This window comes from Oncorhynchus nerka, linkage group LG3 (genome assembly GCF_034236695.1).
Source record: "Oncorhynchus nerka isolate Pitt River linkage group LG3, Oner_Uvic_2.0, whole genome shotgun sequence".
In the NCBI taxonomy this organism is placed as follows: domain Eukaryota; kingdom Metazoa; phylum Chordata; class Actinopteri; order Salmoniformes; family Salmonidae; genus Oncorhynchus; species Oncorhynchus nerka.
This window is the reverse complement of record NC_088398.1, coordinates 23,114,241-23,176,932: the sequence shown is the minus strand read 5'-3', so window position 1 is coordinate 23,176,932 and position 62,692 is coordinate 23,114,241. Positions and strand designations below refer to the sequence as shown.

The 62,692-nt window shown below is 44.2% G+C and overlaps 3 protein-coding genes and 1 pseudogene across 5 annotated transcripts; all 4 read left to right on the top strand.

Annotated features, from left to right (window-relative positions):
- The first annotated feature begins 7,476 nt into the window (after positions 1–7,476).
- On the top strand, positions 7,477–13,759 carry LOC115114784 (D(2) dopamine receptor A-like; annotated as a pseudogene).
- A 2,100-nt stretch (positions 13,760–15,859) lies between these two features.
- Positions 15,860–21,817, top strand: LOC115114771 (uncharacterized). Of its 3 annotated transcripts, none has more exons than XM_029643278.2 (10): positions 15,861–16,218; positions 16,574–17,315; positions 17,864–17,962; positions 18,527–18,643; positions 18,903–19,074; positions 19,252–19,430; positions 19,935–20,030; positions 20,384–20,526; positions 21,424–21,579; positions 21,682–21,817. In XM_029643278.2, the coding sequence occupies exons 1-10, from the start codon at positions 16,204–16,206 to the stop codon at positions 21,739–21,741; spliced, it is 1,779 nt and encodes a 592-aa protein (XP_029499138.2). In that variant the 5' UTR covers positions 15,861–16,203; the 3' UTR covers positions 21,742–21,817. The 3 variants fall into 3 exon arrangements, with proteins under 3 accessions (XP_064866045.1, XP_029499138.2, XP_029499128.2); XM_029643268.2 differs by having other exon boundaries at positions 15,862–16,218; positions 18,527–18,658; XM_065009973.1 differs by lacking the exon at positions 21,682–21,817 and having other exon boundaries at positions 15,860–16,218; positions 18,527–18,658; positions 21,428–21,571.
- A 1,210-nt stretch (positions 21,818–23,027) lies between these two features.
- Positions 23,028–27,550, top strand: LOC115105156 (persulfide dioxygenase ETHE1, mitochondrial-like). The gene is made up of 7 exons (XM_029626830.2): positions 23,028–23,512; positions 24,748–24,892; positions 25,112–25,260; positions 25,511–25,640; positions 26,214–26,303; positions 26,665–26,781; positions 27,117–27,550. Exons 1-7 carry the CDS (start codon positions 23,321–23,323, stop codon positions 27,161–27,163), a joined length of 870 nt encoding a protein of 289 aa, XP_029482690.1. The 5' UTR covers positions 23,028–23,320; the 3' UTR covers positions 27,164–27,550.
- A 1,392-nt stretch (positions 27,551–28,942) lies between these two features.
- Positions 28,943–59,747, top strand: LOC115105151 (pleckstrin homology-like domain family B member 3). Its single transcript, XM_029626816.2, is given in 17 exon segments — positions 28,943–29,638; positions 32,185–32,265; positions 40,870–41,018; positions 41,275–41,385; positions 41,692–41,829; positions 42,275–42,403; positions 43,623–43,805; positions 48,528–48,638; positions 50,104–50,205; positions 50,355–50,442; positions 52,085–52,185; positions 52,187–52,263; positions 52,602–52,689; positions 54,343–54,495; positions 54,727–54,934; positions 58,018–58,103; positions 58,297–59,747. Coding segments are annotated over 16 exon segments (1,920 nt in total). The 5' UTR covers positions 28,943–29,638; positions 32,185–32,204; the 3' UTR covers positions 58,432–59,747.
- The last annotated feature ends 2,945 nt before the right edge of the window (positions 59,748–62,692 follow it).

Genomic DNA, 62,692 nt, shown 5'->3' with positions numbered 1-62,692 from the left:
GATCATTTTAAGTGAGTCATTTACTGAGATACTGTAAATGGATGAAGGGGTTTTGATTTGTACCTAATTTGTTCAAAGTTCAAGTAGCAGAGAAACATGATAGACACAGAGAGGCTTAAAGTTCTGCTTCATTGGAGATGGTTTCCTTACCTTTCCTGATCATGTGCTGTCTTATCTTAACTTCTAAGGCAGGGGTAGGCAACTAGATTCAGCCGCAGACTAATTTTTGTCAGAGATGATGGACTGGGGCCTGCAAAATAATTCATACACTGCAAATTGACCAAGTAAGCCCAAAATATATATTTTAAAATAAAGACACAATCACATACTGTATGTCTATCTTTTTATTTGTGGGAATACTTGGGAACAAATTTCCATTATTTTTAGAGGAAATCCTGCAGATTATACTCCTTTTTTTTTTACAAAAAACTGAGGCCAAAATAAATGACTCATCGTCCGAGGGGGTGTCTGTTTGTACGATGAAAAACACACTGAGTGAATAGCTAGCTTCATTCAGTACTCCACTGAACTATCTGTTATAATTATGAGATATAATTCTTACTCTCACTGTGTTTTGAAGTGAGTTAGATGACACTGCCTATCTCATACTGCCTACCCTCACCCATTGCTATCCCTGTGTATGCTTTAATGAAGCATATACATTTTCCCTTCGAATTGTCTTCCCCGTCTCATTTCTCTGATCTCTACTGCTTCTACTCATTGCGAGCGCTGCCAAACGTATATGGATGATTTTAATTTGTCGCACAATTAGAGAGCTTTTTACCCACTCGGTTCATTTGTTTTCATCAGTTTTTTTTCTGAATAGGTTTCAAGACAAGTGAGCGTCTCGTCTCCTAAATAGAGTGTGCACGCACGCACACACACACACACACTGCTCACTGGATCTGATCCTAGGAACCACTAACGAGAGAGGAGGGGGAGAGTACCGCTAAATCACTTTAGCACGGACAGAGTGTGAACCAGAGCGAGGTGGAGAGAAGGGATTTACTGCTGGAGCACTCATTGAGGAGTAGATGGGTTGAGTGTGTTGCATGTTATAGAGGTTGAGGTGTGAGCTCTGACAGGAGAAGGGTTAGCAGACTGAGTGGTGACTGACTGATTCACTCTGCTGTCATTTTCCATTTTCTGCTTATTCAGAGTGACGGTAGTGAGTGCATACATTGTCATACTGTCTGCTGTCTATTGCAGTTCTCTGTTCGGAGGGTATGTGACTGACTACCACTACAGCCGAGTGAGGGTAAGTTTAACCTACTTTTTTACTCGTCATTTTGTTGCTATCTGGGTTGTCTCTGTATTTGTATGTTATCTGGTGTATGTCTCTCTGTGTCTGTGTGTACTTGTGCCCACATGAGTAGTTGGTCCTAAAATAACCACTCTATGAATAAAACCATGCTGAGGATGTTGTACCTCCACATGTCGAGTGGTAGTGGGATCTCTCTTCAATGTGACTTCAGTCCATGGTGTTACGTTTTATTGACGTTTCCCTTCACATATCTGGAAGTCCTCAACTTTCCATTTGATCTCAACTTCTCGTTCCCCTCTTCTTCCTTGTCGTTTGAGCTTACTGACAATTATTCTTTCTCTCAGTATCCTTCTCTCCCACCGTTTATCTCAATATGTCGTTTCCATGAGAACTCTTGATCTCCTGTCCCCTCTCTCCAATGATATTTAGCTATAAGTGACCATACTACCACACACATGCACACGCACCTGAGTGTGGCTGATCAAAAAAATATATATATATGTTTTGTTGTTGCGACTAACCAGGCCAGACCTGTCTAGAGTCCGTGTGACAGACAAGGAGGGAGAGAAGATGGGGAGAAAGAGCGCATGGAAGGACAGAGTGATGATCCAGTACATGGGTTGTTGTCATTTAGAGACCCGATATTTAACAGTTACAAGTTAGGGACTTATACTTAAAAGAATGAGGTGGCTGTTAAATATATTTTTCCAACACAACCATTTTTAGGGATTAAAGGCTTGTCAGAGAAAGAGAGATGAATGGGGTGTTTTCCCTGAGAAGAGCAAGAGAGGGGGTTCTTATTTAATGAAAAGCCTGGACTACCTACTTCACAGGATCATTTTTGAGTCTTCATCTGCATAATTTACTTTAAGTATGGCTTAAATAAGTGCTGACACATACAGTATTGAACAACAATGTTATCTCAATTCCCCTCTTTGACATATCTCATCTCTATCTAAAATTAGGTTGTTTTTTTTATCCATGAAACAAGTCTTAGAACACGCTTTGTACCCACTTTCCATGATTTCCCATAAGCACTGCCATGTAGAGCTTTTTCACAACAAGCCCATTTGCCGAACAGTACTGACAGTTTAACTTTGTTGTTAAACATATTGATTTCCTGTCAGTCAAAGGACTAAAGGAAGTAGGATACAAATATATAGTAAATAAGAGATACAAAGTATACTCCCTTACAAAAAAGATTGCAGTTTTGAAACTGCAGTTGATTGTGCTATTTTGGTCACAATAATTGCAGAATATCTGCAAAATGACTGCAGTAAAAAAACTTATTTTGGATGACGTATTTGCAGCATACTGCACTCTAACTGCAGTTATGCAGCAGTGTACTGAAGTTATACTGCACTCTGACTGAAATCTTTTGTAAGGGTTGAAAGCAGATGCTTCCACAGAGGTGTGGTTTCTGAATTGGAGATGATCGTGGACTACAGGAAAAGGAGGGCCGAACACACCCCCATTCACATGAACAGGGCTGTAGTGGAGTGGGTCGTGAGTTTAAAGTTTCTTGGTGCCCACATCACCAACAAACTATCATGGTCCAAACACACCAAGAAACTTGTGAAGAGGGCACGACAATGCCTTTTCCCCCCAGGAAACTGAAAAGATTTGGCATGGGTCCCCAGATCCTCAAAGTTCTACAGCTGCACCATCGAGAGCATTTGGTTGGTGGTTGTATCACCGCCTGCATCACCGCCTGGTATGGCAACTGCTCGGCATCTAACCGTAATACTCTACAGAGGGTAGTGCGTACGGCCCAGTACATCACTGGGGCCAAGCTTCCTGCCATCCGGGACGTCTATACCAGGCGGTGTCAGAGGAAAGCACAAAAATTGTCAGACCCCAGTCACCATAATCATAGACTGTTCTCTCTGCTACAGCACGGCAAGCGGTACCGGAGCACCAAGTCTAGGTCCCAAAAGCTCCTTAACAGCTTCTACCCCCAAACCATAAGACTCCCGAACAATTAATCAAATGGCCACCCAGACTATTTGCATTGATCCCCCCCCCCCCCCCTTTTTTTTACACCGCTGCTACTCGCCGTTAGTCACTTTACGCCTGCATGTACAAATGACTTTGACTAACCTGTACCCCTACACATTGTAGCCTCATTATTGTTATTTTATTGTAACTTTTTTTTTTTACTTTAGTTTATTTAGTAAATCTTTTCTTAAGTCTATTTTCTTAAAACTGCGTTGTTTAAGGGCTTGTAAGTAAGCATTTCACGGTAAGGTCTACGACACCTGTTGTGTTCTGTAAATGTGACAAATAACATTTTGATTTGAATTAGTTGAGCAATCACCGTCCCATCATGCTTAGGGTCACGTATAAAAATGCTGGGCAGGCCATTTATTTCGGCTACATTGGCTATGCCCCCATAGGATTACAATGCCCCATCCACAGGGCACAAGTGGTCACTGAATGGTTGGATGAAAATGATGTAGAGCCATATTCCATGGCTGTCTCAGTCACCAGATCTCAACCCAATTGAACACTTATGAGAGATTCTGGAGCAGCTCCTGAGACAGAGTTTTCCATGATCATCAGCAAAATAGCAAAATTATGGAATTTCTCGTGGAAGAATGGTGTTCGCATCCCTCCAATTGAGTTCCAGACACTTGTAGAATCTATTCCAAGGCTCACTGAAGCTGTTCTGGCTCGTGGTGGCCCAACACTCTATTAAAGACACTTTATTCAGGGGTTTCCTTTATATTGGCACTTACTGTACCTGTAGTATTTCTGATTGTCTTAACTTTTTAACCACAACTAATAAGCTGTGCCTTTTCAGTCATTTTTTTCTTCACCTCAAACAAAAAGTAACAAAGTCTGTTTTTGTATTTGAGAAATATTTCCAGCACTCTCCCCTTCGATAACCACATAGCCTGGAAAATGTAATGCTCTGAAACTATATATCCTGCGGAAACATCATACAATCCCCGAACGCTTCTTCTCCCTTGCACAAATAAAGCTGTATGTCTGGAGATCACTGGCACGGGAATCTCTGAGGGCCCAGAATAGTTCGTACAATTTTTCATGTTTGCTAGCAAGAGCTGAAGACAGAGAAGGCTAGAATAAAGGCAGACAGGCATAGAGAGGCCATATTTCATGCAACTGAAAGAACCTGAACCAACTGCCATGTGGTGTAGCCAATGTGATTTATAATGGATATTTATTTCCATCAGCGTATTTTCTGTTTGACGAAAATGCCCATATGAAAATCATAGGTCCAAACTGGCATGCAGATTGGTAGAAATGGTCATGTAAATTATCACTCCACATGAAAAAAAGTTGCTGACCACTTTAAGGCTTAAATTCATTCATATTTTTTTTGTAAAATAAGTCTATTATACCAGGAGCAAATTGGCCATCTGGCAATTCTGGCAAATGACAGATGGGCTGGACCATTTGTTTTGTTTGGGTGGGCTGGTAGAAATATTGTTTTAATATACAAATAAAACAATAAGAAAAGTGGCATGAACAGTGGCCCATTGGCCTTTATTTAATGATTTTTGCTAAAAGAAAAATTGTTATAGTAATATATAATCAGCCTTCGGCTGATCAGTGGGCGACGGTTGGCCCTCCTACCAAGATGGGCTGGCTCGGTTACATACATCTTAGCCAAATACATTTCAACTCAGTTTTTCACAATTCTTGACATTTAATCCTAGTAAAAATTCCCTGTCTTAGATCAGTTAGGATCACCACTTTATTTTAAGAATGTGAAATGTCAGAATAATAGTAGAGGACGATTTATTTCAGCTTTTATTTCTTTCATCACATTCCCAGTGGGTCAGAAGTTTACATGCACTCAATTAGTATTTGGTAGCATTGTCTTTAAATTGTTTAACTTGGGTCAAACGGTTCGGGTAGCCTTCCACAAGCTCCCACAATAAATTGGGTGAATTTTGGCCCATTCCTCCTGACAGAGCTGGTGTAACTGAGTCGGGTTTGTAGGCCTCCTTGCTCACACACGCTTTTTCAGTTCTGCCAACAAATTTTCTATAGGATTGAGGTCAGGTCTTCGTGATGGCCATTCCAATACCTTGACTTTGTTGTTTAAGCCGTTTTTCCACGACTTTGGAAGTATGCTTGGGGTCATTGTCCATTTGGAAGACCCCTTTACGACCAAGCTTTCACTTCCTGACTGATGTCTTGAGGTGTTGCTTCAATACATCCACATAATTTTCTTTCCTCACGATGACATCTATTTTGTGAAGTGCACCAGTCCCTCCTGCAGCAAAGCACGCCCACAACATGATGCTGCCACCCCCGTGCTTCACGGTTGGGATGGTGTTCTTCAGCTTGCAAGCCTCCCCCTTTTTCCACTGAACATAACGATGATCATTATGGCCAAACAGTTCTATTTTTGTTTCATCAGACCAGAGGACATTTCTCCAAAAAGTACGATCTTTGTCCCCATGTGCAGTTGCAAACCGTCGTCTGGCTTTTTTAAGGCGGTTTTGGAGCAGTGGCTTCTTCCTTGCTGAGCGGCCTTTCAGGTTATGTCGATATAGGACTCGTTTTACTGTGGATATAGATACATTTGTACCCGTTTCCTCCAGCATCTTCACAAGGTCCTTTGCTGTTGTTCCGGATTGATTTGCACTTTTCACACCAAAGTACGTTCATCTCTAGGAGACAGAACGCGTCTCCTTCCTGAGCGGTATGGCGGCTGTGTGGTCCCATGGTGTTTATACTTGCGTACTATCATTTGAACAGATGAACGTGGTACCTTCAGGCGTTTGGAAATTGCTCACAATGATGAACCAAACTTGTGGAGGTCTACCATTTTTTTTCTGAGGTCTCGGCTGATTTCTTTTGATTTTCTCATGATGTCAAGCAAAGAGGCACTGAGTTGTGATAGAGTGAATTATAAGTGAAATAATCTGTCTTTAAGCAGTTGTTGGAAAAATTACTTGTGTCATGCACAAAGTAATGTCCTAACCGACTTGCCAAAACTAGTTTGTTAACAAGAAATTTGTGGAGTGGTTGAAAAACAAGTTTTAATGACTCCAACCTAAGTGTATGTTAACTTAAGAATGCATCAGATGACCTGGCCTCCACAATCACTCGACCTCAACCCATTTGAGATGAGTTGGACCTTAAAGTGAAGGAAAAGCAGCCAACAAGTCCTCAGCATATGTGGAAACTCCTTCAAGACTGTTGGAAAAGCATTCCTCATGAAGCTGGTTGAGAGGATGCCAAGAGTGTGCAAAGCTGTCATCAAGGCAAAGGGTGGCTACTTTGAAGAATCTCAAATATAAAATATATTTTTGATTTAACACTTTGTTTGGTTACTACATGATTCCATATGTGTTATTCCATAGTTTTGATGTCTTCACTATTATTCTACAATGTAGAAAATAGTAAAAATAAAGAAAAACCCTGGAATGAGTAGGTTTATCCAAACTTTTGACTGGTACTGTATGTAAATGGGATATTTATGTTTTTAAAATTTATACATGTCCTAAAATAAAAGAGGTCAAGAGGTCTTTACATTCCCGAATGCACTGTACATACAGCGTGGTACAGGCTAAGTTATCACCTGATGTAGGTTAGTAAGATTGTATGCTTCTGATGTAGGTTATAATAATATGTTATTATCCTGTCTCCCACAGAAAACGAGTCTGTGGGATCCATTTTAGAAAGAGGCTATAAATGTGTAAAAATGTTGAAAAGGTCAAGGGGTCTGAATATTCTCCGAATGCACTGTATGTAGGCTGGTGTAGGTATGTAGGGTAGTTTAGAGGGACAGGGAGGGAGCTTTAGATCTCTCCCTTTAATGATGTATCTCAAAGCCAATCTGAAACATTGGAGGGTAGAGGTGCTGTGTTCGAGAAATAGGCTAAAGGTGGCGTGAAACTGCCAATCGAATGAAAAAAACCCACTGTAATTCACTTAAAGTAGAAGAATATGGGCATGTAGTAGATGCTTTTATCCAAAGTGACTGATGCGAAGTAACAACAAAGACATTTGATATGTGTGGCCCATATGGGAATCAAAACCACAACTGATATTGAAAGCTCCAATCTATAAAGCCATCAGCACCGGTGCGGTTATCACATCCACAGGATGTACAACTCCAATCTGCATTGAGCTGAGATTGTGGAATTGTACATATATCTACTGTATGTGTTGTAAATACAAGGTACAGAGTTTAAGAGCATTGCGTGTCTAATTATGAGTTATAACTCTTGATGTTATTAGTCTCTCTTGTTACTTTTTCAGACTGTTCCAGACTCTCTCTGTCCAGAGGAGCATGATGACTACTTTCCCCAATGAGACAGGCTTCTCCTCCCTCTCTCCATCATACTCCCTCTCCTCTCCCACACTGTCCCTCACCTCCAACCCTTTCTCTTCCTTCTCCCTCTCCACCTCCTCCTTCCTCCGTCCAACTGCTCCAGCTCTCCGTTGCTCTCCTCCCCTCCCTATAACTTCTACGCTGTGCTGCTGGTGCTGCTCATCTTTTGTGTGGTGTTCGGCAACGTGCTAGTTTGTGTGGCGGTGTCGCGCGAGCGCGCCCTCCAGACTACCACCAACTACCTCATTGTCTCCCTGGCCGTGTCTGACCTGCTGCTGGCCATCCTGGTCATGCCCTGGGGCGTCTACCTGGAGGTGGGTGGGTGTGTGTGTGGGTTCGTGCGTGCGTGCGTGTTTCTATCCATCTGGCAGCCAGTGTTTTTCTGTCTCTCTTTCATTTGTCTGTCTCGTTCCCTGTCTTTTTCTCCTAGGCTCTCTACACTCGTTCATTCGTAGGTGTTTCAAAAGCCCTCTCAGATAATGTCACGGTAGCAGTCAATAATGCATCAGCATGGCTGTGTCTCTAATGGTACCCTATTCTCTATGTAGGGCACTCATTTTGATTTTGGGACCATGAGTTACAAACCCCTGCTGTTCCGGAACACATGTAATAATCCCTCACGTGTGTTATTGTTCATACTGTATGTGTCCCTTTCCTAGGTGGTAGGGGAGTGGCGCTTCAGTCTCATCCACTGTGACATCCTCCTGACCCTGGACGTCATGATGTGTACTGCCAGCATCCTCAACCTCTGTGCCATCAGCATCGACAGGTACTCACACTCTTTCTCTATATCTATCTACAGTATCTATCTAACTACAGTATTTATCTAGAGTATCTATCTTACTACAGTATCTATCTACAGTATATCTCTCGCTCTCTCTCCCCAGTATCTATCGCTCTATCTACAATGTCTGTCTGTCTCGCTCGCTCTCCTCCCATCACTCTCTTCTCACACTGTCTTCAAAATCTGGATTGATTTCATTGTGCCCTTGCAGGGAAAACGTATTTTAAGGTGATGGTCATGTCTCCTGATGGGACATGTATTTTTTTATGGTTTGTTATGGTTGTTTTCCCATCAGAAAAACATTTCCTGTCTTTTAGGGTACCCTCCTCATTTCGCAAGTATCATCTTCTTAACATGAGCTCATTTTGTCCAACCAAATCCTTCCCCTTTCAAAACCAGTGAAAGAAATGGACAATTTCAGCAGCCTCAATAGTTGTAACCTAGTTTGTCCCATTGTAGATTGATTCGCTCTGACTGTGAAGCCATGTCTCAGGGCTTAGTGTGGGTACTGTTCTTCTTTCGTATCTGTACCTGACCACCAGCCCTTTGGAGGGATGACAGTCCCCTCTCCTCACACCGGGCTTTCTATGGAGGGCTCTTAGAGTGGTTTGTCACGCTGCTGCACCGTGAAACTGACTTGGACAGCTTTTGTTTGTGTTCGACCGGTGAATGAGACTAACTGACAATGCAACTGAACTGTGTGTGGGCGGTGGTGGGCAAGGTGTTTGTGTGCGGGATTCTTTGTGCACACGTGCGCGTGTGTAGGCGTTAGCTGGAAATACTGCATGTGTGTGTGTGCAGGTACACGGCGGTGGCGATGCCTATGCTGTATAACACCAGATACAGCTCCAGGAGGAGGGTGGCTCTGATGATTGCTGTTGTGTGGTTCCTCTCCTTCGCCATCTCCAGCCCTCTGCTGTTTGGACTCAACAACACAGGTCTGTCTATCTCTGTATATGTATATGTCTCTCAGCCCCCCCAAAAGATTGGTCCTTTAAATTAATCCGTTTAAGAGGAAGTGAAAGACGAAACACGATTCTGAATAAGACTTCAGTTTTTCTTGGGTGCATACTGTATGCTTGCATAATTGTCTTAAGATAACACATTACACACGCTTTCCCATTTTCCTCAAGAGATGCTGAAAGAAAGAAATATTTCTCCACTCTCCACTGTTCCCGAGACAAAATGTTTAATTTGTTGTTTCATTTCACTGCTTGAAATGCAGATTTCTGCAGGAGTTAATATTGTATTACGCTACAGATGAGCGGTTATATGCCTACAGTCAGTTTATATGTCAGTGACTATTCCATTTAACCCATATATTTAAATGAGGTAAATTCTGATTATTCATTGTTCCTCATGAGCGGGATATCAAAGGTGCATGTCAACAGCTTATCCCAGATAAGACCTGAAGCGAGATATGAGCTACTATCTGTTATTCTGTGTGCATGTCAATGACTAGGCCGAGGCTACAAAGAAAGCATCCCCCCCCCGTCCTGAATAGCTGCAATTTGAACAAATGTTCCAAAAATATATATTTGGCGGCAGGAACCTTCTCTGTCTGTCAAATAAATACATTTGATTTGTTGTAATGGATATTTCCGTAGAAGCAAGACGCAGTCTTACACATTGCATTGGGGCAAAACAATTAACGTTTTGTGTGATGGTGTAATCTTTATAGTTATGCTGCCATATAGCCAACAATCTGCCTTCTGTTTAGCCAACGTTTCCAATGATGTTGAAAAAAGGAAATTAAATCGCTAGACAACCGCCTCGTGTCGTGCTCATGTTTGCCATAGCCCACGGTTACAACTGACAAAGAACTACCTTTGTTTGAACTGGGTTTTTCTGTGTACACGCGGCTGCGGATCCCTCATGCACAGAAATCTATGTATTTTTAGCAACAGCAAGTCGGGTTCCAGAGAAACCGGAACCACAGTCACTCCGATGAATCTATTCAATCACACGTGCTCTAGTCTCATTCACTCATTTAAGTCTAGGAGAGACATAAACATGGCCCGGGAAGCCGCCACGTGTGCAGAAACCCCACACTCCTTTATGTTATTAGCTATGTAAAATTACCATTGCGATCTTCCAGTCCATCTGTAGTCAGCCTGGAAGAAGATTGCAGCCCTACTGGATATCTGGGTATCAGAGACCGAATGAACAATCAGTTAGATAGGCCTACATCCTGTTTTATTCACGACGAACAGCTATGCAGTCACTGCCATCACTAACACCACACGCACATGCACACACAGACACACTACTGCTCACTAACAGCTTTCAGCTCGGTGTGCTTTTAATCAGTCAACACGTTTCAATGGAAGAGGGGCTCATTGATTGGCCTGTCAGTCCACATCCACAATACAGAAGGTTTATCAGTGATGCGGGCTGACATTTTAAGTCGGATAACGTGCACATCATCACGTTTTGCTCAAGATGGTATTTTGATTTTTTTTAAACTATTATTGCACTGTCTCGCCGGAGCTGTATCTCGTGCAAAACGAAGCGAACTAAGGTTTGGAACATAAGCTCCTACCTTGAGGACGGGGCTGAAGAGAGTACTGCTTATCGTATGCAGTGCAACAACCACTCGCTCGAGCTGGAGTGGCCAACACTAAAATACCATTTATGCCTGATCAGAAAATGTGGTCGGAGGCTTTGTATGGAGGCATGCAGAGGCCAAATGCCCATGGCTGTGTGCCGCTCAAATATTGTAACAATGCAGAGAGCTCCGTATCGCTCCGCATTGACATGATTGGTTGACGGTAGGTGAGGGCGGGAGGTCCTGTATAAACACAAACTCACTTCCTTGACAACAGCTCTGTGCTGCTCGGGCAAGGCACAATAAGTATAAATACCCTGACCTCTGCAGACGCCATATCACATATCACACTACCTCATCCCCATATTGTTACTTATCCTCTTCCTCTTTTGCACCCCAGTTCATCTACTTGCACATCATCTGCACATCTATCACTCCAGTGTTAATGCTAATTTGTAATTATTTCGCTTCTATGGCCTATTTATTGCCTTTACCCTCCCTACTCTTCTACATTTGCACACACTGTACATAGATGTTTCTATTGTGTTATTGACTGTACATTTGTGTGTAACTCTGTTGTTTTTGTCGCACTGCTTTGCTTTATCTTGGCCAGGTCGCAGTTGTAAATGAGAACTTGTTCTCAACTGGCCTACCTGGTGAAATATATATATATATATATAAAAATAATAAAGGTGAAATATATATATATATTTTTTTGTTTTACAGTAAATGCTCTACGGCCACTGCAGATATCAGATTGACCATGCAGCGCCTTTAATCTGCCTGTTAACATTCAGTAACCTTGGAGAGACCCGTCAACACACCGCTGGGAAAACGAGATGATTGGCGTTCAGGGTCACCATGTGTCCTATAGAACGGCTATGGTTATACTGTATATGGGGAAGCTTGCGTTTATTGGATTGGACCATCTAAACATCCAATTCAACAGAAAGGCACCTACTTACAGTGTACAGCATATTGTAATTTGCTAGCAGCTGTATACTGTTGAAAGGGTTCAACTAGACTGTAGTGTGTTGTGCGATAGGCCGTGTGGCCTGGCCTTATAAGATGCAGATTTGATATGCCTTTCAGACGTTGCATCCAGCCTGAATATGGAGAGAAACGGCCAATGCCGGATGCTTATGTACCCGTCTTCTCTGGAGCTAAACCAGGCATTTACTTGGTTGCCACACCATTACGGAGTGGACTTTGACATATTTAACGGCTAGGGTTGACATCTTTGGCTATCTGACCAGAACTCTAGAGGAAAACCTCTCTCTTGCTTCCTCCTCCCACCTGTCCCCACTCCCAAACAACATCTGTGTTTCTATCCACCTCTTCTCATCCCCTTCACTCCATCAGCCAGTCGGGAGGAGACCAAGTGTGCCTTCGCTGACCCATCCTTCGTGGTCTACTCATCCGTGGCCTCCTTCTATGTTCCGTTCATCGTGACCCTGCTGGTGTACGCCCAGATCTGTGTCGTGCTGCGGAGGCGGGGCCGACGCACCATGCCCCGCAGACACGGCCTGCACCCACAGGGAGGAGGCAAGACGGGGGAGGGCCACAGGCACAGGAAGGTTCATGATTAGTCAACCAATCTATCAGTTAACTAATCAGCCAGTCAACAATCAATTAACCCCATAAAACAGCCAGCCAATAAATCAGAGGCAGGATGAGGAAGTGAAAAAAGCTTGATTTAAAAGAAAAACTTTCTTATCTCTCCCTTCATCCTCTCAGAATAAGTGTACCCTCCCTGAGGATGTGAAGCTGTGCACTCTGATCACGAGGCCCCCCACCATCGCCCCCCAACGCAAGAAAGTGGTAAGTCGCTGGAACACTGTGACCATGAAATTGGATTACGAAATCTCCTACAATATGAGCCTTAGAACTACAGTACATATCTCTACATCGCTTGCTGTTTCTCTGTCTCTTATTTATCTTTCCCTCCCTTCCCATCCTTTCTTCCTGCCTCTTGTCTCTCTCTCTCTCTCTCTGTCTGTATCTCTCGCTCTCACTTCGTTTTTCTCTATTGAGCTCTCTCTTTTCTCTCTCTCACACCCTCCTCTCCCTGCCTCTCTCTCCCCCTGCCCTATTAGACGTTAGTGAAGGAGGCGGTGGTGCACCCCCTGGAGGAGGAGCCGGTGGGGTGTGGTTTCCTGTCCCAGTTAGACCAGAGCCTCCCCCCGCCTCACCCTTCTCACCGCCCTCCCCCCTCCGGACGAGCCACCAAGATCTCCCTTTCTATCTCTGTGGTACCCGCGCCCGTACCCGCGCCCTTCCCGTCACCGTCGGTGGCACCGCGCTCTGCCCTCGTACCCCGCCGTGCCACCTTCGAGGATGGCATGAGTGGCCGCGAGCGATGGAGGGAGCGCAATGCAGACAGGGAGAAGGGGGAGAAGGAGAGGGTGAAAGGGACTCTGTCGCAGCAGAAGGAGAGGAAGGCGACCCAGATGCTGGCTATCGTGCTAGGTGAGAGAATCAGAAGGAGACGATGAGGGTGGCTGAATGGAGAATGTTTCAGCCAGTCCCAATTCACTCCTTATCCCTTCCCATTGGACTTTCAATGTTTGATGATCTGAAGGGAAGTGACCGAGAGTGAATTGAGGCCTGCTCACACCCTTTCATTCTCCTCCCTCTCCCATAAGGTGTGTTCATCATCTGCTGGCTGCCCTTCTTCCTGACCCACGTGCTGAAGGCCCACTGTGGCAGCTGCTGTATCTCCCCCTCTCTGTACAGTGCTGTCACCTGGCTGGGCTACCTCAACAGTGCCGTCAACCCCGTCATCTACACCACCTTCAACATCGAGTTCCGCAAGGCCTTCATCAAGATCCTAAACTGCTGAGTACAGGGAGGAAGGGGATGGGGGGAGAGTGGGAGGAAGGGGATGGGGGGAGAGTGGGAGGAGAGTGGGAGGAAGGGGATGGGGGAGAGTGGGAGGAAGGGGATGGGGGAGAGTGGGAGGAAGGGGATGGGGGGAGAGTGGGAGAAAGTGTGAAAAGTGTACAGGGGCAAAAAAAAAAGTCAGAGACTTGAAATAAAACTAAAGAAGGGAAAGAGAGGGGTGAAAACAAAGACCAGAAGGGAATGGAAGGAGAGATGGAAGGGAAGAGGGGGACAGAGAGAGAGAGAGAGTCGACAGAATATTTCAAACAAAACCCCAAAAAATTGAACAGGTCAAACAGAAGAGCAAGTGAAGCAAGACCGATATACCAAATCAAAACAGACTTGGGAATGATAAAGAGGTTATGTACACTTCTGTAAATCTAAAACATAGCAGGGAGAGAGTAATATTCTGAAGGTTCTATTGGAAGAGATGGGGTAGGGCACAAACAGTGGCAGAAGACTGTCCCACTCCTTATGGGGATGACTAAGTAAGTGTATTACTCTCTGATACCCCTCTGAAGTATACTGTCGTAGCGACTGCAGACATTGTAATTTAATTAACACAGTTAAAACAGGACAGAGGTAATATTTTAAGGAGATACACAATAAATCTGCACAATTGTTCTCCAATAGCAGTCTTGTTGCGTCGTCCCAGTGTAAACATGCCTGTAAGAGATGTATTATATTAAGAATATGTTGGTGAAGATATGATGCCATATTAACATGGTGATATGATGCCATATTAACATGGTGATATGATGCCATATTAACATGGTGATATGATGCCATAATAACATGGTGATATGATGCCATAATAACATGGTGATATGATGCCATAATAACATGGTGATATGATGCCATAATAACATGGTGATATGATGCCATAATAACATGGTGATATGATGCCATATTAACATGGTGATATGATGCCATATTAACATGGTGATATGATGCCATAATAACATGGTGATATGATGCCATAATAACATGGTGATATGATGCCATAATAACATGGTGATATGATGCCATAATAACATGGTGATATGATGCCATATGATGAGCGACTAATCAAGGTTTGTTCATGAGGTATATGTATATATTGTTGTTTAAAGTGTGAGCTCTAAATATCTGTATTACTGTTATTGTACAGATAAATGTAATAAATGATGTTCTACTCATATTGCTAGTCTATTTCAAGTTTTCTGTACTGCAGGGTTGGGGTCAATTTGAATTGAAGTCAGTCAATTCTGGAAGTAAAGATATTTTCCAATTAATTGATTAAAAAGTTGTTTTCATTGACAACTTAATCCGTGTTTGGATTTTCAATTCAAATCACTTCCTTAATTGACTGACTTCAATTCAAATTGACCCCAGCCCTGCATTACTGTACTGGTCAAACAATAGACAGAAATGGATTAATTGACTAACTTGTTTTCAAAACGGTTTAAATACATTTGCTCTCTACGTTGATCTCTGGCTCTTCTCTCATCGCTTCTTTAACCCCTGTGATGGTGACGCAGTGTGGATGCTCCCCGTGCTCGTCTGCCAACACCTGTCTGCTACAGTAACGTGAGAGGCCAAACAAATGCTGCTGATGTGAAACAGGACACACACACACACACACACACACACACACACACAAAGATAGTGGGTCAGTGTAAGTCATGGTTAGGTCACTATGACTTTGCGTTTGTGCGTGCCTCCCATTGACAACTCCTGTCCCATCGATGAACATAGACATGGTTTGTATGGGACAGTTTTTCTGTGTTTTTGTCATACTGTATGCAAACCAACCTAGGAGATCATTTAAAATGAGATGCCCTTCAAATACAAATGGAGTCATTGTATATTAACTTAAGTATGTTTGTTTTCATTCAGTATACTGTGTCTGTGTAACTGAGTACCTGCGAGTGAATGACTCGGGGGTACAGTATACATTACCCTCTGTTGTTAAACTCTGACCCTGGCTCACAATTATTCACATGCATATTTCATGATCGATGACAAGAGTGTACATATCTGTTACAGCCCTACCTTGTCCTGTCCTGCTCGCACCTACCTACAGTTACCCCTCTTCAGAGGAGGAGAGAAAGATTAAGGAGAGGTAAAATGGTGGAACTCATGAGCGGAGAAGAAGAGGGATGATGGGGGGGTGAGATAATGAAAAGATTAGGAAAGGAACTGGGTTGGGTACGGAAGGATGATTGCAGGTAGAAGAAGAGAGAACAGAGGAGCGGTCTGGCGAAAATGAACTGAAAAAGACCAAGCCTGGGATAGACGATGCATTTGACAGAATTGTTGCCACTATTTCAAGGATGTTGTTCATGTGACTTTGAAACTCCAACTTTGAGTGAAGGAATAATAGATTCAGTTGAATAATCCCTGATGAAGTAGAGACACAGCTCTCTATGGCTTACATTCAGGTAAAATCAATTTAGTAACTACACTTTTTTTTTGGAATCAAAATGTCCTTGCCTAATCTACAGTGGGTGGTATTTGATTTCCCAGCAAGCTTCTAATTTTTTAATCAAATTCCTTATAGCTCTATTATAGCAATTATGCTCTTTATAATAATTTTCTCTAACTCTCATTCATGCACAATTCTGTTGATTCTACCGACCGCACACAACTTGTAGAGGACTTAATGTGTATACAGATATATCAAAAAAATCTGGTGTGTACTTGTTTATAAGAACAGAGATTGTATCAAGAAGTTAACATTCACCCTCAAAACACATTGTACAGGTTCTTAAAAGCTTGTCTATGTCTCTGCTAAAGGGCACCTGTGGTACCAATTCATCTGGGATTGGCCCAGAGCTCCCCTCTCTGGTCTGCTCTCCTGCCCAGCCTCAGACCCTCTCTGCTGGATCCCACTCAGGGCAGACTCCCCCTGGTCAGATCCATCCTCCACCACCTGTCGCACGCCTCCAACCCCTACAGCATCGGTCTACTATCACCCCCCTCGCCGAACCACTACTCACACCACCCCCCCAGAAACTCCTATACCCAGACCTCACAAGTATAGATATGAAGGCCTCCATTTTCCTTCCACGTGCACAACATCCACGCAATGAACCCATCACCCCATCCCTCGGAACCTTCCCCTCGGTTTCCCTCAATGTTGCAACTGGGGGTGTACCAGTGGGGGTATTCCAGGAACCATTCTCTACACTCTTTGCACTCATGGGAATTCCCACTTACCACATGGGAATGGGCATACCACCACCACCTCCTAATGCCCATCAGACAGACACAACCCCAACACCTTGGACAGAAGCACAACTTGATCCCCCTACGTCCTCCTCTGAGGTACCCATGGAGGCCCAACCCCAAAAGGTAGTCCCCTCACCCCCCCAACCCCCGGACATGGCCTGCTCAGAGGATCCAAATTCAGAGACCTCCTCGCCCCTCCCTCCCTGTGATGGTGGCTCTCTGGAGGTCCCACAGAGGAAGCCATCTGAAGTGGATGAAGGATCTGTTGGGCTAACACTCCCCAAAGACTGCCCTGATGAAGAGCCAGGTAGGCTACTGTGCAGTATTGGAGAGAGAGACTTGAATACACGGGCGTATTCATTACGGAAACCGTTTACCGTTTAAAAACCAAATGGAAGCAAACAGAACAAAATAAGAGTTTCTATTGGACAAATTCAGGTCGGTCCCTTCCCGTTTTGTTCCGTTTGCTTCCATTTAATGAAAATCTTGCAATGTTTTGCAACAGAATTGGAGTATTGAATATGCCCCAAGTCATACTGGGCTTTTGGTTGATTCGCTTGTGTTCATGTCAAGCATCACAGTCTCCCTGGCTGTACCATGAACCTTTCCACAGTTGTATAATACACATTGTTGATTGCATAAAATGTTCCAAACTATTCCTGGGCAACCATGAAAGCTTGCCGACATGTCAACCACACAGGGCCAGATATTATACTTCTCTGAAACGTATATTGTACTTTTCTATAAAGGTTATGCACGTACTTGTTAAAAGCACTTGAATGTCCAAGGTATCCAAAGAATGCAGCAGTTTATTCAAAATAACATATGCTTTATTCCATTCCCTTCTTACTGTAGATCTTGAACCCCCGCGGTGCACTTGCCCCTCACGTCTGACAATGCTGACGACCTTCATCGCCGTCTTCATCATTCTTTTCATCTTCTTCGCCATTTTAGGTAACCTCACTGACAATACAGTGCTTGGCATTGTCGACTCGGGCCGTGTCTGAAAACGTCACGAGCATTTTTCACTCGACTCCTCCCAAAGCTCGTTGGGGGAGGAGGTCCCTTGCATCCTCTCCTCCAATAAGCTTTGAGAAAGCAAGGATTTTATGGCTAGTAACATTTACAGACACAATGTCATATCTTATTATATATACAGTCATTTGGCAGACACTCTTATCCAGACCGACTTGCAGGCACAATTAGGGTTACATTGACAGATTTTACAGGCGCAATAAGGGCACATCAATTGGTTTTTCACCTAGTCGGGTCAGGGATTTTGAACCAGCAACCTTTCAGTTGTATAATAAAATACACATTGTTGATTGTATAAATGTTCCAACCTATTCCCGGGCAACCATGAAAGCTTGCAGACAGACGCTCTTAACCGCTAGGCTACCTGCAGCCCAAGACCAGATGCATTTGACAGTAAAAAAAAAGGATGCAAGCATTCAACAAAAAACCATTTTACCTCGTCCTCGCTCACTCTCCTTCGCATCGTGTTTGTCTCCTCCTCAGTCAAGTTCCTGTGTTTCCCACCCAACCTGACAGACATAGTGCAGCCATGTGGCGTTAAAGGGAACTGCAGTGTCCCAATGCCAGTCCTGCTGCCCAAGCAACCCATCAACCAGACAGGTAACGCCAGTGCAGGTAATGCCATCCGATACGCTGATACATCCGAATTGTACAGGTCTTCTTGGTACATTCAAATGCACAAGCAATCTGTAGACAACTGGCCAAATGACTGGCTATCACACAATGACAATCAGTAACTGATCCCACAAGTCAATATTGTACAAACTGAACAATGTCTTGCATAACCGAATAACGTGTTCAGGTTATGTCTGTGTTGACAGTTAATTTGTTGAAGCACCCCCATCCCACTCTGCCTCAGGTTGCCTAGGTCCAGTTGGTGCTGGTCGGAAAGCTTGGAGGATTGTCGGGGGGATGTTAGCAGAAGACAAGTGGGGCTGGCAGAGCAGTTTACACTGGAGAGGGAAACATGTGTGCGGGGGAGCCATCGTCACCCCACGTTGGATCATTACTGCAGCCCACTGCTTCATCCAGTAAGGGGGAGGGAAAGAGAATAAATGCTTTATCTATTGATTTATTTTCATTACGGTGTCCATCTTAGGACATCCTCAGCAACCCCTTTTGACTCTGAGGCTGTCTTAATATGGCAACTGTACTTATTACATTAGATAATATGTGCCTTCTATATCCCTGCATTCTCCATAACCCAGGTACAACATGTTGCAAGAGTCAGAGTGGCAGGTGGTTGTGGACACGCTCAGTTTGACGGACACATCAGTGGGCCAACGCTACAGAGCACTGCAGATCCTCTATCACCCCAGCTTCTCCGTAAACAACAACGACTATGACCTGGGGCTACTGCGCACCGTGGCTGACATAGACATGGGAGGTGAGAGGAATTAATGATGAAAGTTGTTCAGCGGTGGTTATATGGCTATATGTACGGATGCTCCTATTCTGATTTAACCTGTTCCTCTTTGGCATTTGTCATGTTCATGGTTTCTCTCAAGGATGAAATCTAACTGACAATTTAAGACTATGTCAACACAAAAAGAATATCAGTTGGTAGAGCATGGTGCTTGCAAAACTAAGATGGTGGGTTCGATTCTTTATATTAATTGTGAAATAAGTAGAATGAAGTAGAATGTGAAAATACTACCTCACAGAATCGCTTTTGATTTAACCACTGATTTATTGGGTACATGTGAGCTTATCGTCAGTGCAGTACAGTCAATGTGCTGCACAAAACAGAAGAAAACTGTCAGAAACTGAGTGAAATGGGGAGGTACTATTTGAACTTATTTAATAAGGAACCAGTTTTCCGTTGCAAGAAGTTTTACTACGGTGTGTCCTAATGAAAATGACCCTGGTGTTGGGTTATGTGTTGCTTTAGGTGGGGTTCGACCAGTGTGTATGCCCAGTCCTAGAGAGTCCTTCCTTCCTGGTGCCCCCTGTTGGGTCACTGGCTGGGGCTTCACTAAAGAAGGGGGTGAGTCACGTTCACAAATATTCCCACACCACTTCCTTATAATTTTCGATTCAACTGATTGGATGATCACTCTAATAATTCTGCCTTACTTGTCTTCCATTTTTACCACTTTTTCCATAATCACATCAAATTTCCTGACATTTGTCGCAGAATGAAGACAATGTTCCCTTCCATCCCATAATCTCATTCAATAACCTGACAATTGTCTCTTCATTCTCTTCCCATTAATACACTCCTATTTGTATAATCTCTCCTTCATCTTTCTCATCTGTCTTTAACCCTCCGTTCTCTACTCCACCTCGGTCTGTCTGTCTCTCTCTCTCTCTCTCTCTCTCTCTCTCTCTCTCTCTCAGACTCTGTATCGTCTGAGCTGCGACAGGCTCAGGTGCAAGTGATAGCCCAGTCAATGTGTTCCCGCCCGAATGTCTATGGCTCCTACCTCACTCCCAGGATGCTTTGTGCTGGCACCATGGAGGGAGGGGTGGACTCATGCCAGGTACGCACACACACGCACACCAAGAACTGCAAAACAAAATACTCAAAATACTGAGGAATCTGTTTATTCCATGAGAAAGAAAGGCCTCTCTGTTACTCCAGATGTCAATGGCTATACTCAGCTGGCCTATGCTCTCTACATATCAAAATGGTTCCCTGTATATTAAGCAGATCCACTTAGCTGGCACCAAATAGACCTATTCTGTATATGGCATATTTTGATGTGTTCTATCATATAAATAGAAACAAATAATTACACACATCTTAACAAGAAAACTAACATCACAGTACATGCAGCGCACCAATATGCATAGAAAAAAATATCAGATTGATTGATTGATGCATGTACACTGAGTGTACAAAACATTAGGAACACCTGCTCTTTCCATGATGTAGACTGACCAGGTGAATCCAGGTGAAAGCTATGATCCCGTATTGATGTCCCTTGTTAAATCCACTTCAATCAGTGTAGAGGAAGGCGAAGAGACAGGTTAAAGAAGGATTTTTAAGCCTTGAGACAATTGAGACATGGATTGTGTATGTGTGACATTGAGGGTGAATGGGCAAGACAAACGATTGCATTGCCTTTGAACAGGGTATGGTAGTAGATGCCAGGCACACCGGTTTGAGTGTGAAGAACTGCAACGCTGCTGGGTTTTTCACGCTCAACAGTTTCCCCTGTGTATTAAGAATGGTCCACCACCCAAAGGACATCCAGCCAACATGACACAACTATGGGAAGCATTGAGTCAACATGGGCCAGCATCCCTGTGGAACGATTTTGACACCTTGTAGAGCCCATGCCCAGATGAATTGAGGCTGTTCTGAGAGCAAAATGGGGGAGGGTGGGGGTTTATGCATATAGGCATTAATTCACGTGGTCTTCTCTGGTTGTAAGGGAGACAGTGGAGGCCCGCTGGTGTGTGAGACAGGGAAGGGGGACTGGAGGCTGGCTGGGATAGTGAGCTGGGGAGATGGCTGTGGTCGGCCCAACAAACCAGGAGTCTACACCAGAGTCACCCAGCTGCTCCCCTGGATGTACAAATACGTAGAGGTACATAGTTACAGTAGATGCACCAGCCACACAGAACTGGGTCAGTGCTTCTCTGAATGTGAAAATGCACCACTCCATGTCATCATTTTGACTCTTTTACAGATGGACACATTTGAAGAATCTGGAACCCTAACAACAATGAATTTTACCTCTGACAGCTAGATTTTATTAGCAGTAATGCGACCAATTACATGTATGCAAAATATTAAAGAATGATGTATTTTTGCTTGACATTCAATATTTGTAATTTTATTGAAAGCACATTCTCATTCAAACCATTATGGTTAATTACTCATAATCATGCATGGATTGTTGGATTCAACTGGGACTGGGTTTGTTGACTTTCTGGAGTTGCTGACAATAATCACATAGGGCAGAAAGCAGTGCCAGAAAACTTGTTATATAAATACACCTATGTGCACAGTCATAGTGACACACTGAACTCTGACTAACCCTGACCCTATAACTGACCCTATAAAGAAACGTCCTCTCTCTGTCAACGGTGTTTATTTTCAGCAAACTTAACTTGTGTAAATATTTGTATGAACATAACAAGATTCAACAACTGAGACATAAACTGAACAAGTTCCACAGAAATGTGACTAACAGAAATTGAACAATGTGTCCCTGAAAAAAGGGGGGATCAAAATCAAAAGTAACAGTCAGTATCTGGTGTGGCCACCAGCTGCATTAATTACTGCAGTGCATCTTCTCCTCATGGACTGCACCAGATTTGCCAGTTCTTGCTGTGCGATGTTACCCCACTCTTCTACCAAGGCACTTGCAAGTTCCCGGACATTTCTTGGGGGGAATGGCCCTAGCCCTCACCCTCCGATCCAACAGGTCCCAGATGTGCTCAATGGGATTGAGATCCGGGCTCTTCACTGGCTATGGCAGAACACTGACATTTCTGTCTTGCAGAAAATCACACACAGAACGCGCAGTATGGCTGGTGGCATTGTCATGCTGGAGGTTCATGTCAGGATGAGCCTGCAGGAAGGGTACCACATAATAGAGGAGGTCTTCCCTGTAACACACAGCATTGAGATTGCCTGCAATGAAAACAAGCTCAGTCCGATGATGCTGTGACCCTCCACCTCCATATCGCTCCAGAGTTCACGCAGATGAGCAGGGACCCTGGGCATCATTCTTTTTATGTTTTTCAGAGTCAGTGGAAAGGCCTCTTTAGTGTCCTAAGTTTTCAGAACTGTGACCTTAATTGCCTACAGTCTGTAAGCTGTTAGTGTCTTAACGACCGTTCCACTGGTGTATGTTCATTAATTGTTTATGGTTCATTGAACAAGCATGGGAAACAGTGTTTATTAACCTTTTACAATGAAGATCTGTGAAGTTATTTGGATTTTTACGATTTATCCTTGAAAGACAGGGTCCTGAAAAAGGGACGTTTCTTTCTTTTTTGTTGTTGCTGAGTTTGTGTATGTGTGCGCGCGTTCAAAGTGTTGACATCTTGCACATGTCCACTGCTCTTGTTTAATGCTTGGAGGTTCACGAGGAGTAGGCTCCCCATATCAGATTTTTTTGGACTTCCTGGCTACATGCACAATAAGTCAGTATAGCTACAACATTTGTGCCTACCATGCTAATTTGGTTTTAGGCTATAGCCAAATATACTGCAAAGGCAACGGACCGCTACAAAGGATTGGGACACAAACTCGTTGGCTCAGTTCTGGGATTTCTACCCTGCCCGTCGCAGTGTCAGTTAAATCACCTTGGAGAAAAAATGTGTTCAATTGTAAACCGACTGAAACCTGCTCTGGCCTACACGCTGCGCCTCCAAACAACCGGGCACTTGCGTAAAGTTCCAGCCCACATGGGCCCGGGCTTACGCACCAGCAAGCAGCCTCTGGAATCAGTCATCATACGACCTTACTGCGCCAGGATGGAGTTGGGAAAAGGGCCTTTCTTCAGGCAGGTGATTTAGCCGCTGCAATAATGTATATATATATTTTGCTTTGGGACAAGGTTTGGCAAGTTATAGGCTGAAGTTTCAATTGGGCGACGATTTTTTTGGAAGCACAGTGAAAATATCAATACTTATTTTCACTGCATGTAAACAAGTATTTTGCAATAGGTCAGCATGAGAATTCATTCAAACGAGTCTTAGTTCACAAAATTAAGGGGATACGTATTTTCCAGACATCCTTAGTTTTATTGTTTTCAAACAATTGTTTGTACAACAATGTGGAAAGCTAACGGAACTGTAGCGGTAGAGGGGGCGTATTCAAAAGGGAATGTTTACACATTTTCTGGCAGCAAAAACCCCACCTAAGATTTGTAATAACTCAAATCTAAACAAACCAAACTAGATAACTATTACATAACGCACGCCATCTTCATGCTTGTGTGACACTTGATATTCTGGATTTCCCCTGATTTGTCTATGCGATTCAAATCCACCCCACCCTCTGTGTCAAAACGTAAATAAGTGTTATTTGAGTTTTTCGGGGGCAAATAACACTGTCTACCGGTGTCCTAGCTAGCTAGTTAGCTACCGGTGTCTGCTGTGTACCGGAGCGTCGTTCACTCTCGCTTGCGAACACCTGCCGTCATTAGCAGAACTGTGGGGAACCAGTGCACGAGACGCGGGGGCTACCTCTCCCACCGGCTTTGTGCCGGAGTCCTAGCTTGTTAGTGTCCTAAACGTCTACTGAACAACTATCCTCGTTAGCAGAAATGCGGGAGAGCAGGGGCGAAGGACACTGTCTACTGTTGTCCTAGCTAGCTATGGTTGTTGCTCCCGGCTCTTCTTCGGTGGTGTTTATCTGCGCTTGGCATCTAACTTTATGCTGCATTACCGCCACCTACTGTACATGAGCGCCTCCGTACGGGAGTCCTAGCTTAAAAATTGACCAATAGAAGGATCAACGGGGGTTCCTGTAGATGCAGGAATGCCCACATGCAGGTCTGCCTCCAATTGCTGGCTGCAATTGGACCCTTCTCTTGTATGAAAATCCACCCTGACAGTGACACTTGACACAGAAAACAGCAAACCACTTATCACCATAAAAGACCACACCCGTATGTTATCATCCATGACTAATATACAGGCAGGATGTGTGTTATGTAATAGCATACTGTACTGCCCCCTCACCTTTTATAACCCGTGGTTACTCACTCACTTGTCCTTGCTTGTTCCAACCTATACAGCTGTTTGAGTCGGTGAGCAGCACCTACACCTATCTGCTGGCTGATACAGAGAGCAGGGAGGCGGTCCTCATTGATCCCGTACTGGAGACAGTGGACAGGGATCTGAAACTCATAGAGGAACTGGGTTTCAACCTGAAAGTTGCAGGTAACTTAGATGTCTCTAAAACATGGACAAACACACAAGCATGCGCTCGCTAACACGTACACACATAGAGATGCACAGACTGACTCATTCACTTACACACTAACTCACTCCTCACACACGCACTAATCCTACATCCATTTTGATCTACTTGTTTATCGTATTCTTGTTTAGGATGACATATGACTCACACTGTACCCTGCCCCCCCCCCCCCAAATTAGTGAACACTCACTGCCATGCAGACCACATCACAGGCACGGGACAGCTGAAGAACAGGCTGTTTGGGATGAAGAGTGCCATCTCCAAGCACAGCGGGGCCAGTGCAGACATCCTGCTATCAGAGGGAGATAAGATCAGCTTTGGCAAACATGTGAGGACAGACCTACCTACAGCCATATAGCTATAGAGAATACTGTATGGGTCTGGACCTACCCCAATTTGTGGTCAATTTGTGAAACAAAAGCCTACATATCATGTACTGTTACTCTCCAGGATCAGGGTTGTTGCTCTAAATGCTTCGGCTTTACTCACCTTCATTTCTCCTTCACACTCCCTTTCTTCTCTTTACTTACCCTCACTTTTTCTTTCTGTAAACCCTCTTACTGCCTCTCGTCCCTCAGTGTCTGACGGTGAGGGAGACTCCAGGACACACAGACGGCTGTGTGACGTTGGTGACAGGGGACCAGAGCATGGCTTTCACTGGGGACACATTGCTAATCAGGGGCTGTGGAAGGACAGACTTCCAGCAGGGTAACCTTTTCCACACTACATAGCTAAACCGAGCAGAACAAGACACATTTTACTGTAATGCGTTGGCCTGGTTGGGCATCCACCAGGCTGAATCCATGCTGGACACGACAAAGTGAAAATAAAGTATCTAAGCCAACACAGTACTACAGTGTGACTCAAGTCATATTCTCTCTGATTTTTGACCTCTTTGGTGATTTATCTAGCCATGGAGATATTATCAGGGTATATCATAGACTTTCATCCCTATACACTATTGTTTCCCAATTCTTTGGTCAGGACTTATTTTAAACAATGCATGAAAAGTTTCTGGATCTTTGCCTCACCCACATTTGTTACATTGTTTTTGTAGTTATGCTTAGTGGACACAAGGTGGCAGTATTGTAACCTTTTTTCAGTGTAGTCTGATCACAAATAGTCGTTGTACTGTAGCCTACTCCTGAGTTATGTTCAATAGGGCAAAACGTGAATGATTGTTTCTTATCGGACAAGTCCAGGTAGTCACTCCCTGTTTCAGTCCGTTTGTTTGGGGTCCAATGAAAACAACCCTGATCTGTTTGTTTCTCTACTTCCCAGGCTGCTCTAGGAGGCTCTATGAATCAGTCCACCAGAAGATCTTTACATTACCTCCTCAGTGTCTCGTCTTCCCTGCACATGACTACAAAGGTTGACAAGACATCCTCTTTATGCAATGTGTATATCCTTGTGTATTCCCTGACCCCCTTTCCTTGCGAGATTTCCTTTTTTACATCTATGCTCTTGGGGATAGCTTCACCAACTATTTTGTACAAGCATACCCAGAAGGCTTGTATACTCTCACAATGCTATGACTATCCTTTCCATAGACTTTGCGAAGTTAACTTGTACTGTACCACCACTCTTCACCATTTGTCTGCTTTCATTTTCAACTCCGTGTTCTCTTCGGAGTCATTCCTAAGCCAGATCAGACTGTGTTCTACAGTTGAGTGTAGTCATTGAATCATCATTGTGCTGTATTGCTAACAGGTCTGCTAACCCTGTGCTGCAGGTCAGACGGCCTCCACCGTGGGTGAGGAGAGGAGGTTTAACCCCCGCCTGACCAAGAGCGTGGAGGAGTTTGTGGATATCATGACCAACCTGAACCTCCCCAAGCCTGCTAAGATAGGTATCTCAGACAGTCCCCCCTCTGCAGCAATTCTATTACAATGGAAACTGTTGTTGTGTATGATATAATACTATTCTATTACTATAGGGCCTATTATTATCTAGATTATATGTAACTATTCTATTACAATCGAGTTATTATCAGTGGTCTTTCACCTCACTTAAACCTCATCATGGGAAAGAGCATGACAAAGCTATTCGTGACGAGATTGCAATATGTTACACACACTACTCTTTCAAACTGTCTTTTGCACATCAATTTGATTACTTGTTAGTGTAAGCTCTTAACTCACTGATAGAAACAAGATGTTGATTTGTTATTTCTCTTTCTGACAGATATTGCGGTGCCTGCAAACCTGGTGTGTGGACTCCATGAGGTTTGAATGTCAAATAGATTTTTAGGATTTCACTTTAACCACTATTGGGAGGAAGAGGGAAATTCTTTTCACCCAGCCACAACTTAATGTTTTAAATGCAATATTTTGTATCTAAGAAGTAACCACAACTAAAGTTTGTCAAAAAATGTAAGAATGTATATATTTTATTTCCAATATGAACATAAATTCCTCCTTGTTTGCCTATGAAAAAAAGCAGTGTTCATGATTTGGTGGGTGTACAGATACTGAAATTGTATAGTAGAAGATGTATTCAAATACATGATCATAAAACATACCCATGTACATTGTGACATTTCTAATACAATCTCCTGGAGAAATGTGAACAGCAAAATTACCTAGTTTTATATTAAATCAAAATTGTTCAAATGTAAATGTCTGACTTAACTCTTTTTTTGACTACACCTGTATAAATTGCAGAATTGCAGTGTCACTTATGGAATATGCTCTGGTCGAAGGTTCCATTCATGGTTTAGTATTCATGAATGCTGGACTGACACAATTGAGCTCTTCCACATGGCCTTTCCAGCATCCCCTAGCCAAGGCAATACACACGCACGCACACACTGTACAAACACATACTGCACACACACACAGTACTCTGACTGTTGCCAGCCATGGCCTTTTTGCATACCAGGAAAACCCAACTCCTATATTTGCATTTGAAATCACTGAGGGCCAAGTTTCCAATGCAAGAGTCCGAAACTCGTCATTGCTGTTGCCTTTGTGTGCTTGTTTCTCTATCTACCTCTGTATTTATCCGGTATCATCCTGTTATTCTCTCACCCTCTTTATATAGTACCATATTGTAATGTTCTGAACACATCACCATGATCGGCTTAGCCTTAGGATTCCACTTAGCTGTGTATCTAGCATAGTAGCATACTACATTCATGTTTGTCCCACGGCCCATTGACTAGCCTCTACCTGGGAGACAGGTTTGGGGAGATGGGAGTGTCTGGCTCTGACTCAACCATGTCTCTGTCTCTGAACCTGCCTGATCATTTCATAATAATGGTGTACTGTGAGCTCGTACAGCTCAACGGTTCTATACCCTTCTGTATGTAAATATTTGAGGATGGTTACTTGAGCAGTTCATGCCTTTGATGCTGTGACAAAAGTGACCGCTTGGTTTGGACTGCATTGAAAGACACCTGAAAGACACCCACACCCATGTCACAGGTGACCTGTGACCTTTAGATGGACATATAGATGATGTATTCAAAGTGGGGAAAAAAGAAAGAACAAAGAAAGAACTAGAAGTCTAAAGAAAAGATGACATTGTGTCGTTGTCACATACATGTCCACAACACTTCATTTGCCAGCTGTCCGTCACCGCAGGAGACAAACAGAACATCCACATTAGGCAACTCTTCTCTCGTCTACCTACTGACAGACACGCCTGCATTCATTGTTTTGAAATGCACAGGGTGTAACCAGTGTTGCCATCACACCTAAGCTATGTGTTATTGTTTTATTTTAAACTTGTTTTATATATATATATAAGCAAAAACATACATAGACAAAAACAATTGGCACAATGTTTCGCCTGTGGAAAAAAATGACCTATTCTTTGACTTTGTTGTGCTTTTTTTCCAAGTCCGCAGCTGTTCTTTCACCCAGTCTGTACCCTGCCCCTTCCATCTGCTCTCGCTTTTACCCCTTTCACTCTTTCTTTGCCCACTCACGCACTACTACCCACCCTGACTGCAGGCATTCTCTCTCACCCTGTCCACATGCACTTGTTTAGGGGAAGACTGAGGGAATAACCTATCAGCTCAGTGAGACAGAACTGTTAGGGGGGCAGGGGCCGATAAAGGCCATTGGATATAGTAAAGAGAGTGGAGAGATTTACGTGGCAGCTATTGACCCTTTCCAATGGTCATTTGGCATTGACAGCGACACAAGACCACCCGCGAGGTGTGTTGGCCGGGTGCCAAGCCAAACTGCTTTTGCGTTAGCCTATAGCGAGCCTATAACGAGGGCATTACAAAGTCATGTCGTCGCGGGAAATCCCAGAATAGAGTTCTCATTTCGGTGCGGAGCCCCCTCACAAATAGACCACAGAAACTGTATAGTCAGTTAGTGACGCGCTCAGTCGCGTTTTCACACTAACTTTGTGTTGGTCAGTGTGCCCGCCTCACATGCATTCTATTTTACCTGTTGACGACGACTGCGATCTGTCATTTATCCTGAGATTGATTTGAAATGATTGAATCAAACCAGAGAGAGGAGAACATAGACACCAAAGGTCTTCAGACGTTAGTTATATGACAGCAAACAGAAACTCTGAAAGTTCTCTGGATGTAGTTACTGAAAGCGAAAGCGCGCTCCCCGTCTAAAACCATCACTTCGTTATTTAGTCACTGTTTTTATGAGCGTCTATTTTATTCAAACTCAAGAACAACAATAAACATTCCCCACAACAAGAACGCTTTTGAAGAGAAAGCGGGGTATTCTCAGGTAAGGCATGAGTTCTTTGTTTCTGTTCTGGGTCACTGTAGTTTGATACATTGTAACTGGTGAATGATCGCGATTTGATAACATGATTCGTATTATTTCCACAGTAGCTACCCACAGTGTTACTTATCTACTGAAAGTGGTCGTCTGTTTATAAATTGACATCATCCCTTCTCATGACACTAAATGAAGTCAATTTGAACTTGACATAGCATGTAAATAAATGGAACCACATAATCGCTTATGTTTACAGAAAGCCAGTAGGCTACTGTAGCCTACTTTCTAAACTATTTATATAAATAAAATATAGGTCTATGCCATTTATATAAATGGACTATATTAAATAATACAGCTATTAGTTCACACTAAGCCAAAAAGCCTACTTTTTAAAAAACGATTTATGCAAATTGGGTACATACCATAACTTAAATAAAAACTTTTGGCGGTTTATTCATTTTTAAAATGTCAGAATGCATGGTTGTATGATGATCAACATCCAGATACTCAAGATTCTATGACACCATTGTATTTGATTACCCAATATTTGGGACTTTTGTGCTTGAGCATAAGTAGTTAGATGGGCTAAAAAATGTCCTCAGGCCTATAGCGTTTCAATGTGTCACTTTCATTCTGAAACGATGAGAGGGACCATATCTGGTTCTAATTCAAAGATGTTTTTCTTAATGTCCCAAACCTCCTTTCCCAGGGCATTGTTTTCCTCCGTTTATGTAAACTCACATTTGTTTACCAGACTCTTCTGATATCTGTTGTTTATCATTGTTTATCATTTCCATTGGCGCATAGTGTAAACAAAGGAGAGAGAGAGGGGGGGGGGGGAGTATAGGATGAATCTGAAATAGGTGGAGAGAAAAGATTGCCTGGGAGGGTTGCCTTCGGGGGAGTCCAGAGCACATATCTATCTTCTGTCTTCAATCTCTCCTTGTTTATTTTTCTCGCACGCCCTCTTTTTGGCTGCACTTGTACGGACAGCTCTATAGCTGGGACCTAGCCTGTCATTAATGGGTCGTTATTTCGCTGACCTCAGAACGGAGAGATTTGCTCAGCCCACTGGAATCTCTGCCAATGTTGTTGAACTAGCATATATTCAAAGTCTGTGTAATTAGTGGTGTCTTCAAGCCATTCCAGTCAGTTTTGCAGTGTTGTAATGTGCACAAGTCACATTTGCATGATTTATTCTATTCATGCAGTGGTATCATAGTGTGATAATCTACTTTATTGGAGAAACAATTAGGCCTATAGTGTAACTTACTTGCTAATTAACTTACAGGAAATACAATGAATCAATCTTCCCTAACAATCAATGATCCTAGCTTGTATTTTAATCTTCAACCCTTTGGTCCCCTATAAACAAAAAAAAACATTTCTTCCCCAACAGAAGCCAGTTGGTCCAGCTACAGTATCATTCTAGGAGTCTAACAATAGGCCTATCTGCCCTCACACCTAGATGACAGTTAGTCATGATATCTCACCTCTCATCTGACAGACATACGCCACACAGAGCTGTCCAGCCTTGGTTGTATTCATTAGGTACCAAATGGAAAAAAAACAGACTGAAATGGGGAGGGACCTCCTGGACTTATCCAATAAGAAACGCTCATGTTTAAAATGTGTTTGGGTGCCCTAATGAATATGACACTCTCACCTGCTTTTCCTGCTCAGGCCCCTTTGTGATAATGACAGTTTCCTCTCTTAGCCCATAGCCCTCCATAGGCTTTGGTGGTATACAGGGGGACTATCTCAGTGGGCTCTGTCATACAGCTCAGACTGGTCACCAGGTATTCCTGGGAACCTGATGTGTCAAGACACAGTGGGGTGATGACAGCTTCCTGATAGCCCTCCATAGACTAACGAAGCATTGCTAAGTGGGCTCTGAGGTCAAACAGACTTGTATGGTCACTTCCTACTGGGCATACACTGGTTAAATCAACGTTGTTTCCACATAATTTCAATGAATTTACATTGATCCAACATGGAATAGATGTTGAATTGATGTCTGTGCCCAGTAGGTAGGTTCGAAAATGGCACCATATCCCCTATACTTTTGACCAGGGAATAGGGTGTCATCTCTGATATACACAAATGTATCACGGCGCCGGAGAGGATGGCTGCCATTGTATTGGCTCTTAACTAACCGTGCTATTTAATTTTTTTCCGCATTGTTTATAAATGATTTTGTACATAATGTTGCTGCTACTGTCTCTTATGACTGAAAATAGCTTATGGACATCAGAACAGAGATTACTCACCTTGAATTGGACTAATCATTTTTCTTTAATGAATCTGACGAGAGTGATTTACTCCAGACACCCAAACAGACCCTCATCCCCGTCATTCGCAGGAGAAAAAGACAGAGATCTTGCAGAAGGAGATCGGGGTGCCTTGTGAGGATCAGGCGACGAGTGGCTAATCTGCCTTTGCCATCCGTACTATTAGCCAATGCACAATCGCTGGGAAGTAATGGGACAAACTAAAAGCACGTATATCCTACCAACAGGACATTAAAAACTGTAATATCTTGTGTTTCACAGAGTCGTGGCTGAACGACGACATGAATAACATACAGCTGGCAGGTTATACATCCTATCGGCAGGATAGAACAGCAGCGTCTGGTAAGACAAGGGGTGGTGGTCTATGTATATTTGTAAACAACAGCTGGTGCACGATATCTAAGGAAGTCTTGAGGTTTTACTCGCCTGAGGTAGAGTATCTCATGATAAACTAGACCACACTATCTACCTAGAGAGCTTTCATCTGTACTTTTCGTAGCTGTCTACATACAGTTGAAGTCGGAAGTTTCCATACACTTAAGTTGGAGTCATTAAAACTCGTTTTTCAACCACTCCACAAATGTTGTTAACTAACTATAGTTTTGGCAAGTTGGTTAGGACATCTACTTTGTTAATGACACAAGTCATTTTTCCAACAATTGTTTACAGACAGATTATTTCACTTATAATTCACTCTATCACAATTATAGTGGGTCAGAAGTTTACATACACTAACATGACTGTGTCTTTAAACAGCCTGGAAAATTCCAGAAAATTATGTCAAATGTCATCATTTGAGTCAATTGGAGGATGTGAAATGTCATATTTCATCATTTGAGTCAATTGGAGGTGTACCTGTAGCTATATTTCAAGGCCTACCTTCAAACTCAGTGCCTCTTTGCTTGACATCATGGGAAAATCAAAAGAAGTCAGCCAAGACCTCCGAAAGGATATTGTAGGCCTCAAGTCTGGTTCATCCTTGGGAGCAATTTCCAAATGCCTGAAGGTACAATGTTCATCAGTTCAAACAATAGTATGCAAGTATAAACACCATGGGACCACACAGCTGTCATACCACTCAGGAAGAAGACGCGTTCTGTCTCTTAGAGATGAACGTACTTTGTTGCGAAAAGTGCAAATCAATCAAAAATATAACTGTTTGGCCATAATTATTGTTATGTTTGGAGGAAAAAGGGGGATGCTTGCAAGCTGAAGAACACCATCCCAACCGTGAAGCACGGGGGGTGGCACCATCATGTTGTGGGGGTGCTTTGCTGCAGGAGGGACTGGTGCACTTCACAAAATAGATGGCATCATGAGGAAAGAAAATTATGTGGATATATTGAAGCAAAATCTCAAGACATCAGTCAGGAAGTTAAACCTTGGTCGCAAATGGTTCTTCCAAATGGACAATGACCCCAAGCATACTTCCAAAGTTGTGGCAAAACGGCTTAAGGACAACAAAGTCAAGGTATTGGAGTGGCCATCACAATGCCCTAACCTCAAGCCCATAAAATTTGTTGGCAGAACTGAAAAAGCGTGTGTGAGCAAGGAGGCCTACAAACCTGACTCAGTTACACCATCTCTGTCAGGAGGAATGGGCCAAAATGCACCCAACTTATTGTGGGAAGCTTGTGGGAGGCTACCTGAAATGTTTGACCCAAGTTAAACAATTTAAAGGCAATGCTACCAAATACAGACAGACAAATGTTAAAGGCACAGTCCATACATTTGATTTTCACCCTGAAATGCTCTGGAGGACTAAGGGGGGGACGTGCTTGCTAGTGTACCCTTCTTTAAAAAATACAAAGAATAAGACAAATATGACCAAACATGTACAAAGAATATACTTATACTTATTGGTGTAAATATATATTTGTTTGTTTGTTTTTATACTTGGTCTGGCCACCAGGGACAGAGAGAGTGTGGACTGTCCCTTTAATTGAATGGCAGCCCCAGGTCAACCCCAAGCAGGGCAGTTGTTCTAGTGTTGTGTGTATAGCATGTTTCCCTGGTGCCTTTGCATTGAGCCCATAGTGAAAACAAACCCTCTGCATTCAGGCTCCCCATAGTTAAGTGTTTTGTTTCCTATGTTTGATGCGCAAAATAGCCTATAGCTCTTGTCACTTGTTTTGATTGTGAATGTACAGTACATATGGTTTTGAATAGGCTACACAATGCCTACCTTTTTTTGGGGTAATTTCTCCATACAATTCTATTGGGGAACTATGGTCACAGTCAGTGTGAGAGACAGGCACATGCCCCTTTGCCCTTCCAGTCTTAGAAGTGTTTTGTAAAAGCCTTGTGGTTAGAGCGTTGGACTAGTAACCGGAAGGTTGCAAGTTCAAACCCCCGAGCTGAATTTTAATAGAATTCATTTATAATCAAAGTCATAATTGCTCAGTGAGTCTGTGGTTGTGGTAAAAAATAATTGGGGGGGTCCCCCTTTTTTTAGTTTGCCCCCCAAAAACGGTATGTGCACGGCCCGGTTGCGAGATATTATTGTAGCAGTACTGCTGTACTCTGCTGTCACTGAGTTTGTCAAATGATTCTCCATGTTCACACAAAACGTTCCATGAACATTCCAACGCAAGACAATTGTCTTGGATCTTATGGTACCAAAATGGCCGCCATCAAATGATCAAACAGAGTTTGTTGAACTGTATATCTATGACTGTGGCTGCAACCTGTCCTCTTCGGATAGATAAGGCTGATAGGCCGACACATGAGCGTTGTCACCCAGTAAGGGGGTTGATGATGATTCCGTCAGCTGAAGTTTAACTGGATCCAAACCTGACCTCAAGTGGTCAAAGGAGATAGAGGACATTCACACACACACACACACACACACACACACACACACACACACACACACAATCAATCAGTATTCTATGGCTGCTATGAGTAATTGCCCCTCAGCGATGAATAAGGTTGATTGAATTAAATCCCAGTCCTGTAATCCTGTCAACACAGGTGGGTCAAGAGTGAACAGACTTCCACTTCTTAAGATATGGATGCATATTACTACCTGCAGTGAGAGGGAGGAGGGACAGGTGTGAATGAACTCTGATTGTGTACTCTTTATCTCTTTCTCTAGTTCTGTGTGATTGGTAGTAAAGATTGTTGAATCTAAATATTGTGGAATCCTTGCTTCTGTTCGTGTATGATCGATCACTGTTAGCGTGTATGTTCTTGGGTGTGTAATGTGTGTGTGTACTAGTTGTATGACGCTTCAACTGTTGCTGGTTATTGCTGAGTCGAGGGGAAAGATTAGCACTGCAGTGTGAGAGATTGAGTCCTCTGACCTCGGACTTGAGGGTAATGCATTGTGTCACCTCCGGATAGGACAGTAGTTGTATAACACACACTAGAGCTGGGGCCATAAACTGAAAATGATCCACACGACCATACCGACCATGCTGATATTGTTCATTACGATAAGTAGCCTATACTAGAGAAATATGAAGTTTGAAATGAAATACGTTTTGTTAGTATGGGCGATTGTTAATGGGACACGTGATGCTACAACCATCAAACTAGTAGTAGTAGTTTAAAGAGTAATACAAAAACAACTGGTGCACATTAATGTTATAAACGTATCAATCTATTTACCGGTATCGCATCAATTCAGGAAATTTAGAGCAACTGGATCGCCCAGGTTTAATACTCACTCACTCACTCACTCACTCACTCACTCACTCGCTCAGTCCTTGGGACCGCCTCTGATTCTTCCACTCTCTTATCGCTCCTGCCACTCCTCTGCAATCAAGACCTATTTTCAGCACATTAACACACAAATGTTCAGCTTCCTCTTCCTCTCTATCATACCTTTCCCCTTAATTATGTCCCTTTCTACTCACTTTATTTTCCATCCTTTTAAGTTAGTCTCTTTGTGTTCCCTCCCTCCCTCCCTCCCTCCCTCCCTATCTTTTGTCTGTATTGTTGTCCATGTGCCTTTGGTCAAAAGTAGGCAATATGGTGCCATTACAGCCTCAACCCTGGTGTGTTTGTTTAGCCTTTGTTTGTTGCTTTTGAATAACATCTGTGTTGACATGAAATAATGGACTTTACTCCTGCGTGACTCTCTCTCCAACACTACAGTCTCTCTTACTGTTGATAGTGTATCTCAACCGGATAATTCAAACATACGTTTGGGTCATATGGATGTGAGTCAGTCTTGGTTTAAACAAAGATTTCTCCTCACCAGCATTCACTCTAATTTTGCCCTCTTCCCAAAGCACGACCTCCATGTGGTGTCCATTACATGTCATATCTGGAATGGAAGTAATAATAACTTCACCATATGGAATTTGGCATACGGTATTACTTTGTCAAAAATGTATGTGTAATTATGGGTAATGATGAATGGTAGCCATCCTCTTCAACATGCGTAGACACACACACACACACACACACACACACACACACACACACACATACACAATTAAAAACACAGTATATACATCATTCCTGCATGCAACCATGCACTATTCTTCTATAAACAACATAGTATTGTGTGTCCTGTGTACAGCTCTGTGAAGTTATATACCACACACTCGGACTGTTTCCCATCTCCTCACTGGAAATATGACACTGGCCTCTGACATTTTAGAACCGACTTCCTCTCCCCCCACTCGTCTCCTCTCCTCCTCCACTCTCTGTCCCCCTCTCGCTCCCTCCTCTGTCTGTCTCTGTGTCAGTGTGCCAGTCTGTGTTTGGAAGCCCTCACTCATATCAGAGTTGTATATTTATCTCCATGCCTCCACTCCTCCAGGCCCCATCGCCTAATAAGGCCTGTGCAGGGAGAGAGAGAGAGAGCAGGAGGAGAGGAGCGAGTAAGGGAGAGAGAAGAGAAGAGTTCAGGGAGATGGAGTAGAGAGGGAAAAAGGATAGGGTGGGAAAGGTTTGGACAATGGGAATCCAGATTTTCCCACGTGTGTGTGTGTGTGTGTGTGTGTGTGTGTGTGTGTGTGTGTGTGTGTGTGTGTGTGTGCATGCATGTGATTGTGTATGTGTGTACTCGGTTGCTGCCTGTGAGTGTGTGCACTCGGTTTGCTCGGTCGTTACTTCATATTTGCTGCTATTTTACTACAGCTTACACTTACAGTATGAGCAAGTGACATATAGACATTAAATAACCTAGTTATTGCTGAGAATTCCGAATCCAAGACCTCAGCAGTGATGCATATCGTTCATAATGTGGCTTTGTGTTGTGTGTGAGCAGTGTATAGTACTATGTACAGTGTATAGTACTTCAAACGTGAATCCCCTTTTTTCTATGTACAGTGGGGCAAAAAAGTATTTAGTCAGCCACCAATTGTGCAAGTTCCCCCACTTAAAAAGATGAGAGAGGCCTGTAATTTTCATCATAGGTACACTTCAAAATGAGAAAAAAAATCCAGAAAATCACATTGTAGGATTTTTAATGAATTTATTTGCAAATTATGGTGGAAAATAAGTATTTGGTCACCTACAAACAAGCAAGATTTCTGGCTCTCACAGACCTGTAACTTCTTTAAGAGGCTCCTCTGTCCTCCACTCGTTACCTGTATTAATGGCACCTGTTTGAACTTGTTATCAGTATAAAAGACACCTGTCCACAACCTCAAACAGTCACACTCCAAACTCCACTATGGCCAAGACCAAAGAGCTGTCAAAGGACACCAGAAACAAAATTGTAGACCTGCACCAGGCTGGGAAGACTGAATCTGCAATAGGTAAGCAGCTTGGTTTGAAAAAATCAACTGTGGGAGCAATTATTAGGAAATGGAAGACATACAAGACCACTGATAATCTCCTTCGATCTGGGGCTCCACGCAAGATCTCACCCCGTGGGGTCAAAATGATCACAAGAACGGTGAGCAAAAATCCCAGAACCACACGGGGAGACCTAGTGAATGACCTGCAGAGAGCTGGGACCAAAGTAACAAAGCCTACCATCAGTAACACACTACGCCGCCAGGGACTCAAATCCTGCAGTGCCAGACGTGTCCCCCTGCTTAAGCCAGTACATGTCCAGGCCCGTCTGAAGTTTGCTAGAGAGCATTTGGATGATCCAGAAGAAGATTGGGAGAATGTCATATGGTCAGATGAAACCAAAATATAACTTTTTGGTAAAAACTCAACTCGTTGTGTTTGGAGGACAAAGAATGCTGAGTTGCATCCAAAGAACACCATACTTACTGTGAAGCATGGGGGTGGAAACATCATGCTTTGGGTCTGTTTTTCTGCAAAGGGACCAGGACGACTGATCCGTGCAATGGAAAGAATGCATTTTTTCACCTTTTATTTAACCAGGTAGGCTAGTTGAGAACAAGTTCTCATTTGCAACTGCGACCTGGCCAAGATAAAGCATAGCAGTGTGAACAGACAACACAGAGTTACACATGGAGTAAACTATTAACAAGTCAATAACACAGTAGAAAAAAAGAGAGTCTATATACATTGTGTGCAAAAGGCATGAGGAGGTAGGCGAATAATTACAATTTTGCAGATTAACACTGGAGTGATAAATGATCAGAAGATCATGTACAGGTAGAGATATTGGTGTGCAAAAGAGCAGAAAAGTAAATAAATATAAACAGAATGGTGATGAGGTAGGTAAAATTGGGTGGGCTATTTACAGATAGACTATGTACAACTGCAGCGATCGGTTAGCTGCTCAGATAGCAGATGTTTGGAGTTGGTGAGGGAGATAAAAGTCTCCAACTTCAGCGATTTTTGCAATTCGTTCCAGTCACAGGCAGCAGAGAACTGGAACGAAAGGCGGCCAAATGAGGTGTTGGCTTTAGGGATGATCAGTGAGATACACCTGCTGGAGCACGTGCTACGGGTGGGTGTTGCCATCGTGACCATTGAACTGAGATAAGGCGGAGCTTTACCTAGCATGGACTTGTAAATGACCTGGAGCCAGTGGGTCTGGCGACGAATATGTAGCGAGGGCCAGCCGACTAGAGCATACAGGTCGCAGTGGTGGGTGGTATAAGGTGCTTTAGTAACAAAACGGATGGCACTGTGATAAACTGCATCCAGTTTGCTGAGTAGAGTATTGGAAGCTATTTTGTAGATGACATCGCCGAAGTCGAGGATCGGTAGGATAGTCAGTTTTACTAGGGTAAGTTTGGCGGCGTGAGTGAAGGAGGCTTTGTTGCGGAATAGAAAGCCGATTCTAGATTTGATTTTAGATTGGAGATGTTTGATATGAGTCTGGAAGGAGAGTTTACAGTCTAGCCAGACACCTAGGTACTTATAGATGTCCACATATTCTAGGTCGGAACCATCCAGGGTGGTGATGCTAGTTGGGCGTGCGGGTGCAGGCAGCGAACGGTTGAAAAGCATGCATTTGGTTTTACTAGCGTTTAAGAGCATTTGGAGGCCACGGAAGGAGTGTTGTATGGCACTGAAGCTCGTTTGGAGGTTAGATAGCACAGTGTCCAAGGACGGGCCGGAAGTATACATAATGGTGTCGTCTGCGTAGAGGTGGATCAGGGAATCGCCCGCAGCAAGAGCAACATCATTGATATATACAGAGAAAAGAGTCGGCCCGAGAATTGAACCCTGTGGCACCCCCATAGAGACTGCCAGAGGACCGGACAGCATGCCCTCCGATTTGACACACTGAACTCTGTCTGCAAAGTAGTTGGTGAACCAGGCAAGGCAGCCATCAGAAAAACCAAGGCTACTGAGTCTGCCGATAAGAATATGGTGATTGACAGAGTCGAAAGCCTTGGCAAGGTCGATGAAGACGGCTGCACAGTACTGTCTTTTATCGATGGCGGTTATGATATTGTTTAGTACCTTGAGCGTGGCTGAGGTGCACCCGTGACCGGCTTGGAAACCAAGCACTTGGAATGGGGCCATGTATCGTGAGATTTTGAGTGAAAACCTCCTTCCATCAGCAAGGGCATTGAAGACGAAACGTGGCTGGGTCTTTCAGCATGACAATGATCCCAAACACACCGCCCGGGCAGTGAAGGAGTGGCTTCGTAAGAAGCATTTCAAGGTCCTGGAGTGGCCTAGCCAGTCTCCAGATCTCAACCTCATAGAAAATCTTTGGAGGGAGTTGAAAGTCCGTGTTGCCCAGCAACAGCCCCAAAACATCACTGCTCTAGAGGAGATCTGCATGGAGGAATGGGCCAAAATACCAGCAACAGTGTGTGAAAACCTTGTGAAGACTTACAGAAAACGTTTGACCTCTGTCATTGCCAACAAAGGGTATAATACAAATTATTGAGATAAACTTTTGTTATTGACCAAATACTTATTTTCCACCATAATTTGCAAATAAATTCATAAAAAATCCTACAATGTGATTTTCTGGATTTCTTTTCTTCTCATTTTGTCTGTCATAGTTGAAGTGTACCTATGATGAAAATTACAGGCCTCTCTCATCTTTTTAAGTGGGAGAGCTTGCACAATTGGTGGCTGACTAAATACTTTTTTGCCCCACTGTATATCTGTGTATGGTTATTGTAAGACCACATCATTGCACTGACAAAAATTTGTGTGCCATGCTTCTCCACAATGCACTTCCAAAGCTGGGAGGTGAATCGCCATTGTTTACTGTACAGTACCCTCAATGCCAAACCACCTTCTCACATCCTGCGTTCTCTCCTCTCTTTCACTATCACTTCTTCCAGGGTGTTTTCTCCAGTAACAACTTTTCTGGAAGTACTTTAAAGTGCTTAGTGCTGCTGACACACTGGTGTACTGCTCATAGTGTAGTATCACCTCTGTGAACTGTCACCTGGTTAATTTAGCTCTTAACAATGCAGTGTATTGAATTGCCACTACATTCAGGGTCCTTGGGACGTTCCAACTCTGACGATACCCCATTGAAGTTCACATTTAAAATTGGCAAGGTAAGGGTGCTGTTCAAGGTTAAGGATCCCGGATCCTATACGGTACCACTCATCATCCCACCTTCCATCTCTTTCTATCCTACAGAAATGCCCCTCCATAATACGGACACCCCGAGGAGCCGATGGGAGCAGGGCTTGCGGCCGCCGTGGGTCGCACGATTGGCTGGAGGGCAAAGCCCCGCCTCTTCAGGGGTGGAGTCAGACACAGAGAGCAGCAGCACAGAGAGCGAGAGGGTAAGGAGGAGTGGGTCTCACGTTAACTAGCATCAGGCGGTTGGTTGTTTACACTGGTAATGTGGTCAGAGTCAGACGCTGCTAGCCAAAGCGACTCAACGTACACATCAGTGTATGTGTCCAACGCTGGAATTGAACCAGTAACTTTGGTGCCACAGTCATCGCACTCTAACCAACTGAGCCATCGGAATGACTTTTTGATCCAGGTTGAATAGTCTCTTTTCAATCGTCTGTCTGTCTCTTCTCTACCTCTCAGTCTCCAGCCAAACATTTAGAGGCGCGGTCACTGAGGATCCTACCGTTGCCCTCCATGCTGCAACAGCGAATCACAGAGATTGACCAGCAGAGGGAGGAGCTAAAGATAGAGGTGAGACACTGATGGATTAATGAATGAACAAGTTAAACCCTCAAGGGCCTGATTGTGTCTCATATTAAACCATTTCTATGGAGAGTGGTGACTGTTCAGTAAATGTATCTGATGAAGTCTGATTCTGGAACTGTTCACAACAAACCAACTCCTTTTTTGTAATGTCTCCTTCAAAGGCACATTCTGCATTCTTCGTTGTGGGACTAAACATCTCTCTCTCTCTCTGTCTCTGTCTCTCTCTGTCTCTGTCTCTCTCTCTCTCTCTCTCTCTCTCTCTCTCTCTCTCTCTCATGTCTGCCACTCCAGCTGCAGCTGGAGATAGCCCTGTTGGAGGGTGAGCTGCAGGAGGAGAGGAACGAGCTGCGCAGACACACTCTGTATCTACAGACACTGCAGGAGGAAGGCGGGCAGGAAGAGACACACAGACAGACGGACAGACAGAAGGTCAGTAGTGCTTTACACACAAGGAGCATAAGGAGAAAGACAGACAGACGCAGACGGACTGACGGATGGACGGTTAGCGGTGCACAGACAGAGCTCCATTCAATACCATCCAAAGCATCCTGTCTTCAGGCGGTATGTTTGAATCTCATGGTTTGGGACCGGAGAGTGATATGGCCTGTACATGAGTAGCTATAGCAGTGAGGTAGACACTGAGTTACTTCATGTGACACTATAGGCATAAGCTATGTGATAGTGGAATGAGCTGACAAACAGATGGATCTTTATATAAAGGGATGACTGTTCCCTCTCTCATCCCTCATCCTCCTATTTTCTCTGTCTCTCTCTCTCTGTCTCTCTCTCTCTTTCTTTCTTTCTTTCTTTCTTTCTTTCTTTCTTTCTTTCTTTCTTTCTTTCTTTCTTTCTTTTGTTCTCTCTCTCTGTGTAGGAGCGAGCCAGTCTGGAGGTGGAGAGGGCCCGGGTTGAGGAGCTGAGGAGTAGGTTGGAGGAGAAGGAGGCACTGCTTCCCAGTCAGCCAGAGGGCCAGAGAGAGCAGCTACTGATCCAACTACAACAGGTGATTTACTGATCCAGGAACAGTCCAATGACTGGGGCAGTATTCATTAAGGCACGCAATGTTTTAAAACGTTTTGCAAAACAAAAACAAAAAGAGCTTCTTTATGTCCAGGTTGTACCTACCTGTTTCAGGCCGTTTTCTTCCGTTCGTTACCTTATCAATAGTACCCAGCTAACTGATTTCATGCCTTGCCACTAGACCGCGTGTAAAAGAGAATGCACTGCGTCTTCTACCTGTTTGTCTGTCTAGATGTACTTAGGGTAGTTCACAGGTAGCCTAGCAGAGTGACATCACCCGCCCTGAAACCTGAAGTGAAGTCAACTTTGTGCAGTGGAGAGCTAGCTTTTGGTCTAGCCTCATATACAGTTGAATTCAGGTGCTAGTGACAGCATGGTTTCACACTGCCTCTGGTTAGAACTCATTTCACATCATGTGTTCTAACTCTAGCCTCTCTGGTCATTGTTATAAAGGATTGCATGTTCTTTCTTGTCGGCGGTACTAGTTATCTTTGTAGTACCTCTTCTACCTGATAGGTCAAAGTGTCATAGAGGTATCTGAGACAGACATGCAGGCAGGCAGACAAAGGGTTCGTTGTGCGTTTTGGCAGTGACACTGACATGGCGTGTCATTCTGATGACAGTGGATGTGTCCCACATGGCACCCTGTTCCCTATATAGTGCACTACTTTTAACAAGAGCCCAATGGGGCCTGGTCAAAAGTAGTGTACTATATATAGAATAGGATGGCCTTTGGGACACAGCCTTGAGAGCTACGACTTGGTTTAATGGTCTTGAATGGAGTGGTCCGACCAGTTGTTTTTTGGTTTAGTGTTCTAAGCCACAGGCTCTTTCTGTACTAATCAACAGCTTTCTTCCATTTTCTGTCTGTTCCTCTCCTTCTGCATCTTTCTTTCATCACTTTCTCTGCATCCCTCCATCACACTCTCTTTTTCCCTCCATCTCTCTCTGTTCCATCTCTCTTTCCCTCCATCTCTCTCTCTCCCTCCATCCCGCTCTCTTTCTCTCTTCCCCTCCGTCCCTCTCTCTCTCTCTTCCCCTCCATTCCTCTCTCTCTCTCTCTTCCCCTCCGTCCCTCTCTCTTCCCCTCCATCCCCCTCTCTCTCTCTCTCTCTTCCCTTCCGTCCCTCTCTCTCTCTCTCTCTCTTCCCCTCCGTCCCTCTCTCTCTCTTCCCCTCCATCCCTCTCTCTCTCTCTTCCAGGAGAAAGAGATGGTGGATGCAGCCGGCCGAGTGTTTGAGGACTGGGAATTCCGTGTCCTGGAGAGCGAGGCCGGAATAGAGGAGGAGGAGAGTGAAGGAAAGATGGAAGGGAAGGAGAGAGGGAACGAGGAAGATAAAGAGAAGGAGATCTCATGCCAAAAGAATGCTGTCAACTCAGCGCAGGTAAGCCAGGGTCGACAAATAAGAAGACGACAACATTTCAGAGAATCTCACAGCTCCAAGCTGGTTCTACTAGTTTGGTTAGAAGCTTATCCCCCACCACATACTCTCTCTAAATGCCCCCCCAACAGTAGTCACTCTCTGTTTGGAAACTGCTCCTCACATGTAACCCCCCCCAACAGTAGTCACTCTCTGTTTGGAAACTGCTCCTCACATGTAACCCCCCCCAACAGTAGTCACTCTCTGTTTGGAAACTGCTCCTCACATGTAACCCCCCCCCCCAACAGTAGTCACTCTCTGTTTGGAAACTGCTCCTCACATGTAACCCCCCCAACAGTAGTCACTCTCTGTTTGGAAACTGCTCCTCACATGTAACCCCCCCCCCCCCCAACAGTAGTCACTCTCTGTTTGGAAACTGCTCCTCATGTAACCCCCCCCCCAGTGTCAAAACCCCTCACATGTAACCCCCGCCCCCAACAGTAGTCACTCTCTGTTTGGAAACTGCTCCTCACATGTAACCCCCCAACAGTAGTCACTCTCTGTTTGGAAACTGCTCCTCACATGTAACCCCCGCCCCTGTTTGGAAACAACAGTAGTCACTCTCTGTTTGGAAACTGCTCCTCACATGTAACCCCCCAACAGTAGTCACTCTCTATTTGGAAACTGCTCCTCACATGTAACCCCCACATGTAACCCCCCAACAGTAGTCACTCTCTGTTTGAAACTGCTCCTCACATGTAACCCCCCCCCCCAACAGTAGTCACTCTCTGTTTGGAAACTGCTCCTCACATGTAACCCCCCCCCCCAACAGTAGTCACTCTCTGTTTGGAAACTGCTCCTCACATGTCAACCCCCACATGCCCCCCCCACAGTAGTCACTCTCTGTTTGGAAACTGCTCCTCACATGTAACCCCCCAACAGCCCCTGTTTGGACAGTAGTCACTCTCTGTTTGGAAACTGCTCCTCACATGTAACCCCCCACTCTCTGTTTGGACAGTAGTCACTCTCTGTTTGGAAACTGCTCCTCACATGTAACCCCCCCCCCAACAGTAGTCACTCTCTATTTGGAAACTGCTCCTCACATGTAACCCCCCCCACAGTAGTCACTCTCTGTTTGGAAACTGCTCCTCACATGTAACCCCCCCAACAGTAGTCACTCTCTGTTTGGAAACTGCTCCTCACATGTAACCCCCCCCCCCCAACAGTAGTCACTCTCTGTTTGGAAACTGCTCCTCACATCACTCTCTGTTTGGAAACTGCCCCGCCCCCAACAGTAGTCACTCTCTGTTTGGAAACTGCTCCTCACATGTAACCCCTCACATGTAACCCCCATAGTCACTCTCTGTTTGGAAACTGCCCCCAACAGTAGTCACTCTCTGTTTGGAAACTGCTCCTCACATCACATGTAACCCCCCCCCCCCCCACAGTAGTCACTCTCTGTTTGGAAACTGCTCCTCACATGTAACCCCCCCCCCCCCCCAACAGTAGTCACTCTCTGTTTGGAAACTGCTCCTCACATGTAACCCCCCAACAGTAGTCACTCTCTGTTTGGAAACTGCTCCTCACATGTAACCCCCCCCCAACAGTAGTCACTCTCTGTTTGGAAACTGCTCCTCACATGTAACCCCCCCCCACAGTAGTCACTCTCTGTTTGGAAACTGTTTGGAAACTGCTCTCTCACATGTAACCCCCTGCCCCCCCAACAGTAGTCACTCTCTGTTTGGAAACTGCTCCTCACATGTAACCCCCCACTCCTGTTTGGAAACTGCTCCTCACATGTAACCCCACAGTAGTCACTCTGTTTGGAAACTGTTTGTAACCCCCAACAGTAGTCACTCTCTGTTTGAAACTGCTCCTCACATGTAACCCCCCCCCCAACAGTAGTCACTCTCTGTTTGGAAACTGCTCCTCACATGTAACCCCCCCCTCAACAGTAGTCACTCTCTGTTTGGAAACTGCTCCTCACATGTAACCCCCCCCCCAACAGTAGTCACTCTGTTTGGAAACTGCTCCTCTGTTTGGAAACTCTCTGTTTGCTCCTCACATGTAACCCCCCCCCCCAACAGTAGTCACTCTCTGTTTGGAAACTGTCACTGTAACCCCCCCCCAACAGTAGTCACTCTCTGTTTGGAAACTGCTCCTCACATGTAACCCCCCACAGTAGTCACTCTCTGTTTGGAAACTGCTCCTCACATGTAACCCCCCCCCCAACAGTAGTCACTCTCTGTTTGGAAACTGCTCCTCACATGTAACCCCCCCCCACAGTAGTCACTCTCTGTTTGGAAACTGCTCCTCACATGTAACCCCCCCAACAGTAGTCACTCTCTGTTTGGAAACTGCTCCTCACATGTAACCCCCCCACAGTAGTCACTCTCTGTTTGGAAACTGCTCCTCACATGTAACCCCCCCCCCCCCACAGTAGTCACTCTCTGTTTGGAAACTGCTCCTCACATGTAAACCCCCCCCCAACAGTGTTTGGAAACTGCTCCTCACATGTAACCCCCGCCCCTGCTCCTCACATGTAACCCCCCCAGTAGTCACTCTCTGTTTGGAAACTGCTCCTCACAGTAGTCACTCTCTGTTTGGAAACTGCTCCTCACATGTAACCCCCCACAGTAGTCACTCTCTGTTTGGAAACTGCTCCTCACATGTAACCCCCCCTGTTTGGAAACTGCTCCTCAACAGTAGTCACTCTCTGTTTGGAAACTGCTCCTCACATGTAACCCCCCCTCTCTGTTTGGAAACTGCTCCTCACAGTAGTCACTCTCTGTTTGGAAACTGCTCCTCATGTAACCCCCCCCCAACAGTAGTCAACAGTAGTCACTCTCTGTTTGGAAACTGCTCCTCACATGTAACCCCCCAACAGTAGTCACTCTCTGTTTGGAAACTGCTCCTCACATGTAACCCCCCCCCAACAGTAGTCACTCTCTGTTTGGAAACTGCTCCTCACATGTAACCCCGCCCCCCCAACAGTAGTCACTCTCTGTTTGGAAACTGCTCCTCACATGTAACCCCCCCCACAGTAGTCACTCTCTGTTTGGAAACTGCTCCTCACATGTAACCCCCCCAACAGTAGTCACTCACATGTAACCCCCCCAACAGTGTTTGGAAACTGCTCCTCACATGTAACCCCCCCCCACAGTAGTCACTCTCTGTTTGGAAACTGCTCCTCACATGTAACCCCCCCCAACAGTAGTCACTCTCTGTTTGGAAACTGCTCCTCACATGTAACCCCCCCTGTTTGGAAACTGCTCCTCACATGTAACAGTAGTCACTCTCTGTTTGGAAACTGCTCCTCACATGTAACCCCCCCCCCAACAGTAGTCACTCTCTGTTTGGAAACTGCTCCTCACATGTAACCCCCCATGTAACCCCCCCCCACAGTAGTCACTCTCTGTTTGGAAACTGCTCCTCACATGTAACCACCCCCCAACAGTAGTCACTCTCTGTTTGGAAACTGCTCCTCACATGTAACCCCCCCCCCAACAGTAGTCACTCTCTGTTTGGAAACTGCTCCTCACATGTAACCCCCCAACAGTAGTCACCCCCAACAGTAGTCACTCTCTTTTGGAAACTGCTCCTCACATGTAACCCCCCCCCCCACAGTAGTCACTCTCTGTTTGGAAACTGCTCCTCACATCCTCATAACCCCCCCAGTAGTCACTCTCTGTTTGGAACAGTACACTCTCTGTTTGGAAACTGCTCCTCACATGTAACCCCCCTCCTCAACAGTAGTCACTCTCTGTTTGGAAACTGCTCCTCACATGTAACCCCCCCAACAGTAGTCACTCTCTGTTTGGAAACTGCTCCTCACATGTAACCCCCCGCCCCCCAACCTCCTCTTCTTAAACTGAGACATGAGCGTGAACTCTCCCTTCTCCTCACACTCTACGGTATCACCCTCCACTGTCACATGACTGCACAAACAAGTTAGGCAATAGCATCAGAGGCCACTTTGGGAGGGAGGGAGGGAAAGTGGAGAAAGATGTATAGATGAAGGGAGAGCTCGTCAATTGAGGAAATGTATGAGGAAAGGAGAGGGACTAAAAGTAGAGAATGGAGAGAGATGGTAAAAGGGGTATGGTGAGAGTGGTGGGGAGGGGTTGAAGGATAAAAGGAAGAATTGTATCGTGAGGGAGCGAGAAGAAAGAAAGAGGATGAACTTAGGATATCATGTGATGTGGTGGAAAAGTGGAGAGAGAGAGAGAGAGAGATATGAAACAAGTAATAGTGATGAAAAGAGGGGAGGAGAGAGAGAGTGGGAGGGAGTTGATTCAGCTGCACTGTGGCCTTGCTTGGGTTGACAGCTCATCTCTATACCCCTCTCTCTCTCTCGGTCTCTCTCTCTGTCTCTATCTCCTCCTCTCTGACATATTAACTGTGCTGAGCTGACATCACTAATTCTTTATTCCCTGTCATCTCCCACTCCTCTCCTCTGTCATTCGTCCCTCATCTCCTCTCGTAACTCCAATGGATGTTGGAAGGTGTGCCATTGAACACACCTAGAGTAACTGACTATTGACATAAGTCGTGAGACATAACAGATAAGATGCTGTGCACATTTAACACAACAACTCTATAATGCTAACAACAACACCGTCTGGCTAACATGCCACTGGACGTACAGAACATGAATGACAGGAGACAGAATGGCGCGGTGTTTAATATGAAAGTGTCTGACGTTTCATTTGTCGATTTCTTTTCTTTATTCGTTGCTTTCTTCAGGAGCGAGTCCAGCAGCTTGAGAAGCAGTTGAAGGAGATGGAGCGAGAGAAGGACAGAGAGATGAATGCCTTGAGGAAGGAGAGGAGAGAGTTGCTCCACACCACTCAAAGGGTAATGAAGGGAACAGAGGCTGATGATCAGCAAATGTCTGAACTTTAACTTAATTTATTGATTATTTGTCAGGGAAATGATGATTAAGTCGTATATTCCCGGTGGTTCAAGTATGATAAATATGATACATTCAATGACTGTCCCTACTTGTGCCATCAAACCCCTGCAACTTATCCAGAACACTGCAGCCCGCCTTGTTTTCAACCTTCCCAAGTTCTCTCATGTCACCCTACTGGTCTACTGATAGCTACTTTATTGAGGAAAAAATGTACTTTCTATGCCTGTGATATGTGGTTGTACCACCTAGCTATCTTAAGATGAATGCACAAACTGCGTATGCTAAGTGACTACAATGTCAAATGTAAATTAAGTGCTTGGAAGCTAGATAAGAATGTCCGTTGTTGCCAGTGTTTTTATTCAATATTCATAATGGTTGTCTGAAGTGCCAAAGCGTGTGATTTGTCAACTCCCTGCTTGGACAGTGATATGGTTTGTTGTTGAACCAATGACATGTCTTTGATTAGAATTATGACAGGGGGAGTTGAAAAGGGGGAGGAGACTAGTTAGAGACAGGGAAAGAGCACAACTGAGCTTAGAGAGTGAGAGAGAGAAAGAGGCATGACTGAAGAAAGAGAGGGAGGGAGGGAAGGAAGAAACAGGGAAGAGAAAAGCAGAACAAGGGAGGGTGACTGTGAGGGAGAGAGAGAGAGGGAATGAGTGAAGATAAGCTGAGAGAACTTAAACGCGTCGCTGCAACACCGGTAAGTGGAGAGACACGACAAATCAAATATGCATGCTTCAAGTGTCTGTAGATTGGGTTAATCAGAAATGGGATTTAATACAGGCTAAGTGTGTCAGTTAATAGTAGGACGAGAGAGGGAGTGTACAAGGGAGTGGCAGATAGGGGGAGAAAGGAGGGACAGACAATGTGTTTCTGTACTACTGTGTCTGAATACAATATGACTTTGTATGCCATGCTAGGGTAGTCATATGGGTAGGAGTCACTAATGAGAAGAGATGGCACTGTTTTTGGCAGAGAGAAATTGATTTCATTGCTCATCCAGACACGAGAGAGACTGAGACGGGTTAACAGAGAATGCATACCGCTTCCGAATTGCTTATGTGTCTGTGAGTCAGGGAGAAGGGGTGGGAGGGCAACCGAGATATAGTGAGAGGGAGATCATTTTTTAACTCATTACAGTGGTGCCTGAGAGCTGAATGTCTTTTATTACCTGTTTACACTCCTACTATGTCATTTCATGATGTGTCATGGCTAAATGTTGACACAACCTTCTTAGTTTGTCGTGTGGTCATCCAGGTCTTATGACTGACGGCCTGTCCTACCTAACTGACATGTCTAGGTTGTAACAACAACATTCACTTGTCTATTTTTTCACTCTCCTCTTCACGGCTGAGTTTATGCCATAACCGGTTATATAACGGTCATACTCCCATCTCTTATCAGGTCTTGAAAGAGAAGAAGCCACTCGCTGATTGGTCCAACATCCCCAGCTCGGTCCCTTGCATGATGTCACTCTCGCCGCTGACCATTCACAAATCACCTCAGGTGTGTTGCCGGGCCGTTACCACTGACACGGGTCATGTTTTCCAGTTGTATGTGACACATACTGTACATAAACACTGATTTGATTCACTTGTTGTTTGACTCCCAGTAATGTACCGAAACACAAACTCAGTGTTATTCCCTAACTTCAGGAACAAGCCAAAGAATCCGCCAGTTTACCCCGGAGACGGAGCTCGCACCGCAATAATAAGCTCGCCGATAGACCGGTCTCGGCGCAAGGTGAGCTATGATGGGTGTTTAATTATGAATTCCTTTGTGTTTTTTATTTGCTTTACCTCAGAGCATTTTTACATATTTGCTTTATCTTTCTATTTGATCCTCTGTGTTTGTCTGTCTATTTGTTTAGTTCTACCCCATCTCTCTCTCTCTCTCTCTGCTTCTCTCTCTCTCTTTCTCTCTCTCTCTGCTTCTCTCTCTCTCTTTCTCTCTCTCTCTGCTTCTCTCTCTCTCTCTCTTTCTCTCTGCTTCTCTCTCTCTCTTTCTCTCTCTCTCTCTCTGCTTCTCTCTCTCTCTGCTTCTCTCTCTTTCTCTCTCTCTCTCTCTCTCTCTTTCTCTCTCTCTCTCTCTCTCTCTCCCTCTCTCCTTCTCTCTCTCTCTCTCTCTCTCTCTCTCTCTCTCTCTCCGTCTGTCTCACTCTCTGTCTGTCTTTCTCTCTCCATCTCTTTCTGCTTCTCTCTCTCTCTCTCTCTGCTTCTCTCTCTTTCTCTCTCTCTCTCCCTCTCTCATTCTCTCTCTCTCCCTCTCTCTCCGTCTGTCTCACTCTCTGTCTGTCTTTCTCTCTCCATCTCTTTCTGCTTCTCTCTCTTTCTCTCACTCTGCCTTTTCAGTCTCTGCTAAGACGTGTCAGTAGCAGATGTAGCTGTGTGTTATTACCATGCTGTGAGCAGGATATAGCTGTATGAACTGGATGAGCCAGTGGGGCTACTAGTCTATGGCTGTTCTTTAGAAATTCTGTTCTGTTTGCTCCACTGCTGCCTATACCCCATTTCCACGATCTATCTCTCTAACCCACTGTGTGTGTGTTTGTGTGTGTGCGCTGTCATCCTCTCTCTCTCTCTCTAACCCACTGTGTGTGTGTTTGTGTGTGTGCGCTGTCATCCTCTCTCTCTCTCTCTCTCTCTAACCCACTGTGTGTGTGTTTGTGTGTGTGCGCTGTCATCCTCTCTCTCTCTCTCTAACCCACTGTGTGTGTGCGCTGTCATCCTCTCTCTCTCGCACTCTCTAACCCACTGTGTGTGTGTTTGTGTGTGTGCGCTGTCATCCTCTCTCTCTCTCTAACCCACTGTGTGTGTGTTTGTGTGTGTGCGCTGTCATCCTCTCTCTCTCTCTCTAACCCACTGCGTGTGTGTTTGTGTGTGTGCGCTGTCATCCTCTCTCTCTCTCTCTAACCCACTGTGTGTGTGTTTGTGTGTGTGCGCTGTCATCCTCTCTCTCTCTCTCTCTAACCCACTGTGTGTGTGTTTGTGTGTGTGCGCTGTCATCCTCTCTCTCTCTCTCTCTCTAACCCACTGTGTGTGTGTTTGTGTGTGTGCGCTGTCATCCTCTCTCTCTCTCTAACCCACTGTGTGTGTGTTTGTGTGTGTGCGCTGTCATCCTCTCTCTCTAACCCACTGTGTGTGTGTTTGTGTGTGTGCGCTGTCATCCTCTCTCTCTCTCTCTAACCCACTGTGTGTGTGTTTGTGTGTGTGCGCTGTCATCCTCTCTCTCCCTCTATTTTCTCTCCTCTGCTCTCTCCATTCTCTCCCCTTTTCTCATGCTCTCCTTACCCTGTCTCTTATATAATATAATATGTGCTATGTGTACTGTTTTTGTGTCCCTTCCTCTTTCTCTCTCTCTCTCTCTGTCTCCATCTCTTTCACAGGGCTGGTGAGAATGGTACCTGACAGTCCGAGCCCAGAGCGCTTCACTTCCCCTCTCCCCTCCCACCGGCACAGCAATGGGCACAGCAACGGGCACAGCAACGGGGCACAGACCTGGGCCCAGCAATGGCAGTGATCTCCTCACCCCCTGTAACAGTGCTAGTAGCTCCCGTGCTGCCAGGTTAGTGGAGGGGGAAAAAATGTCTAAAATCACAACGTTTAAAGGAACATGTTAAGTGTGATTGTGAATAAGAGGAGGTATCTGATTGGCTGTCAGATGGGAAGAGATGAGTTGTCTGTGGAAGATTGATTGGGTGATTGGGTCAGCGTGGAGATGTAGTTGATGTGAGGTGGAGTGGGATAGACTGGTCAGGTGAGTTTTCTAGGTGTGTGTGAGTGAAATATAAATGCTGCTCTCAGTCTGTGTGTGCATGTGTCTGTATGCTTGTACGTCTGCGTCTCCGACGACAATAATGACAGTAACTCTGCTGACATATGTATTTTTCCTTCTCCCTCCAGCCCAAATCTGGGACTTTTAAACCTGGTGGAGATTGAGAGGAGACTGAGGGAGGCCAAAGCGGAGAGAGAGAGGCTTCTCAAAGAGAGGGTGAGTCACCACCATTAACATCCCTAATCACTTCAGACACAGCTTTAGACGTGCCAGGTCATATTCATTAGGGCACACCGTAACACAGCGTTTAAAAACAGTTTGTTGGCCTCCCGGGTGGCGCTGTGCCACCAGATACTCTGGGTTCGAGCCCAGGCTCTGTCGCAGCCGGGCCATGACCCGAGAGATCCATGGGGCGACGCACAATTGGCCTAGCGTCGTCCGGGTTAGGGAGGTTTTGGCCGGTAGGGATGTCCTTGTCTCATCGCACACTAGCGACTCCTGTGGTGGGCCGGGCGCAGTGCACGCTAACCAGGTCGCCAGGTGCACGGTGTTTCCTCCGACGCATTGGTGCGGCTGGCTTCCGGGTTGGATGTGCGCTGTGTTAAGAAGCAGTGTGGCTTGGTTGGGTTGTGTTTCGGAGGACGTATGGCTTACGACCTTCGTCTCTCCCGAGCCCGTACGGGAGTTGTAGCGATGAGACAAGATAGTAGCTACTAACAATTGGATACCACGAAAAGGGGGGTATAAAATAAAATAAAACAAGTTGTTTATTATTGGACAGTTAATTCAGGTAGTCCCTCCTTGTTTCAGTCAGTTTTCTTCTGTTTGTTGCTTAATAATGAACACAACCCTGTTGTGTGACCACTTACTGATTACCGTACATAATTAACATGACCACCAGAAGAAAAAACACTGTGAAATGGAAGAACACTTCATAGAAAACGGACATACTCTCCTATGTATTTATTAGAAGCTAAAAACTTGTTTTATATGAGGCGTCAGTACAGAATTTCACCTTTTATTTTAGAGTATTTTCATACATATCTGTTTTACCATTTAGAATTGACCTCACTTTATTTGTCTAGTGTCCCCATTTTTAAGGTGTCATAAGTATTTTGACAAATTCACTTATAGTGTATTAAATGTAGTCAAAAGTTTAGTATTTGGTCCAATATTCCTAGCACACAATGACTACATCAAGATTGTGACTCTACAAACATGTTGGATGCATTGCAGTTTGTTTTGGTTACGTTTCAGATTATGTTGTGCTCATTAGAATGGTGTCATTTTGGACTCACTTTTATTGTAAATAAGAATTGAATATGTTTCTGAACACTTCTACATTAATGTGGATGCTACCATGATTACGGATAATCATGAATGAATTGTGAATTAATGATGAATGAGAAAGTTAGGTGCACAAGGATCATACCGCCAAAACATGCCAACCTTTTAAGGGAATTTGTCCAAATACTTATGACACCTTCAAATGGGGGGGACTAGATACATAAAGTGCTTTCATTTCTAAATGGTAAAACAGATTTGTATGAATGAATGAATACCCTCAAATAAAAGGTGACATTATGTATTGTCGCCTCATCTAAAAATATAATCTCAAATCCAAAAATGCTGGAGTATAGAGACAAATGAAGTTTTAGCTTTACTGTCCAAATAAATACGTAGTATGCCTCAGCCTAGATATTGTACTTCATCTTAATCCCCCTGTTGTCAATAAAAGTATGCCTCTTTCTAAAAAATAAAAACTAATTGATGGTCTTTGAAGGGAGTCACCTTCTCCTCCAATGTGATTGATAAGGACACAAGGAGATAGGAAAGGATCATTGAGATGGAGCCTGTGTGTTGATCCAGGAGGAAAGGAGGCAGGTGGTGGTGGTGGAGGAGACGAGGCAGAGAGAGCTGGAGGGCCGAGGAGCAGCAGAACCAGTAAAGTCCCAGAGCAGGCTAGTCCCTGACCCAGAGGAGAAGCCCAAAACCACCAGTCCTGTCCCCAGCTCCCCTGAGGTACGTCTGTCTTTCTGTCTGGCTGTACTGTCTGTCTGTCTGTATTGTCTGTCTGTCTGTGTGCTCCATAGCGTTATACATCCTTTCTCCAACCTCTCCTTTTCCCCTGCTTATTGCTCTCTCAATCTGTCTTTCTTTCTGTCTCCTTCTCACTAACCTTGTGATGTTGACCTGTTTTATTTGACACGTCTATTGTGAAATGATATACATTATACTCATTATTCTTCTCAGCGCTCGCTACCTCTCTTCCTCTCTGCGAACTTTGACCTGCGGGCCCACGTGGAGTCGCTGGGTCACGGGGTGGCGGGGTGCATGGGCCTGCGTATGTCCCCGCGCCGCTGTGCCGGCTTCTTGACCAAGCGTGGCGGGCGGGTCAAGACCTGGAGGAGGAGGTGGTTCCTCTTCGATATGGACCACAGGCGGCTAGCCTACTACACAGGTGAGGGGGCTGAGAGAGAGAGACTGTGTGTGTGTTGGATGTTGGTGTGTATAAGCCTAAATGCTAGGGCTGTTGCGGTGACCCTATTACCGCCACACCGGCAGTCATGAGTCATGACCGCAGTAAAATTTCACCTGACCGTTGAGTCACGGTAATCTCCTGTTATGCACTCTGCACATGCTTTGGTAGTACCCAACTTGCTAATGACCATCAGGTCCTAACAGCCTGATACTCAGTGCTCTATTGTCCCTCTAACCACTCTGACATCATGACAAATGCCATCGAAAATCACATCAAACACTTATCATCAAAACAGCATCATGCTTTTAAAACTAACCTCACTGTGATGATCAATTTGAAGAAGGAAGTTCAACAGCAGTTTGAAACAGTGTGAAACATGATCATTGTAGTTGTTCTTTCAAAACCTAACAAGGAAATGGACAGGTGAGGATTAGTTCAAAACATCCATAGGCATATTATAGTTTATGCATCAATATCAAATCAAACTTTCTTTTTCACATGCGACGAATACAAATTGTGTAGACCTTACCGTGAAATGCTTACTTACAAGCCCGTAACCAACAGTGCAGTTCAAGAAAGAGTTAAGAAAATATTTACCAAATTAACTAAAGTAAAAAATAATAAAAAATAACACTATAAAATAACAATAAGGAGGCTATATACAGGGTGTAACAGTACCAAGTCAATGTGCGGGGTTACAGGTTAGTCGAGGTAATTTGTACATGTAGGTAGGGGTGAAGTGACTATGCATAGAGAACAGCGAGTAGCAGCAGTGTAAAAACAAATGGAGGGTGGTGGTGTCAATGTAAATAGTCCGGTGGCCATTTGGTTAATTGTTCAGCAGACTTATGGCTTGGGGGTAGAAGCTGTTAAGGAGTCTTTTGGTCCTAGACTTGGTGCTCCGGTACCGCTTGCTGTGCGGTAGCAGAGAAAACAGTCGATGACTATGACTATGTCTTTTGAAAAATGTTTGGTCTTTCCTCTGACACCGCCTAGTATATAGGTCCTGGATGGCAGGAAGCTTGGCCCCAGGGATGTACTGGGCCGTACGCACTACCCTCTGTAGCGCCTTACGGTCGGATGCCGAGCAGTTAACATACCAGGCAGTGATGCAACTGGTCAGGATCCTCTCGATGGTGCAGCTGTAGAACTTTTTGAGGATCTGGGGACCCATGCCAATTTTTTTCAGTCTCCTGAGGGGGAAAATATATTGCCGTGCCATCTTCACGACTGTCTTGGCGTGCTTTGACAATGTTAGTGATGTGGACACCAAGGAACTTGAGGCTCTCAACCCACTCCACTACAGCCCCGTTGATGAGAATGAGGGTATGCTCTGTCCTCCTTTTCATGTAGTCCACAATCATCTCCTTTGGCTTGATCACGTTGAGGGAGAGGTTGTTGCCCTGGCACCACACGGCCAGGTCTCTGATCTCCTCCCTATCGTCGTTGTCGGTGATCAGGCCTACCACTGTTGTGTCATCGGCAAACGTAATGATGGTGTTGGAGTCATGCCTGGCCATGCAGTCAGGGGGGCTGAGCACGCACCCCTGAGGGGCCCCCATGTTGAGGATCAGCGTGGCAGATGTGTTGTTACCTACCCTTACCACCTTAGGGTGGCCCATCAGGAAGTCCAGGATCCAGTTGCAGAGGGAGGTGTTTAGTCCCAGGGTCCTTAGCTTAGTGATAAGCTTTGAGGGCACTATGGTGATGAAACGCTGAGCTGTAGTCAATTAATAGCATTCTCACATAGGTGTTCCTTTTGTCCAGGTGTGAAAGGGCAGTGTGGAGTGCAATAGATATTGCATCATCTGTGGATCTGTTGGGGCGGTATGCAAGTTTGGGTGGGTCTAGGGTTTCTGGGATAAGGATGTTGATGTGAGCCATGACCAGCCTTTCAAAGCACTTCATGGCTACAGACGTGAGTGTTATGGGTCGGTAGTCATTTAGGCAGGTTACCTTAGTGTTCTTGGGCACAGGCAGTATGGTGATCTGCTTGAAAAATGTTGGTGTTACAGACTCAGACAGGGAAAGGTTGAAAATGTCAGTGAAGACACTTGCCAGTTGGCCAGTGCATGCTTGGAGTACACATCCTGGTAATCCGTCTGGCCCTGCGGCCTTGTGAATATTGACCTGTTTTGTCTTACTCACATCAGATACGTAGAGCGTGATCACACAGTCGTCCGGAACAGCTGATTCTCTCATGCATGATTCAGTGTTACTTGCCTCGAAGCGAGCATAGAAGTTATTTAGCTCGTCTGGTAGGCTTGTGTCATTGGGCAGCCTGTGGCTGTGCTTCCCAACTAAAGTTGCAAAACTCTGAATCTAGCATAATATTGGACCTGTTTCGAAATGATCACTTTTACGCTCAACATAGCCACTTCATATGCCCACTCGCTCAGGAATGGGAAAAATATTCTTTCTATTTTATTCAGATAAGTTCAATTATATTCTTCTTGCTATAAAATCTTATAATATAAAATAATGGCATAAGACTTAGAAGCATATCTTTTCAGCTCAATAAACAAGCCTAAATCACATGGCCCTCAAACTCAAGTCAGTGCCACTGCATTTTTTTCATTGTTCCCCTCTAATTGGGACTGATTTAGACCTGGGACACCAGGTGTGTGCAATTAATTATCAGGTAGAACAGAAAACTAGCAGGCTCCAGACCTCGTAGGATAACAGTTGAGTATCCCTGGCCTATGACATTGAGCATAGCCAGATAACCTACAGTAGGCCAACTCATATTCTGTTCTTCTGAAATGGATTTATTGTGATGGTGTATATTCAATTGATTTATTATAATCCTTTTTCAATGTAGATGTTGCAAAGGCCTCACATCAGCGGCTTGTATGCGTGGAGGCCTGGAGATGCTAAATGTGTTTATGTTAATTGCCGGGTCAATTACTGTGAGACTGGCAGTCTTTTGCATGACAGTAACCAGCTGACAAAATGTAATGACCACAGCCCTACTAAATGCCTATGTGATTTGTGTCTGTCTGTCTCTCTCCCTCTCTTTCTTTCTCTCGTTCTCCCTCAAATTGACTAATGTTTACCTTTAGACTGTGATGAGAGGAAGCTGAAGGGGGTGATCTACTTCCAGGCTATAGAGGAAGTCTACTATGACCACCTGCGCACAGCCACTTCAGTGAGTCCTCATAGACAGTATTTTGTCACCATAGAGAGGGAACAATGTGCCCATGATATCACCACAACTGTTAAAGAGATGATCCATTCATGCATTCAATGCTTGAAACAAAATCCCCAAAATTATCGCTCTCCCACCATTCATCTCTCGCTCTCTCTCTCTCTCTCTCTCTCTCTCTCTCTCTCTCTCTCAGTCTCCGCGGCCCAGCCTTACGTTCTGTGTGAAGACGTACGAGCGCCTCTTCTTCCTGGTGGCGCCCAGCGCCGAGGCCATGAGGATCTGGATGGACGTCATTGTCACAGCAACAGACGAGCACAGCCGCTACTGACCTTGACTTTACACCTGTCCCCTTTCCTGTGTCTGTCTGACCTCCCCCTTGGACTGAACCTCCATTCACCTGGCTGACCTGGCTAACCTGGCTACAGTTTCAGCAGTTTACATTATGTGGGGAAAACTGCAATCTTCAACCTCCACCCTCCAATGCGTGTAGGACCCAGCAAGACTGCCATTTTGCTAACTGAACTTTACGTCATATGAGTGGTGGAGGTGAGGAGTGATGAGCAGAACATAACGTTCAGGAAAGCTCTTCCTGAAGGAACTGACATTTGATTCTGGATAGTTTCTTAGGAGCTTTGATGACATGGGACTGAGTGGCAGACTGTTACAGGTTATGTGTGGAACAAGAGACATTTGGAGGAGGGACAAGGCCATGGGAATATAAAGATGTGGAAGTGCAAGCTGGAGCAACCATTTGACATCTTAGAGTCAGTGCCAACCATGATATACTGACAGACAAACCTGATGTCTTTTTATTAGTCTCAAATCAGGATTTAATGGTTGGTGTCTCTCTAGCAGCTGTGTTTGAGCTCCCTCTTGTGGCCAGATTAAAGTATTGAAGTACTACAGCTTCCATTGAAATATGCAGGTAACTGCCAAAATAATGGAAACACCAGCATAGTGTGTCTTAATAGGTCGTTGTGCCACCACGAGCAAGAACAGCTTCAATGCACCTTGTTATGGATTCTGCAATGGTCTGGAATTCTATTGGGGGGATGCGACACCATTCTTCCATAAGAAATTTGATAATTTTGTGTTTTGTTTGATGGTGGAAAACGCTGTCTCAGGCACCGCTCCAGAATCTCTCATAAGTGTTCAATTGGCTTGAGATCTGGTGACTGAGTTGGCCACGGCATATGGCTTTACATCGTATTAATGCTCATCAAATCATTCAGTGACCCCTCATGCCCTGTGGATGGGGGCATTGTCATCTTATGGTGGCATAGCCATGGGAGACAAAATAATAGACAAAATGATGGGATATCAATTGTTTCATTAACTCAGGGACCACACCTGTGTGGAAGCACCTGCTTTCAACATACTTTGTATCCCTCATTAACTCAAGTGTTTCCATTCTTTTGGCAGTTACCTGTACATGTATGTCTGTATTGAACATTGGTATATTTATCATCTGTCAAAGGGGCTGTTCAGAGTCAATCAAAACACTGACCGATCGTTCAGTTCTTAAAATGGATTGTTTTTGTTGTCGTTGTTTTTTTTACAATATCAACACAGAAATACTATGCTTATAAATATGTTTTATTAATATTGTCATTATTATTATGATCATTAAAGGTTTTTCATACACTTTTGGTGAAAACCTTCCCTTACTGATTTGCGTACTTCAATGTCTACTTGAAAACAACTTCTTAATTATTATTTTTATTTTTATTCTTTTAACTTTACTTTCCTGCCAGACAGCTATAGAGCTATACAAACTGGCACCCACAATTGTATATACAGTGGGGCAAAAAAGTATTTAGTCAGCCACCAATTGTGCAAGTTCTCCCACTTAAAAAGATGAGAGGCCTGTAATTTTCATCATAGGTACACTTCAACTATGACAGACAAAATGAGAATATTTTTTTTTTTTAAATCACATTGTAGGATTTTGAATGAATTTATTTGCAAATTATGGTGGAAAATAAGTATTTGGTCAATAACAAAGGTTTATCTAAAAACTTTGTTATGTACCCTTTGTTGGCAATGACAGAGGTCAAACGTTTTCTGTAAGTCTTCACAAGGTTTTCACACACTGTTGCTGGTATTTTGGCCCATTCCTCCATGCAGATCTCCTCTAGAGCAGTGATGTTTTGGGGCTGTTGCTGGACAACACGGACTTTCAACTCCCTCCAAAGATTTTCTTTGGGGTTGAGATCTGGAGACTGGCTAGGCCACTCCAGGACCTTGAAATGCTTCTTACGAAGCCACTCCTCGGGCGGTGTGTTTCGGATCATTGTCATGCTGAAAGACCCAGCCACATTTCATCTTCAATGCCCTTGCTGATGGAAGGAGGTTTTCACTCAAAATCTCACGATACATGGCATTCTTTCCTTTACACGGATCAGTCGTCCTGGTCCCTTTGCAGAAAAACAGCCCCAGAGCATGATGTTTCCACCCTCATGCTTCACAGTAGGTATGATGTTCTTTGGATGCAACTCAGCATTCTTTGTCCTCCAAACACGACGAGTTGAGTTTTTACCAAAAAGTTATATTTTGGTTTCATCTGACCATATGACATTCTCCCAATCTTCTTCTGGATCATCCAAATGCTCTCTAGCAAACTTCAGACGGGCCTGGACATGTACTGGCTTAAGCAGGGGGACACGTTTGGCACTGCAGGATTTGAGTCCCTGGCGGCGTAGTGTGTTACTGATGGTAGGCTTTGTTACTTTGGTCCCAGCTCTCTGCAGGTCATTCACTACCGGCTAAATGTCTATGACGTTAAATGCCTATTTTCTCTGTTCCGTCTGACTGCATAATCCACTGTCTCGTAGTTTGTGGTAACTAAATATCTAGTTTTTCTTTTCTACTTGGCTTACTGTTTCCCTGAGTTCTAGACACAAACCATAATCATTCCTTCTCATGATTTCACTTTAGCTCTTTTAAATCATTCATGTAAAAAAAAATTAAAAAAAATAACAGAGCATTGAATTTCGAAAGATAATGTTTCTGTGTTTTTTGCTGTCCATTCTTCGGTCTAAACTGTTTATTTGCTCTGTGCCAAAACCAAAAGGTTGGCAGTGTTGATGCCTCCAATTATAGAGGCTCTGAGTCGATCTTGTGTGCTCATTCCATGCAGATTTACACTGGAGTCTACATGTTAGTCATTCCTCTCTCGACCATGGAAAGGAACATGGACTAGAGGTTTCGGGAATACAGTGTTAAAGACAGTTTTAAAGATTGTGCTGGGGACTTGCTTGAGAAGGACTGCACCACTATCCCGAACTTCCCTTATCCCCGTTCCTACCTATCCCAGTATTACCTCAACCTTGAATAAGACAACCGTCTTCCGCCTGTATTTTCTGAAAGCATCAATATTGGTGTTAAAGATACATGATTACTATTTTCAACAGTTCTGTGTTTTTATTTCCGGTGCTTGAGCCTCGTTACGGTGTTCACATGTTGATGCAGCTGGTTTATTAATAAGTCGGAGAAATGATCAATAAGGTAGAGAAAAGAGTGCTTAATTTCGTGTCACTAACTTTAGGAATACTAAAGCAACTCATTTGGATTCGACAACAGGTCCGGTAGCTACTCACCACAATGCTAAAGGTCGCATTTTCATGGAATCCAATGGGCTGCTATAGCATTAGCTAGCCTAGCATGTGGTGTGATATGAATGGCATATTACGCCCCATCACCATTTAACGATTATGCTATTCTCTGTATAAATCAGTTACAGTGTCTGTGGATTTGGTAGCTAACAAAGTAACTTAAACATCTCCCTGTAATTTTCATCAGTTCCATCCATAATATGTGGAGTGGTCACTGTCCTGTGAATTCTAAGTGTAGTCTTCAGAGTCTACAAACATACCAAGTCAAATTAAATTACGTACTTACCTAAGACCTTGTATTTTATGGAAATCTTTTTAAATGTTTATATAAATATATATATATATATATATATATATGTGTTTCATATACTAGCAGATTATCCAGAGGACTGAAGGTATGTCGGTAGCACTGTAGTTAACAGTACAGAAATACTTTGGAATTACCTAGAAATTACATGGTAATAATTGTTTGTTTCTGGTAATTGTTTGTCCATGTTTTAATGACAGTAATAGGTAATTTATTGTAATTACCTAGAAATAACCATTTTAATATTGTTAAACAATCTTTATGTTCTTGATTTCATGTTATTATGTGAGGCACTTATTGCAACAAAGGGCCAGGTCAGCAGATTATACATACGCCATCTCCAAAGTGACCTCTAGTTATGAGGTCATACAGGTGAGAGCACTCTTTAAGGCTAGTATTTGTGATCATTGGCATACATAAAATCACAATAGTTTTCACACTTTTGGAAATGTGTATACAAGGAATATTTATTTGACCATATAACCTTGTGTGTGTGTGTGTGTGTGTGTGCGAACATGCATGTGTTTGTGATGTATGTCAGAGGACAGAGTGTGGCAGCAGAGAAGCACACAGAGAGACCAGTGGCAGTGATATGTGAACGCTGCAGAGGGGACAGAGGCAGTAACACTATGAGCGTAACTCTGGATTCGCGGTTTCAGGCTCTACCT

Excerpts from the sequence above, each read along its gene's own strand:
- LOC115105156 (XM_029626830.2), top strand. The coding sequence starts at position 23,321 with ATGTGTTCAATTGTAAACCGACTGAAACCTGCTCTGGCCTACACGCTG. Across the intron at positions 25,261-25,510 it reads AGATCAGCTTTGGCAAACAT|TGTCTGACGGTGAGGGAGAC; the intron begins GTGAGGACAGAC and ends CTCGTCCCTCAG. Across the intron at positions 25,641-26,213 it reads AAGGACAGACTTCCAGCAGG|GCTGCTCTAGGAGGCTCTAT; the intron begins GTAACCTTTTCC and ends TCTACTTCCCAG.
- LOC115114771 (XM_029643268.2), top strand. Across the intron at positions 19,075-19,251 it reads GCAGCCCACTGCTTCATCCA|GTACAACATGTTGCAAGAGT; the intron begins GTAAGGGGGAGG and ends TCCATAACCCAG. Across the intron at positions 21,580-21,681 it reads GGATGTACAAATACGTAGAG|ATGGACACATTTGAAGAATC; the intron begins GTACATAGTTAC and ends ACTCTTTTACAG.